Here is a 64,979-nt window from a genome sequence, read left to right on the forward strand (position 1 = left end):
TTTATGCCGATAACCATCAAAGAGAATGGTGAGACCGATATACCTTTAATTTCTATATTCCGTCTGGTATTAACATAATTGAAAGTTGAATAAAAAAAAAGTTATTGACATATAAATACTTACTCGACTACAAAACTAATTTTTGAGAATGATCTTCAAAATCTGCCAATCCTCAATTTGATATATATTTAAATATTTTAATGCATTTCATTTTATATCTTTTTCCCCAAATAACTTTGAAACTATGATATACAACGATGTTTTCTATTACAACAGGCTGTTTTCATAATTCTGATCTTCATTCCCTGATCGAAAAGACTTAATTGGCATGTACTCACACACACAGACGATTTTTAACTGTGCTGTGTTGTAGTAATGTTGTTATATTTAACCGAATATTACATTTTTACATGTTTTAATTGCACTAACCATCACTTGCTTGAATATTTTTTTTGTTGAATTGCTTGTTTTATTTTTTCTATCTGTTTTTCTTTATCTTCAGATAAGGAAGAAGTGTAGGTGTGTAACCTTGGTATGTTGGTGATGTCTGTGTTATGCCTTTAAGATATGCAACACTCCGTACTTTAAAAATAAATAAATCAATAACCTTCTGTCAGACCTCAACTGTGATAATATAACTTCCTTGTACTAAGAAAGTTTGGCGACATGCCCATTAAAAAAGCCAGCGTTAAGTTTCGTGTATCAAACTCAACACGGGCAGAACAAGTACTCCCTTGACATCAAGCCAGTCAAAAAACCGGTCATTCCTGGCACTACAAAAAACAATAAAGGGCTGCGCTTTAGCGCATGATACGCCCGTTGAACTTTTAACTTGTCTTTTATGCTTTAAATGAATTTATATGATCAACTAGAAATATATATACAAATCAAAAGGGATGTCACATTAATATATTTACCAAAGTTTCATAAAATCTCCCTTTTTTAAGTATTAAAATTCTTTACTTAAGAAAACGTAAAATCTAAAATTTATAAAAACGGAAAGGGAGCTTATGTCAATAGATATAAGTTATTGTCCCAAAATTGGAAAATCCCCCCTTTTTTAAGCATAAAAATTCATAACACGGAAATGTAAAATCTGAAATTTATAAAAATTGAAAGGGAGCTTACATCAATAGATATAAACAATTCACCAAAGTTTCATGAACATTGGTGAAAGCCTTTTTGAGTTATTGTCCGAAGTGTTGAAAATCCCCCTTTTTTTTATGAATAAAGCCCCATAAATCCAAAACTTATAATCTGAAATTTATAAACAATTGAAAGGGAGCTTACATCAATAGATATAAACAATTCACCAAAGTTTCATGGACATTGGTGAAAGCCTTTTTGAGTTAATTTCCGAAGTGTTGAAAATCCCCCTTTTTTTATGAATAAAGCCCCATAAATCCAAAACTTAAAATCTGAAATTTATAAAAATTGAAAGGGAGCTTACATCAATAGATATAAACAATTCACCAAAGTTTCATGGACATTGGTGAAAGCTTTTTTGAGTTAATGTCCGAAGTCTTGAAAATCCCCCTTTTTTTATGAATAAAGCCCCATAAATCCAAAACTTAAAATCTGAAATTAAAAAAAAACGAAAGGGAGCTTACGTCAATAGATATAAACAATTCACTTAAGTTTCATGGAAATTGGTGAAAGTGTTTTTGAGTTATTGTCCGAAGTGTGGACGACGGACGGACGGACGGTCTGAAATGACCAGTTTTTGTCTGAATTTGCATGAATTTCTACTCATCTTAATTTGTCTAAATAATTTTTAAAACCTCTTGACACAGTATGAATTTGTTTAATAAGGTTCTTGATTTTTCTTGACAGTATGAATATTGTCTTAAAATTCCTCGACACTTCCTGTATCATCTTATAAAGAGTCTGGCTTAGTCTCGACCAATTCTTGACAAGACCCCTTTTTGGCCCCAAAATATAGAAGTTTTACAAAATTGTTAAAATGTAAACTTTTATTTATTAATTGAACAGTAGAATGCTTCTGTTACATAAATATGGGCTGTTTTTGACAATACTATGCACATATGTCAGGTACAAGCACCATTAAGTCGTGCTAAATCACTGAAATCTTCACAATTCTAGCAATTTAGTTAAATTTAAGACGGTTTTCGGTTTAAACAAAAGTGGTCGCATTCGTGTGCATCCTTAATATTAAAATGTAAGTTGTATTTTATGATAATACATAACATGTATAAAGGTTGAGGATGAACACGGATGCGGCCACTTTCATCTTTGACAAAAAACATCTGAAAAGTGGCATTTTTTGGCATATTTTGTAGATTTTTCATATTTGAGCGTGAATCGGATCGTTTTTAATGACAAAATCAGTTAAAATCTTTCACATAAATTAATTGAATCAAATAAAATAGACACTCAAGTGTTTAAAAGTGGTCAAAATCTTTCGTCAGATGAACCTGAAATTTGAGGCCAAAATCGGTCCTTACCGGACCTACTCCTTTGTCTCGGTCTGTCTTGACATATTCTAGACATTCTTAATAATGTCTGAATATGTCTCGACACATTCTTGACAGTCTTAAATATGTCTTGACACTATCTCAACAGTATGAATTTTATTACTTATTCTGCACTGGTTATGACCTTCTATTGCTGTTATATACTCCTTTTTATTATGGCTAAACTAAACTTTGAAGAAACAAGGATGGATTTTGTATAGTAAGATACCCTTTGGTGCAACTAAGTTGGACTACCCTGAATAATCCCCCATGTAGTTTAATTTTGATTTGTTTTTATTAAACGTTTTTTAATTGTTTTCACTTGAAATACAAGTCGAAGTAACTGCCATTCGCAAAACTGCCAGTCAAATTTGCTTTAATAAAATAGGTGTCTTGTAGGCAGTTTTGAAATGTGACCATGCGTCTCTTTTAGACCCCACAATTCATTTTTGGGGTTGTGTGGCTACAGACAGAAGTGTGTGTGTGTGGGGGGGGGGGGGGGGGTCATGTAGGTCAAAGAATTCGTTCTCATCCTAATTTAAAAACCTTATTCAATTTTTAGAACAACTCTAAAACTTTTTTTGTTCAAATTTGAGTGTTGATCTTTATAATTTTTTCTTACCAAAAAAAAATATTTGTGATTACTCTTTCCTGAAGAAAAAAAATGTTTAGATCTATATCATGTATATTATGCATGTCTGTTTGAGATTCATTTCATAAAACCAACCTATGATTTCTATACAAATCATTGATAGGACCCATTATAAATACATTTTTTTTTATTATTCCTGGAGTAGATAATAATTTTCTTTCAATCTTTGGGAATTATTCAATTAGTTTTTATTTCAAAATAATTAACTTCATAATTTTGATGAAGAAAATCTATGTTAATTCAATTTTTTTTTTTTTTTTTTATCAAAATGATGATTTTCATAATTTTCATCTATCAACAAACTTTTTAAATTGTAGTGACATGGTCGGGCAACTGATAAGTTGTATGGCTCATTACAGGTAAATCAGTAATTTCTATTTGATAGATCCATGTAACACCTTAATTTTATGGGGGAAATCCTGTCCATGTGCAATACTCAATATATATATTCCAACAGATGACAGTACACAAATTTTTCTTCTGTTAAATTAATAATTTGTATATCATCATAATTTGCTATTTATATAAACCACATTTTTGTACAATAATTATTTACCATATTAACATTGAATATTATGAATTAAAGTTAAAGGCCAAATAAAGTACGAAAATGAAGAGCAGTAAGGACCAAAATTCCTAAAAATATTGGCAAAAACAGCTAAGGTAATCTATGCCTGAGGTAGAAAAGCCTTAGTATTTCAGAATATTCAAAATTTTGAAAACAGTAAATTTATAAATATAACCATATCATGAAAGTTCATGTCAGCACAAAAATTGCTGACTACTGGGCTTGTATGAATGTATAATGACATATGTCTGTAGTATGTTTTCAAAAAAAATGGACTAACCTTTTTGTGACCATCTTCGTCGAAATTTCAAAGCATAATGAATAATGTATGGTGTTCTATTCCTTACTTCAACCGATTAACTTTAAAAAGGTTGGTCTAATTTGATGGGGCCCCAGCAACTTTCTCTAGTAAATGTTACGAATTCATAACTTGCCTCTAGAGATTTATAGTGCAAACATGCATAACATTATACATGCATATTATATACACTCATAAATAGGTTAATTGTTAAGGTTAAATTTAAGTTTACAAGTATGTATGTATGCACGTGCTAAAAACTTTCATTTTATATCTTGTGAATCATCAGAATGTCAATCTTCTGGGGAGGAGTACCAGCAGCCGAGAAACGAAAGCGAAGAGTCGGAGACCAAAAGTGAAACAACTAGCATTTTCAGAAAAAGAACGGAAACATGGGTTAGAACAACGCCATTGATAATTTCAGAGCAATCTGAGAATGCACCCACTGAAAGGGGAGGCCATCAAAACGTGAACCCTTTCAACAGGGAAGAGCACAAAGACCAACAAAAAAGTTCACTTCAGAGAATTGGCAGATAAAAAGGGTGAAATTGGACCAGCCAAATATCAAAATTTCAAGTACGAAAATTACTAATCAATGACATGTGTGGAAAAAATATCCAAAACTTGAATCGCCATCTATTCGAAAAACATGGGATCAGTTAAACCAAAATCGACACGGTACGGGATTCACATGGATACATAATGAAGATTTGTCCAAAGTTTGGGGAAGAGAAAAATCGTCTAAGGGACCATCGTCAGAGAAAACACAACTTCTGGATACTGGCGTGCTTGACAGTCTGGTGAAATTAGCAGAGCCAGTCTCCGGGGAATACAAGAATTAAATTAAAAGGTTTTTTTTATAACCACAGATTATATTATTTAAGATATAAATGTAAATTTTAAAAGTGATAATTATATTCCAACAGCAGCTTGCATTATATGATGGATTCAGTGTAAAACAGTTGACATTGTTAATCAGTTCACATTTCAAGTTTGAAGATTTAATCTCGTGGTCGCATATTTACAAAAACTTCACTTTAAACCTCTTGCTGCCGGAGGGACACATATGTCCACACCAACTGTGCAAGAGATACACATATGTCCAGATTTTGATTTATGCAAGATTTTCATCTTTGATGTACCTCTTTCAAATAAAAGATTTGAAATGAGAGCATGACGTCAGATATTGTATGAAGTCATTGTAGGGCAAAAAAGATCAATCAAGTTCATCAGGCAGGAGGAAAGGCAAAATATAGAACTTATAGTTAATCAACTGACAAGAGATTATTGAGAATTTGATGAGACTGTCATCGAAATGAGAGGGTTAGCGCTATAAAACTAGGTTTAATCCACCATTTTCTACATTTGAAAATGCCTGTACCAAGTCAGGAATATGACAGTTCTTGTCCATTCGTTTTTTATGTTTTGTCTTTCTATTTTGACATGTGATAATGGACTTTCCGATCAGATTTTCCTCTAAGTTCAGTATTTTTGTGATTTTACTTTTCGCTGTAAATGACGACAAGCCGTCTTTCCGTGATAAAGAGAATGAGGGTGTAGTGAGTGATGGTTTTCATGTAGCTTGGAGAGTTAGTGGGGATAAGAGTGGTAGAATGGTAAATAGTCAAGAGTTTGGATAAGAAAAGGGAATGGCAGTTTTTTTTGTATAGAAAGTGGTAGCCAAAAAGAGAGTAAAAGGGGAGAGGAATAGGAAAGTGTGTTCATAAAACTAGCATGGTTATTGCATTGGGAGTCTGCCTCATGACAGAAACAGAGGTGAGAAACAGATTTTTTTTCCCCGAAATTCACACTACATATTTATTCAAAATAGATATAGAAAGATGTGGTGTATGTGCCAATGAGACAACTCTCCATCCAAATAACAATCTAAAAAAAGTAAACCATTATAGGTCAATGTACGGCCTTCAACATGGAGCCTTGGCTCACATCGAACAACAAGCTATAAGGGTCCCAAAATTACTAGTGTAAAATCATTCAAACGGGAAAACCAACGGTCTAATCTATACAAAATACGAGAAACACGTATAAGTTACATTCACAAACGACAACTACTGTACATCAGATTCCTGACATAGGATAGGTGCAAATATTTGCAGCGGGATTTAACGTTTTAATGGTACCAAACCTTCTTCCTTTTTCTGAAACAATTTTTTTCAATAGCATGACATCACAACATCGAAAAACACACGATAAAATATAAATTGGCAGGCTTAACTCAATAAAAAAAAGGAAATTAATACACTATGAACGAATAAATTTGCTCTGCGATATATGAATGCAAATGCACAGTTAATAAAATATTAGGGACAAACATTCAAGGCCAAAAACCAAACAAACAAGTCCAAACAAAGCCATGGCAAGACACCACTGCGAAATATTTAACCCTTTTTAATAAATAATCACTTTTGAAAAAAACCGGTTTTAATAATACAGGTAAATCTTGAAGTTTAAACAAATGCAGTAAGAAGAAGTGAACATTAGAAGATATTCCAAATAATCAAAGCTGGTATATAGACAAGATGCATATTAATATAAAATAACAAAAAAGCATTATAAACAGTATCAACAGGTCGAATTAACAAGAAAATACGATTTGAGAGTACTCGCAGTTACTGACAGCTAGTTAAAAGCCAAAAACAATTAATAATAAAAAAATCATGCATTTGAGACTAAAATCAACTAAAACATCCCAGGGATTTAGTATTTTAACGTCATGAACAGTCAGAGAAGACATGACTTGTGCAATGCCAAAAATAAATGTATCAACAGGTAGTAGGATAGTGAGGAGCGAATTCTATAGAGATAAAAAAAAATAACGTGTCTGTGTCTCTATACATTCCGCCTCAAAACAAAGAAGATACTTCAAAACGCTACTTATCGTCTAAAAATATATCACAGGGAAATCCAAAAAAGTGACTCCGACCTTCGAAATAAAAATAGATGGATTTTTATTGTAACAGTTTTTAGTTATAGACTCCGACAGTTTCGATGAAAGTCTTGTGTGCTTTTTTAAATCATTTTTTTAAGACAAATGTCCTGCAGTTTGTCAAAATCTCACCGTATGTAGCTTATTTGGTTACCTTTCAAGATTACCCCTGCAAGTTGGCCGTCGTTGGCACCGAAGAGAAGCCGCTTGTTTCATTGCAAAATATTTATGAGACGTTCAAGGGTAATTTTTGTACAATGTTGTTTTTTATTTGATAGGCATACATTTTTGCGTTCTGTAATTTGACATTCATCCGTGGAAGATAGGTTTTGTGCATAAATTTATTTCCTGGTCATCATGAAATTAAGGTAATCTATGTCTGAGGTAGAAAATGCCTTGGTGTTTAAAAAATTCATTCTGACGTTTCGTTGAAGAGCTGATAAAAATTAAATGTTAAGTTTGTCTTGTAAAGCGGCGGCTACACGAAGGTAATAACTTGTGGATTATTTTTTTTTGAAAACACAGATATTCGTGAATAATATTTACAGGAACAAGAGAATGTACCCGAGGTATTAAAAGTATTTTGAGCCATTAAAACGTTTCTATGACATCAGGATGGAACGTGAATATGGAACGTATTTGACGGGAAATGGCGGCATATTGAGGGTTTTTCAATTATCAAAAATTTACATTATTATACTGATGCTGTCAAATTGTGTCTTTTACGATTGAATGAGAGGCATGCAAATTCATAAGAATCTTGAAATACTTGCAGACCTAAACTATTAAGAAGAAGCCCCGCTTTTGGTGCTTTAAATAAATTTTATTTCAGTGAAAAAGGGGGGTGCTTAACTATTTTTATAACTCTTGTAATGTGTTTGTCCCTTTTTAGAAACTGCAAATATGACATCTTTCACTAGTGGCAGTAGAAAAAAACAAGTCAGATCCCAGCCAAAAGATGACCTGGTACTACTGAGCGAGGTCCTGGCTAAAAATCCATTTCTTAATAATTTTAATTTTTTGAAAAACTAAGGCTTTTCTACCTTAGGCATAGATTACCTTAGCTGTATTTGGCAAAAATTTTCGGAATTTTGGTCCTCAATGCTCTTCAACTTCGTACTTTATTTGGCCTTTTTAACTTTTTGGATTCGAGCGTCACTGATGAGTCAACGCGCGTGTGGCGTATATACTTAATTTAGTCCTGGTATCTATGATGAGTTTATTTACAGAACAAGACTGCCTGGAACGAGATAGCATCAGCCGTAGCAGATACCAGATCTAATCTGCAGGTTGATGACAGACGCGTCCGGGAGAAAACACATTTGCTGATAGAGGTAGAGGTATTTATGCTTTTTAAGATTATAACCATTGTATGATTACTTCAAGGTACGTTTTTAACCTTTTCATCCCCCCTCCGCCTGACTGCTGCTTCCTGTCCTTATTCCTCAGAAATCACTAATCTAAAGCACGTTTTTAGTGCAAACAAGTCTGTTTAAAAATGTATAGCATATGCAGCTATGCATACTACCATTTAAGGAATAACAGTATTGTAGTTGAAGAGTTGCCACCGTCAATTGTAGATTTGACGGTCGCAAATGCATTTTACTGGCGACGCGTAGCGTTGTGTGTCTTGTAATTTCTAAAATATAAAGCTTTTATACAACTTGTCAACCCTGCCGCTATTGCCGATAAGTAACATGCGAGACAACAACTAACTGAACCTCTATTCAAAAGTAACCTTTTTATTGAAGAACCCTTTTTCATTCTCGAGTTGTTTAGGCCTAATATGATATATCTGTTATTCTGCTAACATGCAAAAAAAATAGGGTAAGTATACGGTAGACATGCATTAATTACATGATTTTTTTTATTAGTTGTCAGTGGCTTTGAACTAGCTGTCAGATAACTGCGAGTACTCTCAGATCTGTTCCTAGTGTCTTTTTGTTGTCGGGATGTACAAGTACCCGGCCACGTCCACGTGTATTTGTGTCCATCTGATGAGTTAAGCCTTTTTTCAACTGTTTTTTTGTAGTTTGTTCTTATGCTGTAGTGTTATACTACTGTCCTAGGTTAGGAAAGGGTTGAGATACCGCTAATATGTTTAACCCTGCTACATTATTCATGTATGTGCCTGTCCCAAGTCAGGAGCCTGCAATTCAGTGGTTGTCGTTTGTTCATATGTTCATGGTGTTAAATATTTGTTTTTCGTTCATTTTTTTTAATTTTATGCATTTTTAATGCATTTTTTATTTTTCTGTATACTATTTTTTTAACTTCTCTGTAACCTTTGTACTTGCATGCTTTTATGAGAATAAACTATCTATCTATCTATGTAAATAAGGCCATTAGTTTTCTTTTTGAATTGTTTTACATTGTCATATCAGGGCCTTTTATAGCTGACTATGCGGTATGGGCTTTGCTCATTGTTGAAGGCCGTATGGTGACCTATAGTTGTTTTAATGTCTGTCATTTTTGGTCTCTTGTGGACAGTTATCTCATTGGCAATCATACCACGTCTTCTTTTTTATAATTACATGTACATTTTATACGCATATTTATCAAATAATACATTTGAAATGGGCCTATGTGATTAAATCAGCATGTACAATACAGCTCTTATGTCCCACCTAATGCCTCTGCATAAACGTATTTACCTTTCAAACCGTTTTAAATAGATATAGGAAGATGGGGTGTGAGTGCCAATGAGATAACTCTCCATTCAAATTACAATTTTAAAAAAGTAAACCATTATAGGTCAATGTACTGCCTTTAACACGGAGCCTTGATTTAAATAGTAATACAGAGCCATTAATTATTATTGGAACACTTTTGAGTTTGTCGTACATGGGAACGATAAACAGAGATTATTTAATAAAAAAAAATAGATTGAAGAGGTTTTGTATTTACCCAAGACATGTGGTGCCAAGGGCTTATACAGCTGCCCGACAATTTATAAGAGGACCAATGCAGAAAAAGCAAGTTAGTAACACTATAATATTTCAATTAGGTTGCAATATGAATGCACCCCGACTTTAATGGTGCTTAATCGATAATTGCCAAAACATATAAGGATTAAGGTACAGTTGAATGTGACCTTTGCATGGTCGGGTTTGCAGAAATACAGATATATATTTTTCAGGCCCTAGGCAATACTAATTTATATCGTTAAACTTTCGAGTGTTGACAGCAAGGACAATTCCATACTTGTCTTGGATCACTCTGATACGGTCAATGGATAAGGTCCTATCTACTCTCTTCCTTTTACTTTTAGCATGGATATACTGATCAATACTGTGGTCTATATCAGGATGTGAGCTTATAAAACTGGGGAGCAAGCACTGCCTTCTTCGACTTCTTTTCAAATTAAGGGAAAGAAGATGCTGGAAATGACCCTCACATACTTCATAAGTTCTTGTCAATACACCACAATTTTCCGCTGTTTGTATAATGCCACTTTCAGTCAACACAATATGAATTTCCTCTTTACTTACAAAGTCATGATAAAAAGGTGAGCATTCTACATCTGAATGGTATCTATGAATATGGCAAACCATGCTTTGAAATTCTTAACATTAGATAATCTAGGGTCTGCAGGGATAACTTGTGGTTACCATAATTGTCATTGTAACAATTGTTATTGTTTGTGCAGAAGACAGGAGAATATTAAGGTAGGGGAGGGGAATGAGCTTGAGTATATCTGTTTTAAGCTGTAATCTTTATTTCTCCTACTATCGGAGAACCTATTTGATGATTACAAAACAGACAAACTAAACATAAAGATATATAACAGGCAAGCTTTTAAATAAGAAAACAAAACTAGAAACTGCTATTTTTAAAAAGTTATTATAAAATTTTGCTTGACTATATAACAATTTTATGATGAAAAATCACCATAAATGTTACCATAGCAACAGTTATATGGGAAAATAAAAGCAAATTGTCATTAAAATAGTTGCACACATATTGAGATACAATATTTAATGCTAAAAAGAAGTAAATAATTGGCCTGCATCAGACAAATATGGTTTTGTCATAGCACCCTTTGTCATCAATTGTTGCTAAGGTAACCACTTTTAAATGAAAATATCTTTTTTACCAAAAATATACCATTTCCATTTTTTTTTACAGATTTTAAAAGGGGGTAAAAGTTATTGGGGAGCTATACTATGCATTTCTTGATGCCTGCACTTTTGCTTGAAACAATTCTAAAAATTGCTATAAATCTCAATTTTCAGAATCCTGATTTTTTGCTATTTTTGTCCATTTTTTTTACATATTTTAAAAACTGAATTTTATTGATATTCCATCAAAAGGAGAAACCTTAAATAAGTTGGATTTTGAAAATATTACCACACTATCATATTCAAAACTCATGAAGTCGGTCCACTTTTGACATTATAAATCATCCTTTTGCAGCAGATATTATGAATGTGTGGTTTCCATAGCAACCACATACTAGAAAACCATTGAAAACAAGACTATTTTCAATGTAAGTATATGTAATTGAGACTGCATACAAAATTTCATCAAATTTGGTGACATACAATTTCCATGTCACTTATGAAAATAAACATTTTAAACGTCGAGCAGGTTTGCTTTATTATCGTCGCCATCTTTTTTATCCCAAGCATAAAAACATAGCCGTATTTGACACAACCTTGTTCAACTTTTGATCTCCAGTGCTGTACAACTTTGTACTTTTTTTCACTTTCGATCTTTTATATCTCGGCGTCACTGGTGAGTCTTGTGTGGACGAGGCGCGTATTTGGCGTATTGAATTTTAAACCTGTAGCTTTTTGTTATCTATTAATCATGTGGTTCTTTGTCTAATACGCTCTCCTATTTATTTGTATTGTAGTCCTGTAATATTATTTTGTCATTTCAATGTTATATTTAACATTGCCATTAAAGTACGAGGTTTGGCATGCCACAAAACCAGGTTCAACCCACCATTTTTTCCTTTAAAAATGTCCTGTACCAAGTCATGAATATGGCCATTGTTATATTATTGTTTGTTTTCTCTTATTTTTGAGTGTAAATTCACATTGCGATAAGACGTGTCACTGTACTTGTCTATCCCAAATTCATGTATTTGGTTTTGATGTTATATTTGTTAATCTCGTGGGATTTTGTCTGATGCTTGGTCTGTTTCTGTGTGTGTTACATTTCAGTGTTGTGTCGTTGTTCTCTTATATTTAATGTGTTTCCCTTGGTTTTAGTTTGTTACCCCGATTTAGTTTTTTGTCCATGGATTTATGAGTTTTGAACAGCGGTATACTACTGTTGCCTTTATTTACATGGGTAATAGAAAAGAGGGACGAAAGATACCAGAGGGAGAGTCAAACTCATAGATAGAAAAAAAACTGACAACGCCATGGCTAAAAATAAAAAGACAAACAGAAAGTTAATCGGTCAGCGTGTATCGAAATATAAATATCATCAAGTGCAACTACCGGAGGTATAAACGTATTCCCTCACATTAAAAACTGTATAAGAATTATTGTTTCATCAGATGTATATACATTTTTGTAGTTACATTGTATATTATGGTGAATGTGAGCACAGATCTCTCGGCCTTGACAGGATCTCTGGCTTCCTCCAGCAATAAAAACTTACCACCTCGAAATAGCACAATATTACTGAAAATTGCATTTTTCACCAATTAATCAATAAATCTAAATAGGCCTTGATATTTCTTTATAATTATATCTTTCATTCTATAAAAATCAAATAGATTCTCTCTTTTCAATTATTTCTTTTGTTTGCTGCATTTTTTTAATCTAACGAGAACAGACAACACATGTAACCTCTCTTCCATTTACATACGGTGGACATGAGATTGCGCCATTGCAATTTACCCTAACTGGATACAGCAGCATTTTATCAGTATAGTTTGTTGATTTATCTAGCGCCTCTGGTGTTTTGTCTAGACATATATATTCAGTTGCTGCTTTATGATTAGGATGACCAGCATATAGATATCCATCGTATTCCTTTACCCAGTTTCCATAACAATCTTTTCTTGCAGGGATCATAATCGTCGAAGCTTTCTTTTTCTTCATGCAGACTGAACAAGGAACTCCATGGTTTTCATACTTATCGAAGTCAAATGGTGAATTTAGAACATTTATATCATAAACATCAAACAGTGCCCCACCGATAAAAGGAAGGTCGTTAACTTTTGAATCGTAAATCCCCCATTGTGGATCATTTATTAGACAAAGTGTGTCGACAGCTGATCCGGACTTGGTGTAAGATGAACCTCCAACAAATCCTAAATGAAGAGAGAGAGAATATGAGATATGCAGAAATATCTTGTTCAATCTAAATATTCATGTTTCTCGTTTTGGCTATATAGTCAAAATTAATGTAAAATGCTCCTCAATATGTTTTAATTAATGATATTATAATCATAACCGTGTAACTATAAAGATGTGGTCGTTAATTTCCGTTTATGCTAGACTAAACACAGGAATTGATTTTCAAATTATGTACAGTAATATAACTAACAAAAAAAGGTGATGTTTAACATAATAACACGAATTTAAGATTTTAAGATTATTTGAGTACCGTCGAAAATATATGTAAGCATTAAATCCATATGTCCTGTCGCAAATATATGTCCTTTTTTATTACTGCGTCATAGACGTTCAAAATGTTATGTCCTGTAATGTCTCGAATCTATGTCCTTAATCGAATTAAATGGGGTTATTTATGTAAGGCAGTTAGTTACCTGGAAATTTCCATCACCCGCAGAGACAAGTTCGCGTAGAACACTTAAATTGAACACTTAACAAAATATTTAAAAAAGAGATATATCATTTGAAAAAGACTAACTGACCTTCAAAATTGTCCGAATTTTATTACAACTACAACAATAGGGTACACACGAGTACAAAGCCTTCCACACCATCTCAGCTTTACTTTAAAAGACTGAATTTTGCAACACCTTTTGATTAACAGGTAACTATAACAATGAATAGAATTTAAAAAAAATGATACTCATCTTGTCTTTTTAATTTTTACTTAAGAACATATTATATGATATGTCTTATCAAAAAGACGGGCATTTAAAAGCTGATAAACACCCTCCTCCTAAAAAAAACCAAGACACACACAAACATACTTACACATTATAATTACTACATAACAATTAAACACGGGATCGAGAAAAGCAAACTATTTGAAAATGTAGGTTTTTTTTACAATAAAATGTAAATCATACAATAATTACACACGCATGTAGACTTTAAAGTACACACATGATTAGGGGACGACCATTTGATATTCTGGGGGGGGGGGGGGGGTGGCAGGAGGATTTTGAAAATAAATAACTCAGCCTTGATAATCACAAAAATAAATGGTTTGTTCTGTGGTACTTCGAAAATAAATTACCTGGCATGCAATGTATTGAAAATAAATAACTCAGCAGGTCTAATTGAAAGTATGAGATAGCACCAGATTCTTTATAAATACATTGTTTTTCAAAACAAAAAAAACGGGAAACACTTCCCTTTTTTTTTTAAATAAAAGTATAAATATTATTAAAATATACTTGAAATGTCTGAAAATTGGTTTCATTTAACTTAGGTATATTGTCTCAGGAAACCTTACCTCACTTTTATTTTAACAGGGCCGCAAAATGCCTCATGTAGAAAATTTCAAAACCAAACGCTTGTCTTCATATTAAATTGTGTTCACTGCGAGTGCCTTGCAAGGACCAAGTTCTGTTTTCCCTCAGATGTAGCCCTGATTTTTCGGGATAAATGTTTCTTATCTATTTGTCTTTTGTCTGTATTATGTTAGTGTTGCATTCCTTTTGTATAATCTAATAATTTTTTTATGAACTTGATAATGAGTTTAAAAAAACAGCAGCCGCAGACTTTACTATGTGAATTCCATTTTTGCTTTATCATGCACATTGGTCTATTGATATTGTCCCAAGAAACCTAAGTCTTATACTGAATTCATACATTTTGCTTTGAGACCAAAATATTGTCAAACCAGATGCTCCGCAGGGCGCAGCTTTATACGACCGCCTAATTCGAACCATGCACATTGGGGCAAGTATGGACACAACATTCAAACTTGATACAGCTCTGAATTTGGATTGTGATTAAATAGTTGACACAACACAGGTTTCTGACACATAATGAATGTGGTCTAAGAACTTAAACTTAAAAACTTTAAATTTTGAATTAGACATTACCTATTATGGTCCACTATCCAAAATCAAAATACATGGTTAGATTCAGCATATCAAAGAACCCCAAGAATTCAATTTTGGTTGAAATCAAACAAAGTTTAATTTTGGACCCAGATTTGGACCAACTTGAAAACTGAGCCAATAATCAAAAATCTAGGTACATGTTTAGATTCAGCATATCAAAGAACCCCAAGGATTCAGTTTTTGTTAAAATTAAACTTAGTTTAATTTTGGACCCTTTGGACCTTAGTGTAGACCAATTTGAAAATGGGACCAAAAATTAAGAATCTACATACACAGTTAGATTCGGCATATAAAAAAAAAACAATTATTCAATAATGAAATCAAACCAAGTTTAATTTTGGACCCTTTGGTTCATTTATTCCTAAACTGTTGGGACCAAAACTCCCAAAATCAATCTCAACCTTCCTTTTATGGTCATAAACCTTGTGTTTAAATTTCATAGATTTCTATTTACTTATACTAAAGTTATGGTGCGAAAACCAAGAAAAATGCTTATGTGGGCCCCTTTTTGGCCCCTTATTCCTAAACTGTTGAGACCTCAACTCCCAAAATCAATCCCAACCTTCCTTTTGTGGTCATAAACCTTGTGTTTAAATTTCATTGATTTCTAATTACTTATACTAAAGTACTAAAGTTATTGTGCGAAAACCAAGAATAATGCTGATTTGGGCCCTTTTTTGGCCCCTTATTCCTAAACTGTTGGGACCAAAAATCCCAAAATCAATCCCAACCTTTCTTTTGTGGTCATAAACGTTGTGTTTAAATTTCATAGATTTCTTTTTACTTATACTAAAGTTATAGTGCGAAAACCAAATGACTTCGGACAACGACGACGACGACGCCAACGTGATACCAATATACGACCAAAAAATTTGCAATTTTTGCCGTCGTATATAAATTATTAAAACAAAACTTGCATTTTCAGATTATGAAAAGGTCGTCGGAACACCCAGAAAGCATGATTTTGCATCATTTGTTCTATAGCGTCTTGGGCCTTCAGGGGCTCCAAAACCCTTCCCAAAAAAATGTTCCTCGCTCCGCTCGGCGAAATATGTTTCCCAATACTTTTAAAAGAGGCTAGTTACAACCCAAATTTAATACTATGTATGTATGCAGTACATGTATAAGCAGTTGGGAATATAAAGAGATTCATTTCTGCAGAGGATGGTGATTAAATGGTACATAATGACTTGACTATACATGTATTATTTATAATAAACAAATCATTTAAAAATTGTATGCTTTCGAATATCATAAATATTGTTGTGAAAATGAATTAACAGTCCCTTGCTTTGATGAAAATGAAAAATCTTGCTTCAATAGTGCAGAAAATAAATAATCTGTCCTCTTAGTTTTCAAAAATAAATAACCGATCAAAAACAAATCCTCCTGCCCCCCCCCCCCCCCCCCTTTTCCAGAATATCAAATGGTCGTCCCCTTACATGAAGAACACGTCCCAACTTAAATTGGAAATGACAAAAATCCCATAAGGCCGTACTTATGAGACGGACATAGATTTGTGCGTGGAGAAGCAAACTGGAAAAAGATTTTTAAAAAGAACAGATTTGAGGCCGTATATTTTTTAACGGACATAGATTTGAGAATGACGTCACCATTCAAAACAAATTTGAAAATAGGACACGGATATGAGGACGTATCTGTTTTAACGGACACAGATTAGCGATTGAAGTCACGATGGGGCACATAATTAAGAAACGAACACCGATTTGAGGCCGTACACAGATTTGAGGTTTACAGATATGTTTTACTTTTTAAAAAACTTCCATGCAATTAATTTACTCTATGTTTTATTGAGTGTATCAGGCTTTTCTATCCCAGGCATATGATACCTTAGCTGGATTTGGCAAAACTTTTAGGAATTTTGGTCCTCAATGCTCTTCAACTTCGTACTTTATTTGACCTTTTTAACTTCTTTGGATTCGAGCGTCACTGATGAATCTTTTGTAGACGAAACGCGCGTCTGGCGTATGTACAAAATTTAGTCCTGGTATCTACATGTATGATGAGTTTATATACCTACACTTACCTGAATAAAATGTTTCAGTGTCGTCTGCGGTGCAGCTGGTTCTTCCCCATTGAGTGTACGTTGTACCAATGTTGTCTACAACATATTTAGGAAGGTCAGATAAAGATTTTATAAATACTGCATTTGTGGCTTTTATTTAAGGTCATTTATCAATATTTAATATATATTTAAGTTTTTTCTCTTAATTTACAACGGTAACAATATAATAATCTGCACAAAGATTACATGTTTACATGAAATGTGAAGGGCACTCGGTCAAACAAATGAATAGCTAAAATATACAAAAATTTAGAGAAAAGGAATAGATTTTTTTTATTTTAAATGAATCAATATAACTAATGCGCCTCAAATTAAGGAACTTGAAAACAGTGCATTGACAATAACTTTCTATGCAGCGTATTGGTGAACCATGTACTGATTTGAGGAGCAGAGGACAATATAATAGGTGAAAAACTATGAATTTATTAAAAGTATGCAAAGATATGAATTTTCAAAAAATTTTGGTGTGGAAAAAGGAAATTTTCAACTCGTGAAACCGCAAAGTTTTTTTTTCCGGTTGGCTTAATTACGGGACTACTGGGCTAGTAATACCCTCGGGAATAAAAACTTCACCAACAGAAGCATCGACCGAGTTGTAAAAAGACGCATCATAGATACCTGGATTGAAATTAAGTATTTGCACCATCCAAATTTACAATATTGGCAGGAGTGTTGAGAAAAGGGCTTCCATTATCGTCTACAAAATGATCAAGATAAAAAAAATATAAATTCTAAAGAAAACGTAAAGTGATAAAAAGTTTGTGTTATATTTTAGATGATGAGAAACATATTTCCCTTCGTTGCCTTTTGAATCAGCAGTAAAATTAGAAAACCCCTTATAAATTCAATTAAAACTACTTAAAATTTAATAATTTAAATACTAAATTAACCGACTTTACTCCAACTCTAAACTTAGAACTATTTCAGGTCCCCAAATAATGTTTTGACTAGTTAAAAGGGCTTTATTATGCGATCCATGTAGTTCACATTGGTCAATTATCTATATATTTCTATAACTATTATAAAGTTTAACTTGACTTGTTTCGATTTTTTACATGTATTGTATATTTTTTGTGTACATGTCCTTTATGTTTTGCATTTAAATCGACCAGTGATTTTTTTGCATCAAAATGAATTCCTATCAGGTCATATTCGCTGGTTAAGAATTGTAGTTTTATTCATTCAGAAGGCCGTTGGCAAAATTATGCTCAAGAGAGGCCATAGGCATACGTAGCTTATATCAACATTTTTAGCTGTATGTTTTAACAGTGAATTTTTAATTTTCCTTGTGACAGTTCTAGACAGCCGACAAATAAAGCTTACGGTACTATTGAATAGTGTATCGCTAAGAAACTTCAAAATATCTGGTTCAATTAAGAAAATATATTGTGATTGAACTCATTGCAGACTACAAATATAGATTTCAAAATAATCTTGAAGATCAGTTGTCAAGAGCGCAAAAGGTTTCTATCATTGAATTTATTGTCAAATAGACCATATGTCATCTTCTCTCTGAATAACGGGACACTTTGTTCATGAGTTAAAGATACAGTCGTTCATGGTTGCCTGCAACAAACGCAAACATACAAGTGAAAACATTGGTGATTATTCTTAATAAACTCTTGTAACTCTAGTTGACAAGGTTTTATGTAGTGTAACTGATAATGCATCAAATATGCTGAAAATATTTTCTTTTTTGACTCTTCGCTACACCAAGTAACGTCATTATTCGAAAATGGAATGTAGGATAGATGATTTCTTAAACTAACAACTTGAAAATATGGAGTGTGACCCTTCGGAATTATGGAAATCTAGACAGTGAATATCCAATATTGTAGAAGTTGACCTGGAAGTATTTTTTCCATTCATGCATCATCTGCTCCTGTGGAGATACTTTTTAGTATTGGAGGACACATTTGCAGACCAGACTACGGAGACTAACATTTCAAATATTTCAGAGAGTAATGATGATCAAGTGTTTTGCACCATAACCAATGACAAATTATTCATGCATATGATGTGAATTTTGGTGGTGTATTAAATGAAGTGCTTAAGTTTTTATATTAAAACTTATCAAATAAAATGTTTTCCCAATCTATAAGCGCAAATATTAATAACCGCAAATATTAATAACCGTTGTTCAATGTGGGTCTAAGCATGACGCGGGATTGCCGATTTTTTGTAAGCGTGACACGTGAAAGTCAAATTATTCTGTCGGGAAAACGGGAAATGAGGTCTAGCGGGACCCGGGAAATGACAAAAAAATGAGAATTGCTTACGTACATAGTGTAAGCGGGATACGGGAATCTGACAAAACAGTAAGCGGGATCCGGGATCGGAACCCCCCAATGAGACTTCCTTCAATACCATCATTCAATTAGGTTATTTTAAAACTCCTTGTAATCAGATGTAATCATGATTACTTTTCCAATGTCATCAGTAATGAGAAATGGTGTAAAAAAAGCAATATTTCTGACTATTTAAAATACCCCCATTTTTAGCGGCAGTGGAAATTTCCGCGAACTTTCCTATTGTATGACTTGTTTATTTGTTCTCGTCCTGAACAAACATGATATATGTGTGACTGGAAGTTAAGTATATTATTCAGATATAAACTTAAAAGTCTTGTATTTTTATAGGTGAATGGGTAAATAGAGGATGTATGGAATGATCAGACCACTGATCTAAATATAAGAGTCACTGTTCTTTTTCAGATTTTGTAAAGCAAAGGCGAAATATACCACTGGAACATGCAAACACACCAAGTCAAAAATACCATCATACAACATAAAAATACTTCAGACTAAACTAAAGAAGAAGCTGACAAAATGACCGCCTGGGCAAAAGCGTGTGTATCAATGATTTGACATAAAATAACTAACCTTGAATTTCACTTTTGGCCTGAATAAACTTTTCTTGGATACTTTCTCTCAATTTTAAAGTAGCCTCGTTTATTTTCTTGTTGACAATGCTAGCAGCCATTTCTTCCATTGCAATTTTAACACCATTTGTTATCTCCTGTTGTATATAAGCTTTCAGCTCTATGTTTATTGCATTGACATCTAATTGGGCTACCAACGGCGCATTTAAATTGTTTAGTAATGGCACTGGTATCATTGGCTTTGTAAAAGTTTTGTTCTGCAATAATCCGTCATTTCCATGAAAGTGAGTCAAACACAAAAGTAATAAAATTAAAATTGAAAAATGCATTATTGAAAAACGTTATAAACTTCAACACCTTCAGATCTGTAATAATTGACCGAATAACACAAAACAAAACACTCAAGAACAAACACTTGACAGTATATATATATATCCTGTAGACATACCAATGTTTAAGTAACAAGTGTTTACTTTTAACATTAATTAAAATAATTTACGCATAAGTTGATGTGACTTCAACAGATCTGCAATAAATAATAAAATAGGAGAAAAGGAATGCGACAGTGTTATGCCTGTCGAAAGTCCAGTCCCAGGGTGATCAAGGTAAAAATCCTAACAAACTTCATTACATTTTGGTGAATCATAGATCATTCATTGCTTCAATGAACATTACAACAAATCGGAGGACTTACCTTGTTTGTATTGGATACCTAAGCTTCACAAAATTTCGTACAAACAACGATACATTGCCGGCTCATCTGCATGTTCGACTAAAAAATTGACAAAAAAAAAATTGACAAAAATGCTGTCCGCATTGAAAGAGGGTCTTCAGAATTACTGTGAAACTGTTTACTCGCGTAGTGGTTTTAACCATATGTGGATTCTAAAAAAAACTCTAAAGAACTTCTGGATAATTTTAAATCTATCTATTTTAAATCTATCTTTTTTCTGAAATAAATTCTATCAAAACTTGATTTGTCAACCCTGTATACCACCATTCCCTATGGGAAATTGAAAAATCGTCTAAGGAAATAATCCACAATGCTTTTTATCATAAAAATGGGGGGAAAAAGCTGGAGTTTCTTATTAACAACATATTTGTTAAATTTTGAGGTAGACTTTTTCAACAAATTGTCGGCATTCATATGGGAACGAACTGTGCGCCTCTGCTTGCCGACCTATTCCTTATTTTCATATGAATCGGAGTTCCTTCAGACACTTGTCAAAAACAAGAAGATCAACAAAGCCAGGTCATTAATTTCACATTGAGATATATTGATGATGTTCTTTCCATTAGTCATCTAGACTGTTCCGATTGGGTTCCATTAATATATCCCCCAGAACTAGAAATTAAAGAAACAACAGACACGAATTCCTCCTCCTCATTTTAGATTATACCTCGAATTTGACATACATGATCATCTCAGTACCAGAATCTATGACAAACGAGACGATTTTAATTTTGAAATTATCAATTCCTCCCACCTTAGTAGCAACATGCCAACTTCACCGCATATGGGATATACATTTCCAAACTTATGCGGTATTCAAGAGCTTGCAGCTCCTACTCAGACTTTGTAAAACTTCACCAGTGTCAGAACAGAAAGTTGATGAACCAGGGGCCGGGTATGTCAAAGCACGTCTCGTCATTTTCCTACAAGTTCATCGGAAGGTACCAAGACCTGGCTGATAGATATTTCAAATATATCAACTTCACAAATAAAACACGATGGTCTTGAAGTATAGATTTTGGGTACTAACATTGTTTTTCATCTAAATTACGTGTTATAGTATTCTTTTATTTGTCTTTATGAATATTACTTTTACTGTTTGTTTAGTCTGTTTTTGGTGACATCCATTTACGTGGCTCTGTACTTATATTTCCTGTTATTGTTCTATGGTAAACAAAATAATGTGCTTTGTCTATATCATGTATATGCCTTTTGTGTTTCTTTGTTACATGACGTGACCCTGTACTTATACATCCCGTCAATGTGTTATGGTAATTTTTATGTATTCTTGTCTTTCATTTTTGCTTATGAGCTTTTTTGTTATATATTTGTTTGTTTTCATAGTGATTAAGATTATAACCTAATGTTGACTGCTGTACCCCTAATTTTGACATGTGTACCTATTACATGTATTATGTCTGTTTGTTTTGTTTACACATGGTTTCAATATAATGGAATTGTATGCGTCTGTCATACAAGTGAGAGGTTTAAATAGCTATAAAACCAGGTTTAATCAACCATTTAATGTCTGTACTAAGTCAGGATATGAAACTTGCCTTAATTGATCGATTGGTGTTAAACGCCACTTTCAGCATTATTGTGCATTTGTCTCAGTGGTTTTTTGGGGTTTTTTTTTTTATGGTAGAGGAAACTTGGGAGTGCTTGACAGAACCACTGACCTTCGTTAAGAATAATTTCAAATCTAGGCAATTTGAATTAGAGTCCAGCGCACCTGCAACCTGCGGGGTTTCAACTCACAGCAGAAGTATTGACATTCTAGTGATACAGTAGTTCGACTAAGACCACCGAGACTAACAACTCACTTTGAAAGAAAGTGACAATATATTCTTCAAGGGATACAAAAAGTATTTTACTTTTTCTAAGGGTGATCCGTAATATTTGTAAAGGAAAAAGTCATTCAAAGTACTGTCTAACTCGCCACAGATCTTCAGGCAGTTGCTGTTCATTTATCAGACAATACAATACAGCTACATTGTATGTTTAGTTTATACTCCTTTTTGGTGTTGATGACTTATCATATTTATGGAAGCTCGCAATTGTAGTACTTATTTCAAAGCCAAACAAAGACTACACGGATCATTCTAAAATTGACTAAGTTGCTCTTGTGAAACGCCTGAACGGATGGTCATGATCGTCTTGTTGGTTCCTCGAATTGAATAGGATACTGGCCAACCTCCAGTGCTGATATCGACAGGGCCGCATTTCTCTTGATTATGTTGTTAGATTCGGATCATTCATTCCCTATGGCTTTGCGCATAAGAAACATGCATATATATGTGGTGTCGTTATTCTTTGATCTTGAAAAGACTTACAACCACGTGGAAATATGACATTTAAAAAGATCTTTCCGATATGGAGTTGAAAGGAAATATGTCAAATTGTATTTCAAATTTCCTCTCTGACATATATTTTATTGTGGGAGAAAACTATACAATTATGATTATTTTATCAGGTCATGTTGTCCCTCAATATTCTTATTATATGTAACGATATTCAGCGTTAAAATTAACTGGTTCCGCTTTTGGAGAGGATCTGCATACCCTTCTAGGGCACCTGAGTTCATCTCCGGTTTTTGCTGGGGTTCGTGTTGTTTAATCTTTCCTTTTTTATACTGTGTTGTGTATTGTTGTTTGTCTTATTGACGTTTTTTCTTTGACATGGCGTTGTCAGTTTATTTTAAAGAAAAAGTCCAAAACAAAGTCAAAGTCGTCGTCTGGTACCTTTACATTATCAACAGTTAAGAGTGTGTTTATAGAGGCCAACGATCCTTAACTACAAAACAGACGTTTTAACCTTGGTCTTGCAGCATGCAGTCAAGCAGAAGGCATGTCCATACAATCCTGCCTACAACTGCGTTATGAAGACATTTTTGGAAATAATGAAAATAAAATTCAACTGTCAGGAATTCTTTTAAAACCACATATACATACATACCTTTCATTTCAAATACATTACTCTATATATATATAGCTAGTTACGACTTGTACATGTTGTAAATGTTAAATGTAAATAGTAAATGACTTCTTGAAACTTTAAGAATACCTCTACATCAGTAAAGACATTATAGGTGACATTTAAAAATGCTGTATAATGAGGGGTGGACAAGGGAAAGGGAACATGGTAATAAGGGGGCGAAATGTGGTTGACCGATTTTCGTCATGGAGAAAAGGGGAGGAAATTGGGAAACGGGGGAGGAGTTTCGGAAGGAAATTTGGAATAATGGACTCCTGTCAAACCCCTGTATTATACTGGCGTCTTTGTGTATAATTAAACGTTATACGTTGCATAGTCTAAGGATTTTTATTTGTTAAGTAAAGGTAAATATCCCAAAATGTATTACCTGTAGACCAATTTTGTAAAACATTTTTTATTAAACAAATTGAAAATGGAAATGGTAAATTTGTCAGACAACAATCCAACCAAAGAGCAGAAAACAGCCGAATCCCACGAATCGGTCTTCAACACCCAGAGCCGTGTTTCAGCTGACCCCTAAACAAAAGTTTGTACTAGTTCAAATATGATTGCATAAATATTTTATCTCTAACATGGAAACATCTATGTGTCAACTGGTATTTTGCAAATTATGCATGCACTTGGAAATGTTGTGTGACATTTTTGACTAACCGTCCACTTCTAAATAGGTTTGAGGGTCGAATTAGGTAAACTAAGGGAAATTGGTCTAACAGTGGAGTTGCTATCGACTCGAGAAACCCTTACACAAACCACAAATCTGTCTGATGCGTGCAATCAATAATCAATCTATTGACCGAACGATGTTGGTAAATGGGCTTTATCCCTGACACGAGACGCGATTCCAACAAGTTATTGGACGACAATGTACATTACAAGATTGATGTATATAAAGCAATTGTTGAAGAGCTGAACCTTGACATAAGGTGACACGTGTACGACTAACACGTTGACCTTGTGGTCCTTATGTGGAAAAACGATGAGATGGGAAAAAATTTTTTAAACATGGCACAAACTTGAAAAAATTCGATTGACCAAGAAAATGATGAAAATGGGGGACGTATTCAAACAACGTATTACTAGTTGATAATTTATGTATGATTCAAATATGGAAATAAGGAGATGTGGTATGATTGACAATGAGACATCTATCTACCAATTAAAAATGATGTAAGAGTTGCATGGGAGGCCGCGTGGTCAAAACTGGGGTTTTGAGATTGAACCCCCGCATTTGGCAGGTGCATTCGAATCCAATGTTGATTGACTAGGATTGTTGATCGGTTGTTCTCTTCAGATCACTCCGGCTTCCACCACCAATAAAAACTGACCGCCACAAAATAGCCAAATAGTGCCTAAAGTAGCGTTTAAAATCAACAAATGACGATGATGTAGGCAATTATAAGTCAACGTACACCTTAACAATGAGAGAAAAGAACGTAATGTTTGTCAGCCATAAAATGTTACAATATGACAAAATGTAAACAATTCAAACGCGAAAAGTAACGGCCTGGTTTATAACAAAACAAGTTATGAAAATAAAAATATGACAGACAACAACAATCAACGACAACACTGAAATACAGGCTGTAGACTTGGAACAGGCACAAAAATAATGAGACGGGATTAAACATGCTTGTGAGATCTCAACCATCATCCAAACCTAGGACAGTGGTGTAATAAATAGCACTGCATAAGAACAAGTTGTGAAAACAGTTGTAAATGCTTAACTCATTAGATTTGTATTAAGGAAAAATAATGGTTGTTGAGAAAATAACCTAATGAGAAATAAAAAAAATGTTACCAATTCCTGTTTCGGGTTGAGAGACAAACAAATATGAACAGCATACTATCATATTACATATTAGACACAATAAATGTACAGCCAATTTTTTCATGCAGATGCCTTGATAAATTGATAGGAAGCCAAAATGGGAAGATTGTAGTATATAAGCTTTAATAAATGTTCATTATAGATGAAGGATTCGGTATTTGATGATGGTACAGAAAAATAAAAGCAGCAAGTTGTGTCTGTATAAATGATCAATCATTTAATTTATATTTGGGGAGCAGCAAGGAATAAGATTCAGATCAGATCCTAAATATAATTTCCACGAAATCTGCAGCACTTTCTATTGCGTTGACCCTGTTAGTTAGTAGTGCGAGTACCGTTAAGCTCCGATTCAACAGGTTATATTGCGTTAACAGTTATTTTTCAGCAAACTCTCTGGGCATTGGTTTTTTTTATTATTGTTTTCATTACTTACATTCTACATGTATTAACATCAAATGGTTTCTCCTGAAGTTCACGTTTTGCAAATTAAAAGAGTTTTTACATTAAACTTATTTTTCAACTGTTGTGTGTGCTTTATTTGAAAATCTAATGAGAACAGACAACACACGTAACCTCTCTTCCGTTTACATACGGTGGACATGGTGTCGCTCCGTTGCAATTTACCCTAACGGGATACAACAGCTTTTTATCAGTCCAGTTTGGTGATTTATCTAGTGCCTCTGGGTTTTTATCTAGACATATATATTCAGACGCTGCTACATGAGAAGGGTGACCAGCATATAGATATCCATCGTATTCCTTTGCCCAGTTGCCATAACAATCTTTTCTTGCAGGGATCATAATCGTCGAAGTTTTCTTTTTCTTCATGCAGACTGAACAAGGAACTCTGTGGTGGTCATACTTATTGAAGTCAAACGGAGAATTAGGAACATTGATGTCCCAAACGTCATACAATGCCCCTCCAATAAAAGGAAGGCTGTTAACCTTTGTATCGTAAATCCCCCACTGTGGATCGTTGATTAGACAAAGATGGTCGACAGCTGCTCCGGAATTAGTGTAAGCTGAACCTCCAACAAACCCTAAATAAAATTGATGCAATTATGAAGATTTATTTCATATTATCTAAATATTTCAAATGTAAAATGCCAAATCTATTTGATGCTCGAAGAAAGATTATCAAACACAAGTGGTGGTCTATTGCAATGGGCCTTTTGCACGTGTGGTCTTTATTTGCCTCAATAGCTTGAATAAGTAGACAGGTATTGATACTTATATTCAACTTATCAATTTAACACTGTTAGTCCTTATTACTTTTTAAGTGATCATTATTAGCAACATTTGTTATATTTTAAACTTAATTTAAGATATTTGCATCACAAGTACAAAGTCCATTTCAATTTGTGAAAAAAAATAATAATTTGAGATTTACTACTTCTAATTTAATCGTTACTTGATTGGATGACTTTTTAACCTGAATATACAGTTTCAGTGTCATCTGCAGTGCAGTTGGTCCTTCCCCACTGAATATATGTTGTACCAATTTTTTCTACAATATATAAAGCCAAGCAAAATTATCGTTCAGGAAATAATATGTTTGATTTTAGTAGAAATTCTTTTTACTAAATTATTTATGATATTGATTTTGAATCTCTTCCATTTTTCACAACTTTAACAATATTATAGTGTTCACCAGATGTGCATTTTTTAATGAATTGTTCATATAGTGGCTTTCGAATAAACCCCTCATAGATACCAGGATTGAAATTTTGTAAATACGCCAGATGCGCGTTTCGTCTAATAAAGACTCATCAGTGACGCTCTAATAAGAAAAAGTTTAAAAGGCCAAATAAAGAACAAAGTTAAAAGCATTGAGGACCAAAAATTCCTAAACGTTCTGCCAAATACAGCTAAGGTAATCTATTCCTGAAGTAGAAAACCCCACTCAAAGTAAAGCCGAAAAGATACAGGAATAAATAGAAACGATGATTGACAGCTATCCTCGCACTTAAAATTTAACGTAAATTGCAAAAACAAAAAGATCTCAACATTACTAAAATACTGTTCTGCTTATCAGAAAAATAACCCTTATCCTTAGTTTTTCAATCCATGGTTGATCCCGCGTTTTGTCGTGATTTCAAACGCCATTTTTATAGCTAATATGGCCCTTAATAAAAAAAATTCTATAATTGCCTAGTATACTGAATATTAGTAAGAAGTAATATGGTTGTCGCTATGTCAGTAGTATAGACATAAGTAATAAACAAATATGATTTAATTAATGCATCCATAGGTAGATCAGAAACACATAGAGGTATTATTTGACCAGATCAATTTTAAGTCATTGTTTTGTCAGATATCTGATAAACTGAACATTTTGGTAAATCTTGCCTGCCAGATATGTTTCCGAGAAAGACAGTGAAGTCGTATATACTTCTAGTTATCATAACTGGGCTACTATAGATAGGAGGTATGTTTTGAATACCTTTGAAATACAGTTAAATAAGGTTCATCTGTCATAGTCGTACATTGTACAAAGACGAGAAATAGAAACTGTTATTTTTTTTAACAGGGATGCGTTCGTTAAAATATTCGTTCATTATATATATATATATAATTAGTTCGGGTACATTACCATATTTGGGTATCGTAATAATGTTCCAGCCAATATTTTTTTTACCTAATACTATTATTACCTGCGGCGTTGACCAATGCCTTCAATGAGTTGCATCGCATGATGGACTACTAAAGTTTACAATTTATGACATGCAACGCCATTTTGCCCAGACTGTCGGTATAATATTTCGTTTTTTAACCTACTCTTTTTGATAACATTTACAGACCATCATGATATGAAGTACTAATTCTATGCTCAAATTGTCGAATAATTGTTTCTGTCCAAAGAAAAGGAATGTAATACTCGATCCACAGCCACATATACTATGGATATATTAACAGACAGTAGTCCACGAGACAGCAACCCATTGACACTAAAACCCAAAGATTGATTGGTTGTTCTGATAAAAATAAAAACACGTTAAAAGATTGCCAATGAGACATGAGACAGCTCTCCACCAGAGACCAAATGACATAGAAGTTTACAACTACAAGTCACCGTACGGCCTGCAACAATGAGCAAAACTCATACCGCATAGTCAGATATAAAAGACCGCGAAATGACAAATGTTAAATAATTCAAACGAGAATTTGCATTTTAGATTTCGAAAATGGGAGACTCTTGAACTTTACAGTAAAATGGTAATAGTGGGAAAGCAAGTGTCAAATGATTGTAAAATGCACTAGCAAAACTTTACTTTTGGCACAGAAAAGATTATATGATATTTAACCTATATTTTGTAAAATCTGTCAAAGATTGATAAAAGTTAACAAAAGGGTCATTATCCAACAGGTAAATATAACTCCTGTGTCTGTCTTTAACCCCATGGTGCTTGTGCTTATAGTCCTCCGGAAGTTTGGTGACACAATTGTGGGTTTGGTGGTATAAGCACTAAATTTGGCATGGTAGTAGTTCTTGGTGTTTCAAATAATATTCTCTATGGACCCACCTTGAAATTTCAAAATGGCGGAATTGTCCAAGATGGCCGCCATAAAATATCAAAATCAACATATATGTCAACTATGTTATAAGTATTCATTATTGTCATATCGTAACCCTGATTTCTAACTTCTTGACATGAGATGTTTGTGATTATGAATTATTGTGTCTTTCGATCCTTAAATAAACAGTGACAATTATTTTTTATTGTGTGTTTCTTAAATACAAATCATGTTAAACATTATATTTCTTGTATATAAACTATTGTATTATAAATTACTAACCTTGAATTTGAATATTAGCATGAGTCAAATTCTTTTGCAAACTTTCTTCTAATTTTACAGTAGCCTCGTCCACTTTCTTGTTGACAATGCTTGCAGCCAATTCTTCCATCGCCAGTTTAACACCATTTGCTATCTCCTGTTGTATATAAGCTTTCAGCTCTATGTTAATTGCACTAACATCTAGTTGGGCTACCAATGGCGCATTTAAGTTGTTTAGTAACGGCATTGGAATCACTGGCTTTTTGTTCTGCAATAACCCGTCATTCCCATGACAGTGGGTCGCACAAGAAAGTAATAAAATTAAAAATAATCCATACATTTTTTTTTTATGAATTGAACCTATCCACACCGTTCAGTTCAATCGTTACTGACCAAAAGACAAACATCAAAGTATCGGATACAAGTACATGATATTTTATCCGGTAAATATAATTATACACGAAAGGTTTATTTATCACGTAAATCTAAATAATTTACGCATCTTAAATTGAGATGAGGTCAACAGATCTGCTATATTTGAAATAATTGTCTGTCATTTTGTGAAGAGCTTGAAGACTGGTTATTATTTTTCGTTCGGGGATAGTGTTCTAGTCGTGGCCATTATAGGTTTTGACAAATACAGCTAAGGTAATCTATTCCTGAAGTAGAAATCACTAAGTAAAGTTTTGTAAACAATTAATTTATAATTGAATTTTTAATCAGTATGACTTGAAATAAGGGTATAAAGGAAGAAGTGGCGAAACTTAATGCTGATATGGAAGAGCTTGAACAAGACGGTAGCATAACATCACTAAGGTTTCACAACGTACCCTTGGCTCAAGAAGACCTAAAACTGGGCATGTTAACATCAGTTGTAAAATTAAAGATAGAAAGGTTCAACTCATTTGTATGTTTCGAAAAGGAAAATTAAAAACTCCCATCTCCACAAGAGACAGATAGTCAGACAGTAAATCATCAAAAGGCACAACCAATAAGATTCACTCTTTTTGGACAATGGATGGAAGAGTATTTACATAGAAGAAATCCGACTCTGACTTAGTTCTTATTAAGTCCTTTCAAGATGTTGAAAATCAGTTCTTATCAAGTCCTTTCAAGATGTTGAAAATCAGTTCTTATCAAGCCCTTTCAAGATGTTGAAAAAAGTAAAATCACAAAAATACTCAGAGGAAAATCTAATCGGAAAGTCCATAATCACATGGCAAAATCAAATAACAAAACACATCAAAAACGAATGGACAAGAACGGTCATATTCCTGATTTGGTACAGGCATTTTCAAATGTAGAAAATTGTGAATTAAACCTCTCACTTTGATGACAGTCTCATCATATTCCGTTATATTAACAATGATGGGTGAACTAAACAGACATAATAAATATAATAGTCAAAAAATGGGTACAGCAGTCATCATCGTGTAACAGTTTTAAAAGGAACAATTTAACAGAATACATCAACATCTATCTACAAACACATTCATTGATTGGCGTGTCTGACGTCAGAAAATTTTATACGTCACATATATTTGTCGTTCAATGTTTTATACGTCACATATATTTGTCGTTCAATGTATATATAAACAATTTTAAAATTTCAGATGGCCAATGCTAACATACAGTGTTGAGAAATCAAAAGTTTGTAAGAATAAATTTCATAAATAGACCGATATTTGAAATAGTCTAAAAGTTATATAGAATTTGTAAGAATCCACAAATAGTTCATTCCACTACGCGATTGAATAATTTTGACGTTTGTCGTTCAACGTATTTTCTAATAAATCATAATAGAAATATATCATAATGACATACACTATATTACTGATGGGATATTTTAAAGTACAGAGTCACGTTATAAGAACCAAAGAAACACAAAAAGTCGCATATACAAAACACACTAGCAAAAAACTGAAAGATAATACAAACACATTGACGGGATGTTTAAGTACCGAGCCACGTTAAATGGATACCACTTAAAACAATCCAACAGTAAAGTAATATTAGTAATTGAACAAAGACAAATAAAAGAATAATATAACACGCTAGGATGATAACAATATCAGTACGCAGAATCTAAACATCATGACCATCATGTATTATTTGTGAAGTTGATACGGAATATTTATCAACAAGGTCTTTGTACCTTTCGATGAACTTTTTTTAGAAAAAGGACGAGACGTTCTTTGACATACCCCTGGTTCGTCAACTTTCTACTCAGACACTGGTGACGTTTTACAAAGTCTGAGTAGGAGCTGCAAGTTAAGAAATATATATCCCATTAGCAGGTAAAGTTGGTATATTGCTACTAAGGTGGGGGGAATTATTATTTCAAAATTAAAATCGTCTTGTTTGTCATAGATTCTGGTACTGAGATGACTGTGTAAGTCAAATTCGAGATATAAGTCTATAATGAGGCGGAGGAAGCCGTGTCTGTTGTTTCTTTAATTTCTAGTTCTGGGGGATATATTAATCGAACTCAAGCAGAAAAGTTCGGATTGTTTATGGAAGGAACATCATCAATATATCTGAAAGAGAAGTTAAATAATCTGGCTTCTTTGATCCTCTTGTTATTGACTAGTGTCTGAAGGAACTGCGATTCATATGAAAATGAGAAGAGGTCGGCAAGTAGAGGCGCACAGTTTGTTCCAATAGGAATGCCGACAATTTGTTGGAAAAGTCTACCTCCAAACTCAACAAATATGTTGTCGATAAGAAACTCCAGCATACTGACCACTTGTTCTTCTGTGTAGCATGTTTTACCTTTTCTTATTCAGTCCTTTCAAGATGTTAAAAATCTTAAGATTGAGTAATTTGTTGAAATCTGAAAACTAGACTGATTATTTCCACTTCTTGTTTTGAAGGAGTTCTGGAATAATATGTTATAAACATGATAGTAATACTTAGTTATACGCATATTCACTAGAAGACAAAAATTATCTGTGTTCAGTATTATTTTATCTTTATAAACAATAATGTAGCCTTCTACTAAATAAATGAACATATTCTTCGATTATCAAAAGTACTTGCAACGTGTAACTGAGTCTGTTTATTTATCAAAATTGTGTAAGCATGTAACGTTTGTGAACTTAAAAAGGTTCACTCGATTAACATTATGTTCAGTTGAAAAAAGCAAATCCAAATTATATTTTAAACCAAATTTGTGTGGCCCCGCAACGAAGTTGTCGGTGCCATATAGTTTTACCCTTGTCCGAAATTCCGACATTCGATCCGTCATTCAACAAACAGTTATACGGAGTTTTTGTCTAAACGCCTTCAGATATTGGGATGATTTTTGGTATGTCAGTTAACCATTATGAGTTACAGATCAAGTTTAAGTTTTGTTCTGCTCCACTAATTTTTGCCGAAATTACGGGCTTTAGACTTTGAGAAATTGTTGAAAATCACAGTTATACGGACTTTTTTTCTAAACGCCTTCAGATATTAGGCTGTTTTTTGGTATGTAAGTTAACCATGATGAGTTACAGATCAAGTTTAAGTTTTGTTCTGCTCCACTAATTTTTGCCGAAATTACGGGCTTTAGACTTTGAGAAATTGTTGAAAATCACAGTTATACGGACTTTTTTTCTAAACGCCTTCAGATATTTGGTTGATTTTTGGTATGTGAGTTAACCATGATGAGTTACAGATATAGTTTAAGTTTTGCAAAAAAAAAAGGACTCTGGACTTTAAGAATTTGTTGAAAATCACAGTTGTACTAACTTTTATTCTAAACGCCTTCAGGTATTTGGCTGATTTTTTATATGAGAGTTAATCATGATGAGTTTCAGGTCAAGTTTAAGTTTCGTTCCGCTCTACTAACTTTTGACGAAATTACGGGCTTTGGACTTTGATAAATTATTGAAAATCACAGATATATGGATTTTTTTTTCTCTACGCCTCTAGATTTTGAGCTGATTTTTAATATGTGAGAATACCATCATATTTGTGTCCACATGTATTTATATTGAAATTGCAGATTTTCAACTTTTTGGGACGGGGCCATTCGTGTCGCTTTGACACATCTAGTTTTCATTCTCTTTCACTTGAAAGAATTAAGATATTACACCCGTAGGTGTTTTCCTTTTATTATTTCTTTTTTCTTCACGCTATGTAACATGGTACGATTTTTTTTTTTAATATTCACTACATTTGAAAAAAAAATCAACTGTATCAAACATTCATTTGCTTGCCCTATTTATTTACGTTAATTGAACACCGACTCTTAAAATTGCAGCCTGTAAAATAATCTCTACAAGCTAAATTTGGTTTAACATATAGTTTGCTTTTTTCAACTGATTGAGTTGGTTGACCGTTATGGAATAACCGTTTCACAAATGATATCGGATATCGTCGCTGGGCTTCTAAAATGTTGTATACGGGTTTTGGCAAATTTTACAGGACAAGCAAAAATATTTCTATTTTTTTTATTTTTGATATTTTAACAGGAAAAATCAGAATTAACCTTCTCTGAATGGTATGGATCTTAGAAAAATATTACTTGGACCTCTGCCTTTATTGTCAGAGCCAGAAGTTGACTTACGACATTTTAATCCTTTCAGTGTGTGTCAATTTGCACATATACGATATTTTTTTAGTTTCAATAAATTACATCAAATCTTTAGAGAAGTCTTGTTCAATCAAACTGTTTGGTTTGAATAAAGAAAAAATCTTTCCTAAACATTTCCAGCCGATTCCATTGAGGGTGTAGGCAAAGGTAATATCTTTGGATAGCTTGACTGCTATCATGTACCAATATGAGAAACACAATAAAACTCACAATTTACTAAATACCAAGAACGACTCTGATGATTATTTTACCAGCGATTTGTTGATGGATAAAAAAACTATTTCTAGTCAAGTTTGATTTGAATTTTCCTTATGGTTTCAGAAGAGATTTTTACAGAAAAGTACAAGACGACTAACGCTGACGACGGTTGCAATACGACTCAGACAAGTAATGGCAATAGCTCACCTTGACCTGGTGATACAAAAATTCACATGAATAAAAATCATAAATTTTATGAATAGACATCCCAGCCGTTTATAAACAAATTGTAAAGGACACAAAACAAAAATAAAACAAATGAAAATACAAAAAGAAAACGTTTTAAGCTATCAAGGAGAGTCACATCTTTTGTAGCTTCCTTGTTTTGAACCAACACAGTCTCATTTATCTTTCAGAATCACTCAAAATAAGTCAGTTATGTGGTAAACTGTCATAAAAGGGATGGAAGTCTCTTGGAATAACAGCTTTTAGTTCTTGTAGGTGTTGATATTTAGCTTTCTTGATAGGCACTTGCGATAAATATAGTCTTTCAATAGTATCATCTACACTGGGTAGACCAACTTTCGATCTTCTTGGGAAATCCTGATATTGGTCAGAAAAATCTAACTTGTACTGAATTGACCCATCTTCTGTGTACTTTAGAACTCTTATATTCGTAACAACAGGATCTCCAACCCTATTTCCTGGGCGGATGGATGAGTAGTACTTCAATTCACTATACTTTCCAAAGAATTCGTGTGATAAATATTTTACATCATAGGGTTGGTGTGGCCTTGCATCTTTAATCAGATCTATATAGTTCTGCGGACAGTAGATTGGTTTGTTTCTAAGTTTTCTTTCTATAGTACTGTGGATGCTATCGCACTCCATCTGTGTGTGTCCTTTTTCTAAATATTTTTGAATGATTGTGATCTTTTTTTCAAAGGCTTGGCGAAGAAGTGTATTTGATACCGTTAAATTTCGGTTTTGGTATGTACAACCATCACTGTAGATGACAAGTTCTTTCACACCCTCAAGCTTATCTATAAAATCACTAAGGCAGGATGCAAAAGAATTTGCTGTGAGTTCTCCTTCACTTTCAGTCCAGAAATAGCATGTTACGTGTGTTGAATCCATTTCATGAACTGTAAAGTTGTGGCACCCTAATTTAGTCTTATAATACAAGGCACTAGCCTTGAGTAATGGGCATAAAAGTACCGCCTGTAGATCTAGAGTCACTACTTTTATGTCATTAGATGTCTGTGCCCTAATTTTATCAGAAGCTTTTTCTGCTCTTGCCTTTTCCTTTCGATCTACATGATTTCTATATTCTTCCTCAGAAACATTGCTCATCTCAAAAGCACAACATATATCACATTGGTCCTTTTTTGGTTGAAATAATGACAAATATTCGTCCTCAAAAATCCTTCGAAAAACTTTGATACTTATTATGTTTTTTCCTCTATTGGAACAAAAGTTGTTATATTCGCGGTATAGTTCACTAAAGTTGGTGAAAGTTGGTTCTAAGTAAATCTTTGACGTACTTGCTCTGCAATAATGAGAAGGCATTTTAGGCAACAATTCCAAGAATTCTTTGGCACTTGCATTTCCATCTGGATTTCGATGATTAGATAATCTTTGGTTAGGCTTTTCAGGAATACCATTTCCACTTTTCATCAACCAGTCGTAGAGTGTCCGTTCTCCTATGGCTAAGGTAGACAAAAACATTTTCTTGCACACCAACACTCGATGTCCATTTTTCTTCAAAAAGTATTTGAATGAATATTTCCGTCTACTATTTTCAGCTTTCTTCTGTTTCGCTTCAGTCTTGTCAACCATACTAATGACAAAAACCTTCTTTTGGTCCCAGTTCATGTTATTCCAAAAACTATGAAATATAGCTAGCCTCTCATTTTCATTGAACAATAAACATTTTTTACATCGCTTTGAGCAATTTCTTTCACCAACTGTTCGTTTTTCTTTTTCTACTGAATATGAATACTTTCCATCAGGACCTTTCTTTAATCCGTAATACATTTCACCGTCCATTCGGAGCCTCTTGTTTCTGTTTTTCTCCCACTGATCCTTCTCTGCTCTACCTCGTTTGGCTCGCTTTTGCTTAGCTGCAATATTGTGTGTACCATTTTCTCTATTTACTCTTAGTTCTTGTGTGTATCTTTTATAATTTCTTTTAACTATTTCATTTTCGTCCTGCTGGGCATTGTCATTATTTTCATGTTCTTCATCTTGTTTTTGAGGTGCCCAATCAGGGTCTCTTGTAGAGTCATCCAAATCATTGTCTGATTCAGAACATTCTAAATTATCTCTTTCTTTAATAGTTGAACCTTGAATTCGGAAATGGTGAAGACGTAATTGTTGCCTTTGTTCTTTCAACACATTGTCAATGTTTGAATAATTGTTATTTTGATCCATTTTATTAACACTTGTCGCATACATACATGTTCCAACCACAAAATCTAAAGAAACACTCACAAACAGCTTTTGGCAGATTTTTTACACACTTCAAATGAAAGCGTTTGTCACATTTATCGCAACGAACCCACTCCTCCTGATTTGAATCAAATAAAATTACTGTTTCATTATACAGCACTTGACAATCTAGTTTATATGCATTGCATGGAGCTATCTTGCAAAATTCACAAAACCATTTGGCACGGTAATCTTCAGAATCTGACCCGGAAGATACATCTCGTTCCATCTGAAAAATAATTTAAATGAGTGTGAATAAAATTGAAGTTTAATCATGTTACAAAAATAACCAACAAAACTTCATAAATTATGATTTTCCTCGATAATTAAATACTTCAGACGTTGTTGTTGAGTTAAATGTTCTATTTCCAGGCATCTATATAAATGCTACCACAATAGAGATAAGAACTAAACAGTTGTACAAGATTATTGCCTATATTACAAAAAGTCGTATGTAATTGAAGGAATACAAACAAATCTTATTTATCACAATGATTTCGTTTGATTTATGTTAATAAATCAGCAGGGGGCGAAATTAATGTTTTTATATACTGAAAGCAGTGTTATTATAATTCAATCTGATAAAACACCCTTTGATTTGATAAATTGATTTGATGATTATCTGAGACCAGAAAATAAATGCATTTTGACATGTTATTAAGTGAATCTAGACACTAACTAGCTATTCAGATATTATATTTATTTACCTTAAATATTGTATTATACTTCCTACCTTGTATCAGTTTATAAAATTCCAAAATCCAGGCGTCCATCACTCAACTAAATTTTTGAATAAAATATACAACATTTTGGAATCACAATATTGAACCAATCAATGTTGGCAGTTTTGTCACATGTCGTTTTAGAATGAATTCGATTGGTTAAGAGATGGGACATTTTGGAAGAACATGTAACAAGACCCGCCAAATCTTTCTATAAGTAAAACACAAAACCGCAAAATTTGCGATATACGACATTTTAGAAGCCCAGCGACGATATGTTCCTTACGTCGTAACTACAATCCCCTTCCCTTTCATAAATGTGACCCACCGAATTAAGACTATTTACCGGATTAATAATCTCATAAGCAACACGACGGGCGCCACATGTGGATCAGGATCTGCTTACCATTACGGAGCCCCTGAGATCATCCCTTGTTTTTGGTAGGGTTCGTGTTGTTTATTCTTAAGTTTTCTATGTTGTGTCATGTGTACTATTGTTTGTCTGCTTGGTTTTTTTTTTCTTCATGTGCAGCCATGACGTTGTCAGTTTATTCTCGATTTATGAGTTTGACTGTCCCCCTGGTATCTTTGGTCCCTCTTTTATTGCTTATTTATGAAATGTAAATGTTTAGCGTTCAACTTGGTATGCTTTTCTATATATCTTGATCTATTTTTGTTGAAACCAAATAAATGATAGTAGTTATCAATGGTACCACTCAGGATTATAATTTGATACGCCAGACGCGCGTTTTGTCTACATAAGACTCATCAGTGACGTTCAGATCAAAATAGTTATTAAGCCAAACAAGTAGAAAGTTGAAGAGTATTGAGGACCAAAAATTCCAAAACGTTTACATTTGTGATTCTATTAGTGAGAATGCTAAGTTTTGTTGTAGAAGTTAATACTGGTCCTTAAGGTTCTATTTTCTCAATTTTTCACATTAACATTAGAAGTATGCGTAATAAAGAAGACTATGTTGAAAAGTTTAGTAACGATAACGATGTGATTTGTTTAACCGAAACGCATCTACCGAAAATATCAAAATGGAAGATATTATTTAGGGTTATAAAAAAAAGTAAAATCACAAAAATACTGAACTTAGAGGAAAATCAATTCGAAAAGTCCATAATCACATGGCAAAATCATATAATAATACGCATAAAAAAAGAATGGACAAGAACTGTCATATTCCTGACTTGGTACAGGCATTTTCAAATGAAGAAAATGGTGGATTAAACCTGGTTTTATAGCGATATAGTAGAGATCATTGAATGAAAGACCACAATAGCTCAATATACTATTGGATACATATGTCACTTGATGGTCGCTGTATATAAATAAACTGTATAATATCTCTTCTATTATGTGATATCTCGAAAACACTTGATAGGGTATGGCATACTTGCCCCTTTGGTATAGCTAAAATTATATAGTATTGATGGAAAACTTTACAAACAATTTGAAATTGAAAACAACGCTGATTTTATGCCCCCTTTATTATGGCCATTATGTTTTCTGGTCTGTATGTCCGTTCGTTCGTTCGTCCGTCTGTCCTGCTTCAGGTTAAAAAAAAATTGGTCGAGGTAGTTTTCGAAGAAGTTGAAGTCCAATCAACTTGAAACTAAGTAACATGTTTCCTATGATATGATCTTTCTAAGTTCAACGCCAAATTAGAGATTCTATCCTATTTTCAGGGTCCATCGAACATAGAAAATGATAGTGCGGATTGGGCATCCGTGTACTTGGGACACATTCTTGTTTTCAAGTTCATATTGGGAATACATATGCAGACGTTCACAAGGCTCTGTATTAGGTCCCCTACTTTTCCCTATTCATGTTAATGACATAGCTGATTATTTGATACGTCTATCTCAACTGTTTGATAATGAAACTCACTTCCTTACACAAAAGAGAACGGCCTAAATAGCGAATAAGAACAAATCTCAGTATGGTCTAAAGATTGGCTTATTATTTCTAATGGAAATCACTTACTCGTATTTACTAAACATTTATAAGACCCATGCATCATGGAACATGCAGTGAGAAATGCCATGGTTGTACATTTACACTACAAGATTCCGACAATCAAGAACATGTTGAGTTTGAGGCAGAAAAATTAGTTAGTGGGTTGCCTGTGTTTGCTAGTCCGGGCTGGGGGAGGCTATATTTTTTAACAGGCTGACGATTGAAACATTTGTGATAGTGGACAGGAGAAAGTCCAGAAAGCTCAATATGTTCTATTCTTTACATAATGGGACTGCCCCTGATTATCTCTGAAACATACAATTATAATTTGCGAAACAGTATCAATTATGTGGTACCAAGGTACATCTACTACTATTGAATTGAAAACCCTAAACCCCGACATACGTACATAAAAAATATAAATATTAAATATTTCGTTTGAATTGTTTTACATTTGTCATCCAGGGGCCTTTTATATCTGACAATGCAGTATGGGCTTTGCTCATTGTTGAAGGCCGTACGGTGACCTATAGTTGTTCATTTCTGTGTCTGTCGTTTGGTCTTTTGTGATGCCAATCATACCACATTTTTTTATGTGGACAGCAATAAAAACAATCAATGAATTATAGACTCTTGGCCTGATTCTCAAAGACGTATCCAAAAAGAGGGACGAAAGATACCAGAAACTCAAAAATCGAAAATAAAACTGACAATGCCATGCCTTAAAAAAAAGACAAACAGCAGACATACAAAAGTACACATGACACAACATATAAAACCAAAGAATAAGCAACACGAATCAAAGGGGGCAATGTAATATAATAGAGTTTCCGCAAAGCTAAGGAATAAGTGTATGCAACGAACATGTTTAATACTTATAGCCATCGCTAATAAGTAATACAGTTTACTGTGGAGAGGTAAAGATGATAAAAAGTAAAATCACAAAAATATTAAACTCCGAGGAAAATTCAAACCGGATAGTCCCTAATCAAATGGCCAAAGTTTGTACACATCAAACGAATGAACAATAACTGTTATATTCCTGAATTTTCTTATGTAGTAAAGTGAATTTAACCTGGTTTAGCTACCTAAAACTCACTTGTATGACAGTTGTATAAACTTCAACACATTGACAACGATGTTTGAACAAACCGTACAGACAGAATAGATAGAAGGTAAAAATGTCAAAAATAACAGAGCAACGTCACATGCAGGAAATAAACACAAAAGGGCACCCAAACAAAGCAAATAAGCAAAACAAAAAGACGAAGGTACAGAATTTATCATAGAGCAATGACGGGATGCATAAGTACAGAGCCACGTCATATGTAACAAAGAAACACAAAAAGGCACACGTAAAATGGAAACAACTAATAGAACAGACTAAACAAGAAAAAGTAGTATTTACAGAGACAAATACAAGACATTTTAAATAGATAATTCTTAATATACTGGTTTGCTTTCTTCGAGACTGTTCTTTCTCTTTAAGGTGTAAAGGTTACCATATCGAATGTCCTCAAACATTACAGTCTTACTACTGTGATGCCAAAATCTGATTTGTCATTCTGGTCTTAAAGAATATACCCAACCATGTTAATTTCATTAAAATTTTGTCTTGGGTGTTTTACACTCTGATCTTCATGAAAAACCACGAAAGGCACCAACCTTAAGAACCAACGACTCTAAATATACCATGCTAGAATCGGTATGGACCTTGTTCTCTAGAAGATGGATATCTAGAACCCAAACAAACTCCGTCTTTCTTGATAACTGGACTTGTTTTATAGTCCGTATGAACTATCATTCCAAAATAAAGTGGAAGTATTTCTTGTTAAACTCAAAATTCAATGTTACCAAAGTCAGTACCAACAAGCATTTAGAAACACATTTATGAATTTTTAAACATTCGCCATTTTTAGAATTGTCAGCACGATAAGAATATTACCGTTAAAATATAAAGCCCCAAGACAACGAAGTACATTTTTTATAACTGAAAAGATAGGATATATAAATGGATCGAATGATGCACGTGCAATATGATTGATTGTTGTTTTCCTAGAATCCTATGGTAAATATGTAATTCTTCTACATTATTTATTAATTACCAAAAATACAATATGAAGGTCCTTTGATAAAGATTGACCGGGATCATGGTGGTGGTTGGGGATTGACTGCATGGTCCTTCAAAATGCCACTTATGGGCTCCTCAAAGAGTGTTGAATTGGTTCTTAACGTTCAAAGGGCACGACGCTCTCAAGGCAAGTCATCGGTGTTATCGTCATAAGTCTGAACGGACTTGGTTGTATATTAAGACACTTATCGCAGTCAAATAGAAAGAAAGGGTTTTACTGACGATCGGAATAAGAGCACATGGACCAAATGTCAAAGCGACAATCTATCGATCTAACCTTATACATTTGCTTTGTTGCTCCTTTCATGTCTTTGTACTGTAAATTCAGAAATTAATGCGATTTTTTATTGCAAATAATGAGAAAGAATTATAATCGCAATAATGTAAACACTCATTTTGTAATTTTTTTTATGAATTTAACAGGATTTTTCTCAATATCGCAAAAAAAAAATTTAGTCTAACATGTCAAACTCGCAATAATAAATGCACGCAATAATTTCTGAATGTATTGTAGTTATTAATCAAAACGTTTTAAAGTTGGAACTGACCAATTTCTGGACCCCCATTTGTTAATGACACTCGTACGTAATGATGGTTGTTTGCTTTTCGTTCACTTGCAAATATTTCATGCAGGTTCAGATGAGCACAAAGTACCAACACATACTACAGGTAGGTCCTGGAAGGGGGCCATCCGGAATTACGTCGGGGAAGTTTGGACTCCAATTGGATAAAATGAGGTATTTTGGATAAATCCAAAACAGTCGCCTTGCAACAGACTATTTATAGACCCATCATAGAGATTTTGCAAAGGTTCATTAAGTGTAGAAAGCGTGGTGCTTTCTCCACACGAGGCGTTGGATCTAATATTTCAATGCTGTCTGGACGTGGATGCGTACTTGTACATTACATACGATTAAACGGGTGTCCTACTTCGGCGAGGATTTTACTGACGTGTCGAAAAAAAACATATTTATATTCCCAATTCACCATTTAGGAGTCAACGGTACATATTGCAATTGGGTTAAACAAAAGTGCAAGTCCATCGTCTTCTTAAACTAAGACAGTGGTGTAAACCTCAAGATGATAATGGACTTTACCAAATTCTTTCATAGTTAAAAAATAATTTGGCTAGAAAGTATTGCTGTATCTGTCGGATTAAACGAGATATCATCCGATTACTTTGATGATGTTGGTAAAAATAGCCTATGAATTTGTTATTGAAAAATCAAAACATCAGCAAACATTATTACAATTCAAAACTTTATCTTTATAGTAAACTTTAAAATGAAATTAAATACGAGGAATACTTGCACAATCTAAACAATGTTGATAGTCGTCAAAATAACGTGTAAGTGATCATAATTTGGAAATTGAATTAGGACGTTATAAAAAAATTCAAAGAGAACACAGACTGCAAAGTTTGTAAAATTTTAGATGATGAGAAACACTTTCCTTTATTGCCAAATTAACAGTAATGTAAGACATTCCCATATCATAATGACAAGTAAAAAAGCAACTATAATCTTATTAAACAAACTAATGAAAATAGTTCAAAATTCAATTATGAGTCCCCTATCATTAGTGCCAATTTTTTTTATATAAAGGAACCTATGCTTTCTACCTGTTGATGGGCAAAGAGTATTTATCATTTTTCATTTTCATGGAGGCTATTAAAATTTTCTATACTTTTAGTCTTTTAATTTTTCAATAAAAACTGGTCTAATGGAAGCGTTTTTGCTGCAATAAAAAAGAAAATGTTTTTCATCCTCAATTGTATTGCAGGACTGACACAATCGGTTATCCCTCGGGACTTTTAGGTGTTTCCCTTTTTCTATTATTAATTATGATAGTACATGTTCGTCTATTTTCGGATATATTAGAATTCAGATGTGTTTCTATTGTTTATATGATTTTTCATGGTGATTAAAGAGTTTAACTTTTAATTCAGTTTGTATTTGGTTTAGATTCTAACACTCCTCAACATGCTTAAAATCTACATTTGCTACCTGTGCAATGTTTTTTACATACGTAAACCATGTGTAACATCCTGCTGAATCCAGATTTTTTGATAGAGTGAAAGCCTCATACAATAAGGGATTTATACAATTAGATAAAAGTCTTTTTAAATGAAGTAAACTTTGGACCTTTATTTTTAATTCTAATGGATAGCGTCTTAATTTTTTTCATACTGCTAAATTTGATGCATTTTTACGTGTTCCCAAAATATATTTACAAAATGATAAATGAAGTTTTTCAAAACATGTTTTATCAGTTAAATCAAGAAAGTCGATCAATTTCTTTATGGGATACTTTTGCCATCTGGACAGCTCTATATAATGTTATATATGTACATGTATCGATAGAAGTATCCTCTCAATTATATGTACCAATTGCTTACACCATAGTATTACACAAACTACATGCTACTTTTATAGGGATATTATTTAAAGAACCAGTATAGGATTTATTAGCAAACATTACCTTTTTCGCCTTTTGTTACTAGTAAACTTACCATTACATTTCATAAGAACACCTACAAATTTATATTCTGAAATATGTATCAAATCTATTATCTTCATATTTAACAAAAGATTGTTCTAATTAAATGTTTTTGTTTGGCAAAATCATTGTTTTAGTTTTGTTAACATTTAGTGTAAGTTGGCAGGTGTCACAATATTCGTCTAAATTATTTAAGCTATTTTGCAAACCTTGTTTATTTTCTAAAAGTATAAGTGGATCATCTGCAAACATAAGACAATTTACCTCTTAAGAAACTAATTTTAAAGGATAATTATCATTTTTTGAGAGTTCACTTTCAATATCATTTATAAAAATATTAAACAAAGAGGGCTTAAAGTCTCTCCTTGTTTCATCCCCTCTTGATATTACAAAAAGTCTTGAGTGCTGACCCTGCACTTTGATAGCTGATTGAGTGTTAATATATTGTTGTTTACTAATATTAAAAAAATACCAACTCCTAGGTTGTAAAGTTATAAAGGAGGGCTTTTCTTCATACGGAGTCAAAGGCCTTCCTTAGATCTACAAAGGATGCATACATTTTATTTTCATGTAAATATTTACTTATTAATGATTTTAATACAAAGCTACTGTCAGAAGTCCTATGATTTTTTACGAAAACCAAATAGACTTTTTTATTGACAGCAGCTTCCATTTTAATAATTTTGGTAGACTTTCATCAAAGTGAGAGGGTTAGCGCTTAGAACCAGGTTTAATCCACCATTTTCTACATTTGGAAATGCCTGTTCCAATTCAGGAATATGACAGTTCTTGTCCAATCGTTTTTGATGCGTTTTGTTATTTAATTTTGCCATGTGATTATGGACTTTCCGAATTGATTTTCCTCGTAAGTTCTGTATTTTTGTGATTTTACTTTCTATTATGGAGACACCTCTATAATTATTAGGATCGCATTTATCTCCTGCTTTGTGTTACACAACTACAAATGAGTTTTTCCATGAAGAAGGATAAATATTTATAGATTATTACATGGCATTTTCCATATTGGCCCTGGTATATATATCAGCCCTAGACTCCCATATCAAGCCAGAGGGTATGAGTCGAGGGCTGATACCAGGGTCAATATTGAAAATGACATGTACTAATCTGATTATCACATATTTTCAAGCTGGAGAAAAAAGAAAGCATAGATCAAATTATGTTTAATATTTTCAACAAAAATTCATAACATTTGAATAAAAAAAAATAAAAAATGTATCACAGTGCATTAACAAAATTTGTATCACAGTGAGAATATAAAGTGATGTGAAAAATTCAACAAATATATAACAATAATCTTATTTTTCAGAGTTACAAATGTAACATTCTTAATTGTAACATTCCTAATAGAATCTTGTGGAAGAATGGAACATTTTCAACTGGTTATTTCTACATTGTTTTCTGCAGATTTTTTTTTTTTTTATTGTTTTCATTTAGTTCAATACTGTCAAAAATATCATCCTCTGGAAAATCTTCAGGTTTGGCTTCAAAACTAGTGTTTGAAGTTGGTTCTTGTGATATTAATCCTCGGCTTCCTGAACCAATATCAGATTAAATATTAGACATATGTTGCTGTTGCTGTAATGATGCTGAACTATACTCATTGACTGAAGAAACATTCGTATTGCCTGTAAACTGCATGACGGTTATAGCCGTATTTGGCACAACCTTTTGGAATTTAGATCCTCAATGCTCTTCAACTTTGTTCTTGTTTGGCTTTATAAATATTTCGATTTTAGCGTCACTTAGACGAAACGCGCGTCTGGCGTACTAAATTATAATCCTGGTACTTTTGATAACTATATATAGCCTCCACATTGGAGTGAAGAAGTGAGGAAACTGTAGTATTGCACTATGGTGAACTTTTCTCCCTGTAAGACCACCTTTCATAGACTTTTTTTTTCAATATATAGAAGACTAAAGCACACCAAAAGTTATACCAGTTCACTGTCTTGAAACATCTATGACAAATTATGCTGATGTTGCCTGGCACAGTAATACAAAATAATGATTCGGGGTATCTATCCTTGATCCTAAATCAGTACAGTAACACACATAGCACCAACAACAAAAACGAATTAGAAAAGTAACGAAAAGCGCTTTTAATTAAGACACTTTGTAAATTGAAATAGTTAGATATTTAATAGTCAAAGCTGAATTCTAATGAATAAGTCATTTTCACATTTACTATAACCAATAGATTAACTATATTTGGTGTATAGAATGGTTATAAAAGTGTACCTGTCAGTATGGCAGTATTAAAAGGGACTTTAACACGTTTGCCAGCTTCATTATTAAACGTTAATTTCCTTTCTATGTCACTTCTCAGATCGTTTAAGGTCAATTATATTTTGGGTACCTGTCATGCCTGTTTGATCTTACCTTAAGGGGGCTCGCGGGTATGAACCAACATTTTTTTTAACATTGGATTTAGCTATATTTTTTTACAACTGAAAATTAAATAGAAAAAATAGGGTCATTCATTTAAGCTCACAATCTGCCACCGAAAGAAGCATACATTTTTGTAAATGTCCTTTTTTCTGTTGAACTAATAGGAGAAATAGACTTAATATCGAAAAAAAAAGAACTAAATTCGAAATTGCTTTAATTTTACTAATATTTAGTTTATGTACAGCTTATTTGAAAACAATAATAAAAAATATAGGTCACCGATGAGTTAAAAAAGATATTTCAATTTGCACCAAAGGGAGATAATTTAGAGCTTTTTCAATTGTATAAACATTTTAAAAGTCATCTGGGTCAAACCGAATCGATTATTTTGGTTGATTTTTGTACCATATCATAAAGTAATAACTAATAGTGTTATAAATAAAATCTGTAATGAAAAATCAAATGTTTTATTTTTCGCTGATATATTTGTACCCGCGAGCCTCCTTAATTTTAATTATACTGTTATTCGTCGACGTTCATTATTCGCTATTATAACGTTTTAGTTTCTATCAGAAAGGATTGAAATTTCGCGCTCCACAGCAACGTAGATTCTACAAAAGACACATCAGTGACGTTTGAATCGAAAAAGTTAAAAGTGTCAAATAAAACACGAATTTGAGTAGCATTGAGGACCCAAAGTTCCGAAATTGTTAGCTGTTCTTGGTTTGTTTTTCCAGCCCTTCGCCGCGTTTGCAGGCTCATTGATCATTGTTGTTCTATGCAATGTTGTGTATGTACTTATCTCTCACATGTGTCTCAATAATAAGGATTTTCATTTAAAGACGTATTTATAATCAGTCAGTAGCAAAGAAAAATCAATTTGTTTACTCTTGTTCGTATTTGATAATGACATTTAAAAATTATCCACGTTACATGTTTTATACTTAGTAATACATGTATAGAATCTATAATGTAAGGATTATAATGTTTCTCGGCGATGTACATTTTTTTTCTGTCCAACAAAAAAAACTAAAATTTTTCATTTCGAGGTTATTTTCAATTTTTTATATGTCTTACGATGAATGTAGCCATGAAATCGATAACAATGTTATTGTCCATACAATTTTGACACATGTTTGCCCATTTTCTTGACAAATCAGGACTATCTAGTCTTCCCTTTGTAGAAATATATGTTAATGTTATAAAAATTAGTGCAATGATTTCTAATAAGCCAACTCTCCGCAAGAGACCACATTTACAAATATAGGTCACCGCATGATCTTCAACAATGAGAAAAACTAATACTGCATTGTCAACTGTATATATATAGTCCCCGACATTACAAATGTCCAATTCTCATGATCGACTTAAAAAAAAAAGGCTAAAATAATGTTTTTTGACTGTTAATACATGTATGTTTATTTCATAACACACATTTTCCGTTCCCGTACATTATTCTATATTTAAATGTATGGATTTCAAATTATCGGAATTTAGTGTTCCTGATGAAGGATATTTAAAAAAGCGCTTTGCATGCATAGCAGTTATAAAATATTGTTTTTTGGGGTTTTTTTTTTTTCTTGTTTATAAAATGTACAAAAACACTTTTTACACTTATCAATGTTTTTTTTAAATTTTGAGACTTTACCAGTTAATGTTTCAGGAAATGCGATAAATACGTTTTAGACTTATAATATTATACAACTGCAAAATATGGGTCATAGATGGATAACATTGTACACAACATCTATTATGGGATATGTGATAACGGTACTGTTTGTGAAACTTTAGTTTTAGCAAAAACAAATGTCTCACGAAACAATTCATAACAGATTTTGTAGAACTATTCTATGATTAAAAAAACAAGCACGCTGCAAAAGCAGTACTAAGGAGACTTCCTATTGAATCTTTTATTAATGACACAATTACTAACACAATTCTATACTAGTATTCTTGTAATTGTTATAACATACATCAAGTAACACCATTATAAACTTAATTCTGATTTATATTCAAATTTTAGAAATTAATCTGTGACGTCATTTTTTTTGTGGCGTTGATACACACGTGTGACGCACAGTTCGTAATTCTATTATACTTTTTTGTGTACTGTCGTAAATAAGTTTTAGGTGTTCGTTGTAATTCTGTGGTTAACATGTCGAACTGTACTACTTACTGATTCATTTATGTATTTCTCTGTCCTGAGTGTCCGTGCATTTATTTGTCATGTATTCCTGTCATTAAATGTTGTCAATTTAGCGGCATTTTTTAACATCACCATTAAGCGCAAGGTTTGGATAGTCATAAAACCAGGTACAACCCCCCATTTTTCGTAAAATGTCCCGTATCAAGTCAGCTAATGCAGATGTTATCAAATAGTTCGTTTCTATGTATGTTGCCCTGGCGTTTTTCATGTTGCACTTCAGTGATCCTGTTGTTTCGTTGTTTTCATCTTATAGTTGATGTGTTTCCTGTGGTTTCAGTTTGTAACCCGGATTTGTTTTCTTTCAATCGATCTATGACTTTTTAACAGTGGTATACTTCTATTACCAAAATTATTTAAAGGTGGCCCGGTAGTATGTCTTTAGTCATGGGGATGATTGTAGATTCTTTGTAAGAATTTTCAGCACTTTGTAACACAGCTCAAAATTCTGAATAATACTTAACTGATGATGACCGTTTACTATTTTATTGCTCTCTTTGTAAAACTTATACCACTAGCGTTTTTATTGTCTTTTATCATGCAGTCAATTCAAAATTTATGTTCAATAAATACTGTATTTTTTGTCCAATTACACTGTTTGGAGACAATGCCTTAAGTAGGTACACAAAAGATCAAGATTAATTCCGAAATGTAAACAATACCGTGCCACCTAAAGTTAGAACTCTTATTTTGTAGAAGACTAGGAGATGTCCGCGAAAACGCGGTACAAATGGGCAAGTGTAAAAACAAAAAAGTGTTTTAATAGTCCCAGGTATTACGTCCACTGAGCATGCAAAAAAACGTACAAGACACGGATCGAAAACGGTCTCCGAAATTTGATAATTTCTCAAATATTTGTGTTTTCTGTGGAAAAAAAGACTGTTCAAAGGGCAAATTTAGGAAGTACAAGAACAGTACATTTATACGTCATATCACAAATATTTCCAACTTTGTATGGTTTCAGAGGAGTTGCGGCTCACTGAAATCGGTCTCTATATTTAATAGTACAGAAATATAAAGGGAAATAATCATAAACATCTAGTATGTAGATATATTCGAATATGAAAACTAAATGATTTTACAACACCCTCCTCTTTCATCTCTAAATAATATGAATAAGATGTATATTTTTTATTACAGCTCGCCGTATATTGTTTAAACTGTTAAGATCATATGACAGTAGATAGTAAAGTCCAATGTACAATCGTAATTGAATAAAACGGAAGTAATTTTACCTGTAAATATAGCAACCTGCTTATTATGTAGTAAAGGAAGGTACGAACGAAATGACCAATTAAACAGGAAAGAATAAACATTAAAGAAAAGTAAGTGCTTTGATTACTCATTACCAACATGTTTAGCTTTCAGTGGTATGTTAATGATATTTGGTTTGCAATTCTTTAAGTATTTGCACATCTCGTTTTCAAGGGTATAATGTTTGCCACGTTCTCACCAATACTCCATCGAAATTGAAAGCTTTGCTTAGTGTGCAATTGTTAGTTTTTTAAATGATTATTGCTAGTTCACTGATATTTGAAATGCATATGTATTACTATTGACTGATATCATTTCCTTGGAGATTGTTCAACTCCCCGCCAACAGTGACGATTAATTGACTTTGAATGTTTTGCATTATCACTTTTTATAGTTTGTGATAAGTTAGGTTAAGATGAACGACTAATGTAAAGTCAATGATGTTCCAACCTCGAGTTCAGGGACCCCCTCCCCACTCTGAATCTGCCACTAGATCGTTCCCCGATCTAAGTTATAACATTCCCGTTTCTATAACCTAATGCAAAATTTCACTTATTATTTGTTCTAAATGTGAAGTTTCTACTTTATCTAAATTTATCTTGACATAAATAACATTTCCTGCTTTATTGATAAAGGTTAATGTGTGTGTCATAGTTTAATTTTCAGAAAGTGAGTAAACTGAAAATTAAATTTGATGTAATAGGTGTATCTAGTGATGTATATTATCTTCCCACTAAAAGTAGGTCAATCATGCTTTTATTGATATACATTAAGGGAAAAAAGGATAATTGTCAAGGTGCCAGCCTACCAATTCAAAATCTCTACATGTTTAACCTTATTTTTTGCAGTTTTCTATATATGTAATCTAAAGTATTACTTTATAAAAACCAGGTATATCCTAATTTTTACATGTATAATAATAAACGTCATCTTTCTACGTGCAATTTTTCTACCAATGTTCAAAGTCTTGTACCGAAAGGTGATCGTTTGCAAGGCAGCTGCTACTAAACATAATCACCTGGTTTTATGGAAATCTTAAATAGAACCATGGAGCGCATGACTACTCAATGTTAATGCAAACTCATGGAGATGTATATTTTAGCTCAAAATTGTCTTAATATATTTCTATTTCATCAAAAGAATATTTTTTTGTCTCGTCTTGACAGAGTCAAAAAGCGAGACATATGTGTGCTCATCCTGACGTCGGCGGCGGCGGCGTCGTCATTACTGTATTAGTTTGTGACTATTTATAGTTTATGGTGAACCATTAGTGGTAGACCAAAGATTTGTGTTTTGCAGTAGTATTAGCATCGGCAGCAATCATTAAAATGGAGATTATTTTTGCCCTTTCCCTCAGTCATGGTCTATTGACTTTAAAACTTAGTTTACACGTATCAGTTTGTGATTAAATCAGTTTTTGGGGAACCACTAGTGGTAGGTCAATGATATTTAGTAACCAGTTGTATAAACATTGGTATATCTCATTTCCATTGACATTAGTTGGTCCCGCCCCCTCATTCTTTGTCTATTGACTTTGAAACTTTTGCTTAGTTAATAACATTTCTTAGTTTGTGATAAGATCAGTTTATAGGGAACCACTAGTGGTAGGTCAATGATATTTGGTAAACAGTTGTATAAACATTGGTATATCTCATTTCCATTGAGATCATTTGTGACGACGTTTGACAAAATGGGCCCAGATGCGGTAAAACGTAATTTTGGGTATGACGTTGCAAAGTTAACGTCGACGAGCACCTGCGAATTAATTTATTGCTGACTAAAATAATGTAGCTTTACTTATTATATCGTGATAGATGCTTACCACGTGTGCGATTATCGTTATTATCTTTTTAGATTAAAGTCCGCAATATCTATTTTCAACCTGATTCCATATTTTAGCCTTATCCAAATAATTACTTCCCTTTCCGAAATCGAAAGTGGAAGTGAAATGTCATCGTCATGAGTCAAGCTAGATTTGTATCGTTTGCTCAAGTATTCCATCGGAAAATAACAGACAAACAAGACGATGAGTTTATTGAAGAGCTAAATATTGTCGACGAATTGTATTTTGCCCAAATAGAAAGTTCCCAAAGTGAAAATCTGAGCGATGATGACGGAGTCGGTGTATGTTATGTTAAGTGTGTACTAGTTACATTTATTTTCAAGACCTATCTCTGCCTCGGGTCTTTTCTTCTTCTTCATGATTCAAATAACGTGTTTGCGAGTTAAGCAATTAACCAGTAAGATATTGTTACAAACTAGTATGGAAGTAAAGAAAAAAAGAACAAAAGAACAAAGAAAAAAAGAAAAAAAGGAGTTCCATAAGGTAATAGCTAATAGAGAATAACATATCATAAAACGCTTTCAAACTAGAGGAAAACTCAATTAACTGTCTTGCATATTGAACGACAGATCGTATACCTCTCTTTTCTCAAAGGATAATAAATGCAACCAACCAAAATCAAAACACTTTCAAATGTAACATACATGTAATTAGAACATAATGTCTCTATAACTACTTAAAATCAGGAAACATACAACATTAAGATAAAACGGGAAGTATAAATTAAATTCCGTAGATCTTATTAATAATTGTCAAAATGTATTGTATAAAGGCAACAGTAGTATACCGCTGTTCAATGGTCATAAATCGATTTTACTGAAACAAATCCGGATAACAAACCAAATACTGATGGGAATACATCAATAATAAGAGAAACAACGGAACAACAGAAACACTGAACTTCTACAAAAACAAATGCCAACATACATACAAACGAGTTATTAAATAGTATGGATCACCGTTTTTTTATCAAGATATAGGTTGTGCAAAATTACTTTGATTTTGTATAGAATATACCTGGAAAACCTACTTTTATTGATAAAAAGAAAACTACACCATACAAAATTGATAAACTATGAAAATATATCTCTATTATCTTGCTTTCCGTTAAGAAAATAAAACAAAATGGTGTCACCGGACTCGTTTTCTCGCTATATAATAAAATAGTTAAATTCACACAACACATTATATAATGAAAGTTACTTAATATCTGAGTTTTCTCCTAATACTGACAAAGTCGAAAAAGGAATATTTTCTATGTTCTTAATAAGAATAAAAAGTATTTAGTATCAATTACTTTATAAGATTTGGACCGATTGGTATCTTTTATTTCAAAATTTAAGATGGACGAAGACATCTAAGCTACCTGAAGACGATTTGCAGTTTTGTATTTTGCTAAACTTATACAAGTTAATGATTTGACATTTTTAAGGTTGATGGTGATTAATGTTTTTGTCCATTTAGAGAAACTATAAATATATTGTGTTGTTAATGCTGTAAGGTGATATTATGTTTTTGTATATATTCACGCCATCAGTATAATAAATAAAATTTCAGAAAAAAATCAAACATTTGTTTTTCATTACACATTTTATTTATTTCCTTTTGTAGTTATTACTTTATCATATGGTTCAAAAATCATTCAAAAAATCAATTCGTGTTGGCCCTAGATGACTTTCAAAATGTATACATCATTGAAAAAGTTCCAAATTATCTCCCTTTGGTGGAAAAATGCCATTTTTTGGCTCTAAAATTGAAATATCTTTTTCAATTCATCGGTGACCTATCTTTTTAAATATAATTTCAATATAAGCTGTACTTAAACTAAATTATTGTAAAATTTTAGCGATTTCTGTAATAAATTTCTTTTTTTTATTTCGATATTACCTTTATTTCTCCTATTATTTCAACAGAAAAAACCCACCTTTACAAAAATGTATGCTTCTTTCGAAGACAGATTGTGAGCGCAAATGAACGGTGACCCGTCTTTTTTATTTTATTTTTCTATTAACTATAAGATAAAGTTCATTTATAGAAAAATATAGAGAAATCCTTTATAAATGATTTAGACCCGCGAACCCCCTTAAATTACATCTTTGTTAAATGAAACAGATAGCCTAAATAACCTTCTCATATTCAGACTGGTAATGGGTAAAAATAAATCACACTTATTTGCAATTCATGCTCTGTAAATGCATTGTCCCCAACAAAAAAGAATAAACTATCTCAGTCTTGAAATTTAATGATTCCAGTATGTACACAAAGAGATGTGGTATGATTTTTTTTTTTATTAAAGCATAAGGTATTTGATTTATGATTTTTGAATTAATAATAAATATATTATGCTACGTTCCAAATTAAAACATTTAGGCAACTGTTTCAAATATGTTGGGTATTTTATTTCGAAATGTTATCTAGGATGACATGGATAAGCAGCGCATGCACCTTTTACGTTTCATTAAAATTGTCTTCATAGTCACTGAGAAGGGAAGCATTTTTACATAGTTGTATATTTTTACACAAGGTGTAAAGGAATATTTATTGTAAGATAAAGGCAACAGTAGTATACTACTGTTTAAACAAATCATGAATCGATTGAGAGAAAACAAATTCGGATGACAATCTAAAACCGAGGGAAACACATCAACTACAAGAGAAAAAATAAAGGAACAACAGAAACACTGAAGTGCAACAAAAAAAAAGTACAAACGACAGGACATTTAAAGAAAAACATGATGTGTTGAATCAGGATTAATGGTTAGCTAAAAAACTGCGTATATAGCAATATAAAAAAAACATGGCTAAAATGACAGCATTACATGACAGAAATACAGCATTACCAAACATGACAAACACAAGAACACTCATTTCTGTGATACGAACAAATGAGTAACATAAAAGTCGCTACTACATGTAACCACAGAATAATAGCAGTAAGGTCCCTTTTCGATATATATATTGTATCGTTGTTGTTTTCTTTTTGATGATTTGAGCATTCCTTTTAAAGATAAAGACGATTTTTGGTTTATTTTTTGTTTATTTTTTGTTTATTTTTTGTTTTGTTTGTTTGTTTTTTATTTTGATTTGGAAGAGTAATACAAGGTTGATAAAGAGCATGAATTGAAAATACGTGTGATTTTGTTATACCATGATCATTCTTAATCTGAGAATTTTTTAACAAAGATGCAACTTATATAAATAGAACACCGAATTTAAATTTCAAATTAAATGTGAAAATATGTCACCCGTGCTAACGTTCTAAATTCAGACCAACACAATTATTTAATGCGTCATTAAACATTAAACACCTGTAATTTATATTTATCAAGGTCGAATATATGATACTGATGTCGTGATTTTATACCAAAAAAAACCATAATATCACTTTACAGCATTAACAATACATTTAGAGTTCTCTTTAAATGAACAAAAAAGCATGAATCACCTCAAAACTTAAAAATGTCAAATCATTAACTTTCATAAGTTCAACAAAGTACCTGTCTTAAAATCCTCTTAATGTTGTATTTATAAGTATTCATAGAGACAGTCAGTTCTTATCATATTAAATTTGAAATTGCATTGATGGGTTAGTTGCAATTATTATTCATTGTTTTATTAAATAATGATCCATATAATTATGATATCAGATAGAAAATACACTTTATTCGAAGTATATTTATGTTCAAGGTATACAGAAAACACAAACCTGAAGTATAACCTGACTTAAAATTTTTCCCTATGACGGACACTTTAGTCAAACACCTTTTTTCTCGTTTTTTTCCCAAAATAACTCAAACTGAATATTCATATGAATGAATGACAAATGCGACTATGCGACTATGCACTGTACCTATAATACACAGAGGCATGATGATTAATTTGTTGTGAAAAAAAGAGAAGCGACACACAAAATGAGGTCTTCTCGTTTAATAGTATAGGTACATATATGCATGTCAACATTTCTAGTATATCCATTGCAGGAAAAAAAAAGTCATGTCACACCCATTTTGTATTTCTTGTCTCTTCTAAATACATTTAAATCAAACTACATGCACACTACATGTTGATTGTGTAATAGCAAAAATGTTGTTATATCTTGCAGATTGCAGAACGTATGAACAAATCCAGCAGAAATGGTCATAATATTTCTCAGTTAGTTATGGAGAAACCGGTCATATTTTATGATTGGAATAAATACCTTCAGCAGTATTTTAAAACACTTCAGCATATTAGCGCTTATCACCACTTCATAGTTGATTCAACCAAACCAGGATATGTTGTTTTTAAAGAGTCATGTGACTCTGTACATATAGCCATCAATTTGTTAAAAAAGAACACTAGAATTTCAAATTTACTATGCCAAACACTTTAACATTAAAAAGATTAGATGCAGCCAGACATAGGTATTTGTACGAACAAATCAGGTAATATTGTTATAGCGAGGCTAATAAAGATGTCATTTGTCCAAAGCCAACAATTGCCAAAAGTGAGGTTGACTTGACCAGTGATGTTTCCATAGAAACAACATATTTTATTAACATGGCTCATTTAGTACATTCAAAGTGCCAAAGAAAATAAAGAGTCATATTTTTTTTTTACCCAAATGCATTCATTATTAGAATGTGCTGTATTTTCGAAACCAGTTAAAATATCATCATAAAATTTTGTATTCTTAGTAAGCGCATTAGTAGCATTGAAGAAATGAAAACAACTGAAAATATGTATAAATCTCATCTGGACCCATTTTCTCAGTCACGGTCACATTTGATCCCGCCCCTCAGTCTTGGTCTATTGACTTGGAAACTTTTGCTTAGTTTATATAAGTTTGTGATTAGGTCAGTTTAAGATGAACAACTTATGTTTAGTCAATGATATTTGGTATGCAAATGTATTGGCACTTGCAATCTTCATTTTCATGGAGATTATATAACCTCACACCCTCATTTAAGTTCATTGACTATTTACATATTTAATAGTTAATGTTTGTATTTAGGTTTAGCCCTGTCCATTGAGTCATGGTTCATTGACTTTGAATATTTGTATAACTTACATATTAAAGTATTGCTATTTTAATTTCAGCATTTTCATTATTTAAATAACAAATAGGCGAGACATACTTCTGTGTTAACTGTTTATTGTAAAAGGACTTTGAACGAAATAAAATTCTTATAAGTCAGGATCTTGAAAGATATTTCAATTTGCCCACCCTTGTACTTTGTTATTCATCCTAGATAAAGTAATTTTTAAATCTCTCGTTTAAAGTCGACCTCATATTAAATTCCTCATATCAACAAATAATAACAGCAAAGTATTTCTTTGTTCGGTTTTATAGAACTTAAATATTACGGAGCTTTGTTGCATTTCGTAAACCTTTTTCTTATTTTTCTAGGGATTGCATGTAAAAGACATGGCTACAAGTCAAGAATATATTTGTGATATCTGCATGTCCCAACATATAACTCAAACTGCCATAGTACGCTGTCCTGAATGTGAAGAGAATTTTTGTGAAAAGTGTAAAATTTTCCATGAGTTTGCAAAAGCAACTAAAAAACATGAAATTATTTTGATAGAAAATGTTCTAAAACTCTCTAAGTTTGTCCAGGATATTAAAATAAACTGTCCAGAACACGATGAAAGATTTGTATTTTATTGTGACGAACACGAAAAACCATGTTGTGCATATTGTTTTCACAACGCGCATACTAAATGTCGTAGTTCAACCCCACTCCATACACTTACAAAGAATGCAAAGGAGTCATCATCGCTTGTGGATCTCGAGACAACGTTATCAGATTTATTGAAAAATTTAACAAACATAATTGAAAATCGTTCGGAAAATCTTCAAGATCTTGTAGACCAAAAAAAGAGATTTGAAATGAAAATAAAGACTTCAAAAGAAGCCTTCAACACATATTTGGATGAGCTAGAAGCAGATCTTTTGGACAAGTTACAGAAAACATTTATTGAAAAAGAACTCCAGATACAAAATGTATTAAAAGACATTGAACGGCGGAAATCCAGTATTTGTGAAATGCAAGATAATGTTACCATTGTTAAAAGTGTTGCTTCTCCATTTCAAACTTTCATGGCCTTGCGTGAATTAACACATTTAGCAAACACTGCTGAAACAGATCTGCAGCGTTTGTTTGACAGCGGTTCGTTTAATTGGATTGAAATTTTGGGTACACCAGCGGATATCCAATCATTAAAAGACAATTTTAAATCGTTCGGGAAAATCGACTTTAGGTTTAACCCTTCTAAAATAACGTTGAATGTACGAAAGTCTCGGGAAGCACAACTTCAAGGGTGCAAAGGAATTGTTCAAAGTAAAGTAAGAGTGTCCTTTAAAATTAACAGTATTCATGGTTTGAGGCATATATATCAGAAAAAAAATCTTAGGAGAACATACCTTGCTAAACATACTAAAAATTAACTATGTAGTGATTGGAAAGAGGTGCTTTGAAAAACAAATGAACATCATGCCAAGAAATTGTTTTGTACTCATTGCATGTATTGATAATCATTATGTATATCGTCGAAAAATGTATATATGCTTTTTGTTAATTTTGTTAATTGATTTACTTAGAACTTTGTACATTATTCAATGTTTGTGTAAATTATCTGTGAAATGCGCTTCGTTCTTTTAAACCTTTCAGGGAATGCATTATATGCATGAACAACAAACATCTCTTCTGATTTTTAATCTTGATAGATGTCAATGGATTTAATAAATCTGAAAAATCGAACTGTATGTCATCTCAATGCGTGTATTGAAGAAAGATCAAAAATGATAAGTTGAAATGAAATACTCAAAAGAGGAAGATTGAACAAAAAAATAAGTGTATATATATATATATATATATATATTGTAATTACTGAAGTTAGTGACACTTACATAGATGAAAAGATTGAAAACCATTATAATAATTCATAACTTCATTGTAGACCATGTCATAAAAAATTTGAAACTACATAAAAAAGATAGCTTGGTTCACTCTAAATATCTGACATTACAACAGACTACACCAATCACCAACACAAGACTTCTCCGCCAAAAAAACAACGAAAAACACGTGTTCCAGACAATCGATTATGATTAAGAAAGAATGGAGTACGGCATTGCATACATTACTGAATGAAAAATTATATTGATAATTTGGAAATAAATATAAAATACCAAAACTATTATTCCAGACAAAAAGCACATTCAGCCAACTTGATTACTGAAAACAAGTAAAATCACCAAAAAAATGAAGTCCGAGGAAAATTCAAAACGGAAAGTCCATTATCAAATGGCAAAATCAAAAGGTCAAACACACCAAACGAACTGATAACAATCGTCATAGTCCTGGCTTGGAACATGCATTTTCTTATGTAGAAAATGGTGGATTGAACCTGGTTTTATAGCTAGCTAAATATATAGTAAATTTCATAATCATAATGAATAAAGACTGATCAGGGACGATCGAATCAAAAAAAGTTTAAAAGCCTTATATATAATGCTCGAAGTTAAAGAGCATTGAGGACCAAAAAATCCTAAACGTTTTGTCAAATGAAGCAGAGGTTGTGTATTCCTGATGTAGAAATGCCTGAGTATTTCAAAAATGTAAAGTTTCTCGCTGCATTGAAGACCCGTTGGTGACCCTCGGCTGTTGTCTGCTCTATGGTCGGGTTGTTGTTTTTTTGACATATTCCCCATTTTTATTCTCAATTTTATTTGTAAAAAGTTTATTATAATTATGAACACTAGAACATACCCGCGAAATCGCGGGAATTTAGAACCTGCTTAAAAGTATGTTATCTGTTGTAGGATGATTTTTTTGTAAAAGAAGGAAAGGTATCAAAAGTATCTTAAACATGAACTGGTATCAATATAACGTTTTGAATTTGTCTTCACTTAAGTTTTGTCATGAACTTCATTGTGTAAAAATGTGTCGTTAAATCTTAAATAAAACATGATAATATAGGCTATTGTGATAAAACTGTATATAATTCAATAGTGTGATCGTTTTTGCTTTTTTATATATAGTTATATATAAGTTCACCTAAAAATCAAAATAATTTTTTTTATTCATTTTCATAGGGCCTGTGTCGTTAAATCTTAAATAAAACATGATAATATAGGCTATGCCTGTGTCGTTATTTACGTGACGATAAGTGAATGACAAAAAAGATTGTGTTTATTTTCACACGGCCTGGGTAGTTGCTTACACTTGGGACAACATATAACGATTCAGTCAATGTGAAAATGGCTTGCATGAATCTTAAATAAAACATGATAATATAGGCTATGCATGTGTCGTTATTTACGTGACGATAAGTGAATGACAAAAATGATTGTGTTTATTTTCACACGGCCTGGGTCGTTGCTTACACTTGGGACAACATTCTTATATAACGATTCAGGCAATGAATCTTAAATAAAACATGATAATATAGGGTATGTAATGTAAATTTACCAAACTTCTGGAAATATAAACGGAAGAGGAAGTTGTCTATGAATAAAAGCCGGGTGATGACGGACACATATCCGGACTTCTTTTTTTCCGTTTTTCTCCCAAAATAAATGAAACTGAATAATCATAAGAATGGATGACAAATGCGACTATGCATGGTACCTATAGGACATACAGTCACAATGATCAATTTATTGTGGAAGGAGAAGAAGCGACACCAAAAATGAGGTCTTCTCGTTTAATAGTATAGATATCAATAATTCACGTCAGCATAGTAGTGCTGACTACTGGACTGGTGATACCCTCGGAGAATAAAAAACTCCATCAGAAGTGGCATCGACCCAGTGGTGTTAAGGAAACTCATCATAGATACCAGGACTGTAATTTTGTATTTGCACCAGACGCGCGTTTGGTCTATAAAAAAAATAATCAGTGACACAAGAATAAAAAAAAAGTGAACAAGGCAAAATAATATAGGAAGTTGAAGAGCATTGCGGACCCCAATTTTTTTTTTAAATTTTGCCAAATACAGCTAAGGTAATATATTCCTGAGGTAGACAAACCTAAATATTTCAAAAATGTAAACTTTTGTGAATAGTTAATTCATAATTATGACCCTATCAATAATAATTCATGTCAACACAGAAGTGCTGACTTCTGGTCTGGTGATACCCTCAGGGATTAAACACTCAACCAGCAGTGGCATCGACCTAGTGGTTGTAAATAAATACATCATAGATACCAGAAGTGAAATTTTGTGTTTGCACCAAACGCGCGTTTCGTCTACAAAATACTCATCAGTGACGCCCGAATCAAATAAGGTTTAAAAAGGCTAAATATTGTACGAATATTGAGCATGTTGAGGACCAAAAAGTCCTAAAAGTGTTGCCAAAAACAGCTAATGTAATGTTTTTTTTTCAAAAAAAGAAGGACAGAGAAAAGGTATCACACAAAAGGACCTATCATGAGGTCTGAAATGTTACATTAGAATTTAAAATGATTCTTTGGCTTTGGCTTTTTTTCCTTTTTGGTTTATAAGCACTTTATTTTTTATAAGTTTGGTCTCGAGAATCACTTAATTATTTTTTGTCGAAATCACCTCTGGCGCAGAAATTTATACCGTTAAAGGAGGGAGCATTGCCTGCCAAATTCATATTCATCAATTCGAATCTCACATTTTATTTATAAACATACTAAACTTTCTCAATTACGAAAAAGTTGGTCCTATAAAAAAAAAGTGTCCTGTATTACATGTTCAAATAGGGAGCAAACCGAGAAAAAAATCATATAGCTTGTGCCACCAATTTTGGGAGGTAAGCGGCGATTGTATAATATTGTGACACGTGTTTACTTCTTATCAACCCTATTAGAGACATACAAAACTTTAAGCATATTGTTTTTCTTTATTCAAAAAAATATATATATATATATATATATATATATATATATATAAAACTATGATAACAAGACGAAATTTATTTTTCATAACCTTTCATTCACTAGTTCATTCTTTTTATACATTTATAGGACTATTGAATACATATACATATCAAATTCATATATTTTGGAGCAAAAGTATGATTTTTTAAGGGGGTATTTTAGGAGGGGGTGGGAATGGGACATCCTGCATTTTCACAAAATAAAGAATCAAGCCTGTTTATTCATGTTATTTGCAATTTATTAATACAATTCCCCTTTTCCCGTTCTTTCCCAAAATAAAAATTCAATGTAAGCTTGCTTTACTGAAAAATAATTTTCATACATTACTTACTTGCAAAGTTGCGTTTTAAAAAGTCCCAAGCAGGCATCGGGTAACGCAAATTTGCAATTGTAATTCATTCTCCCCCCCCCCCCCCCCCCCCCCCAAGTAATTGCATGTAATGTGTATAATGCAGCAATTTTTGCAATACATGTAATTGAAATTTAATACATCGCTTTAGCAAACAGTTGTGTAATTTCAGGCTTTCAATTGCATTACTTGGCATTATTTTTTTACATTCTATACATCTTTTACATATTGTTATGGATTTAATAAAGCAGAAATAGATTTCTTGACTAACTAAGAACATGATCATTTGAATTTTTATTTTCTATTTTCTATTTATTTTTCATCCTTTTCATAAATCACTGATGAAATGACCAAATGACAACTCTATAAGTGAATAATACAACACTATATCAGATGGATTTCTTTTTTTTCCTTCTTACTTCATTTGATTTTATACATTTTCCTGGATAAAAATCTGGAAAAGCTTTACTGTATTCCATTGTTTTCAAAAGATCAAAGAATACATTGTCATGATTAAAAATAGACAATTACACATTGTTGTAAAACACTAATTTGTTTGTTTTACAATCAAATGTTCACCAGTGTATCAATTGGACAATAATTAAGCTCTATGTTTATTATATAATTAGGAAGGAAATTCTCTGTAATTATTTTGAATAAAATCAGAAATATTAAAAAGTATATTTATAAAAGTATATATTTATGTAAAGTTAGCATAGGTTAGAAAAATTAAAAATGTAATTGCCATATGGAAAAGACATTTTACATGAATACTGAATCAATACATGGAACAGTTAATGAATATACTACAATCTTTTGTGGCATCATGTTGTTTTTTTTAAATGTTTAGATTTTTCTTTTCACTTAATTTACAAATGTAATGTGTAATTCAATGCATTATTTTGTAAATTTTATTGTAATATAATGCATTACTTTGATAAATGAATGTAATTGTAATTTAATGCATGATTTTGTCAAAGTAATTGTAATATAATGCATTACATTGCAATGTAATTCGACCCATGCCTGGTCTTAAGTATGTACGACATTCATCTTTTACTTGCATGGTTCTTTTTTTACAAAATTGTAAGTTTTTTTATTTACTTGGGAAAAAAACTCTCGGCTGAATGGAAGTGAAAAAAAAGATTTTTTCAACTGTAGCTTACATTAAAAATGACCATTCATATTACCAATTTGTTCAATTTTACTACTTCTTCTAAATGGAAATGTACTTCTCCTTTCTTGAGACGTCCTCCAAGTCAGACACAAACCAAAGGTAACAAAAAGAGGTTGGGAACAACCTGCCGGATAGTTCTTCTGCACTTGTAGTCAGTTGAGGGTCTTTGGATATCGCCTTAAACCTTCAGTATTCGTGCAGAAAAACTATCCGGCAACGGTTGTTACCGGCCTGGTTCTTTGTTACCTTTTATTGTATCTAATACTTACCTGCATTTAAATAACTTTTTCTAGTAAATATTGAACATGATTTTATGCTTTAAATATATGCATGAAGGTCATCAGCTTTAGATTCACGTACAACAAAAAATGTTTTTGGTTAGACCAGATTTGGTTGGTGCATTTGTCAAATAAATGTACAATGTAGCAATTTATTAGAAGAATGTTGGGATCAATGACCACAAAATTGTTTTGGACATGGACAAGGCGCCATACTTTAAAAAAAACAAAGGACTAATATGAGCTCACCTTTCAAAGGTTTACTGTTGGCCTAAACCTTTCGTATTGCAAATTTTATGACAACCTGTAGGCCATTGTGCTCGTACCTGGTAAAGTACATTATATTTATATAATTTAATTATTAATGCTGATAATGTCACGAAACTTTTTATTTGACATCAACATCAAAAGAAGTGTTTTTATCGGTTTAAGAAGAATATAAATACCTTTCTCTTCAAAGATTTTTTTTCTCTCCCGTGAACGACGTAAAAAATACTCTGATATGACGTTTCCGACGACGAATTAAAAAATGTATTAGTTTGTGTGAGGAATGACTTATAGTTGACCGATGGTTTTTTGGTATGTAGAAATTTGGCATCGACACATCTCATTTTGATGTAGATTATTTAGCGCCGCCTCGATCCTCAGTTAAGGTCTATTGACTCTGAACTTTTTGCCTACTTGTAGTTTTATGTTTTAATTCATGGTTACGTCATTTTTAGTGAAACCATTGGTGGAAGGTCAATACTTTTTGGTTAACAGATGTGTTAGCATGCATTATCCAATCTTATTACTATGAAAATTATTTTGTTTTGCCCTTTCAGTCATAGTCTATAAACTTTGAACGTTTGTTTCTTTTACATGTTTTACATGTTTAATTTTGTGTAAATCTCATTTCCATAGAAATTATTAGACCCCGTCTCCGCGCTTCATCATGGTCTTTTGACTTTGAATGTTTTGCATAATTAAAGCTTAATTGTAATTAGATCAGATGAAGATATACCACCGATGTTAAGTCAATGATATTTATATACAGATGTTTTGCCATTTGTAAGTCTCGTTTCAAATGGGTTTACATGTATATGACCCAACTCTATATATATATATGGTTCATTGAATGATTGACATAGTTAAAAGGTTTAAATGTTGTTATTTTAATTTAAATATTTGCATTATATCAAAAACCCACACGGGAAACATTTCTCTGTGTCAACAGTTTGAAGATAATAATGTAAAGAATAATGCGCGATTAAAAAATAGTTTGAAATGAAATAATGAATACATCCCGTTTAACCTTGCTATGACTTGTTTATTGATTTTGATTTATTGAATTTATAGTTTACTTATCTTTATTGTTTTATTTTTTGCGGAAAACTGGCAACTTTGAGACCTAACTATAGGTTGCGCAAATACTATTTAAAAAAAACAATATCGTAGACAAAAAGAAAGACATATAAGCAACAAACAGCCATGAAAGCTATGCACATCAGACTGAAGATTAATTATGAAAAGTTGCA

The 64,979-nt window shown here is 32.5% G+C and overlaps 4 protein-coding genes across 5 annotated transcripts; 1 reads left to right on the forward strand and 3 right to left on the reverse strand.

Annotated features, from left to right (window-relative positions):
* Positions 1-12,619: 12,619 nt before the first annotated feature.
* On the reverse strand, positions 12,620-20,541 carry LOC139527563 (uncharacterized). The gene is made up of 3 exons (XM_071323071.1): positions 20,138-20,541; positions 17,217-17,291; positions 12,620-13,213 (listed from the first exon to the last, which is right to left on the reverse strand). Exons 1-3 carry the CDS (start codon positions 20,463-20,465, stop codon positions 12,720-12,722), a joined length of 897 nt encoding a protein of 298 aa, XP_071179172.1. The 5' UTR covers positions 20,466-20,541; the 3' UTR covers positions 12,620-12,719.
* A 5,542-nt stretch (positions 20,542-26,083) lies between these two features.
* On the reverse strand, positions 26,084-29,894 carry LOC139527564 (uncharacterized). The gene is made up of 3 exons (XM_071323072.1): positions 29,490-29,894; positions 27,124-27,198; positions 26,084-26,731 (listed from the first exon to the last, which is right to left on the reverse strand). The coding sequence occupies exons 1-3, from the start codon at positions 29,806-29,808 to the stop codon at positions 26,238-26,240; spliced, it is 888 nt and encodes a 295-aa protein (XP_071179173.1). The 5' UTR covers positions 29,809-29,894; the 3' UTR covers positions 26,084-26,237.
* A 4,519-nt stretch (positions 29,895-34,413) lies between these two features.
* LOC139527566 (uncharacterized) lies at positions 34,414-36,753 on the reverse strand. The gene has a single exon (XM_071323073.1). The coding sequence runs from the start codon at positions 36,700-36,702 to the stop codon at positions 34,678-34,680; it is 2,025 nt and encodes a 674-aa protein (XP_071179174.1). The 5' UTR covers positions 36,703-36,753; the 3' UTR covers positions 34,414-34,677.
* Positions 36,754-49,905: 13,152 nt separating this feature from the next.
* On the forward strand, positions 49,906-58,567 carry LOC139527567 (zinc-binding protein A33-like). Of its 2 annotated transcripts, none has more exons than XM_071323075.1 (2): positions 49,906-49,990; positions 57,152-58,567. In XM_071323075.1, the coding sequence occupies exon 2, from the start codon at positions 57,170-57,172 to the stop codon at positions 58,193-58,195; it is 1,026 nt and encodes a 341-aa protein (XP_071179176.1). In that variant the 5' UTR covers positions 49,906-49,990; positions 57,152-57,169; the 3' UTR covers positions 58,196-58,567. The 2 variants fall into 2 exon arrangements, with proteins under 2 accessions (XP_071179176.1, XP_071179175.1); XM_071323074.1 differs by lacking the exon at positions 49,906-49,990 and adding an exon at positions 55,927-56,165.
* Positions 58,568-64,979: the final 6,412 nt, after the last annotated feature.

Source organism: Mytilus edulis, chromosome 6 (genome assembly GCF_963676685.1).
Source record: "Mytilus edulis chromosome 6, xbMytEdul2.2, whole genome shotgun sequence".
NCBI classification, from domain to species: domain Eukaryota; kingdom Metazoa; phylum Mollusca; class Bivalvia; order Mytilida; family Mytilidae; genus Mytilus; species Mytilus edulis.

Coding starts and splice junctions, on each gene's coding strand:
- LOC139527563 (XM_071323071.1), bottom strand. CDS start 20,465: ATGCATTTTTCAATTTTAATTTTATTACTTTTGTGTTTGACTCACTTT. Junction 17,292..20,137: donor GGCCAAAAGTGAAATTCAAG/GTTAGTTATTTT, acceptor AATATGTTGTAG/ACAACATTGGTACAACGTAC. Junction 13,214..17,216: donor CACTGAAACATTTTATTCAG/GTAAGTGTAGGT, acceptor CTCTTCATTTAG/GATTTGTTGGAGGTTCATCT.
- LOC139527564 (XM_071323072.1), bottom strand. CDS start 29,808: ATGTATGGATTATTTTTAATTTTATTACTTTCTTGTGCGACCCACTGT. Junction 27,199..29,489: donor TGCTAATATTCAAATTCAAG/GTTAGTAATTTA, acceptor TATATATTGTAG/AAAAAATTGGTACAACATAT. Junction 26,732..27,123: donor CACTGAAACTGTATATTCAG/GTTAAAAAGTCA, acceptor AATTTTATTTAG/GGTTTGTTGGAGGTTCAGCT.
- LOC139527566 (XM_071323073.1), bottom strand. CDS start 36,702: ATGTATGCGACAAGTGTTAATAAAATGGATCAAAATAACAATTATTCA.
- LOC139527567 (XM_071323075.1), top strand. CDS start 57,170: ATGGCTACAAGTCAAGAATATATTTGTGATATCTGCATGTCCCAACAT.